Below are 72,089 nucleotides of genomic sequence, written 5' to 3' on the forward strand. Positions count from 1 at the left end.
GTCTTTATAACTATAGTTTTCTCTGTCACCCTTTTGTCTGTCTTCATCCTTTTCCTCTATTTCTTGTGGAGCTTCTCCAATTTATCCACCATGATATTTTTCAAATTTTATACACATTCTGTGTGATTTTTACAGCCTCTAAAGCACCTTTAAATTGAGCTGTTGAATTTTTATTATTTTATTCTCATATCTAGCTCCTTTTTCATTTTCCCATGCTTCCCCCTTTCCTAGCCTGTTGTCTTATCTTGTATATGCCTGTAAAGAATATGAGTGATTTTATTCTAGTTTTTCTAAGTTTTCACATACCCTGTTCTGCACTCAGTCAAAGAAATAACAATCCTTTTGTGGTTTCTAGATATTTAAAAAATAGAGTACATATGAAAGTGCTAAAGATAGTAAAGCACTGTTAGTTTTTTTGGGTTTTTTTTGCGATATGCAGGCCTCTCACTGTTGTGGCCTCTCCCGTTGCGGAGCACAGGCTCCGGATGCACAGGCTCAGCAGCCATGGCTCACGGGCCCAGCCGCTCTGTGGCATGTGGGATCTTCCCAGACTGGGGCTAGAACCCGCGTCCCCCGCATTGGCAGGTGGACTCTCAACCACTGTGCCACCAGGGAAGCCCAGCACTGTTAGTTTTAATGTGATGTTATTAGTAATAATGGTGCTCTGCCTCAAATACTAATTCTTGAACACCTGCAGAATCATGGGAAGCTAGCAAAAACTCTAAAACTACAGTTGATAAATTGCTTGAAATTTTCTCAGAAGCACAAGTATGTCCTACAATAGTACAGATTTTTATACATATTTGGTATTTCAAGAGAGAAACAGAGGGGACTTGAAAACTTCAGGCTTAAAAATCTAGGTCTTGCTTCCCGGAGTTCAGCGAAGTGGAGTGCTAGGTCACTGGGCAAAGCAGAGGTCTGCACTCCCTCTGAAGGGAGCCTCACTTCTTCCTTTTGTTATTGTCTTTTCATGGAAAAGTGACTGGCAGTTGCACAGTTAATTAACACGTGCCAGCAAGACTTCATCATTTTCTGATGGTAAATGCACACTTACACTCTTAGACTGGCTGGGATATCAGGAATGCTTACACCTAGAGATAAATGAGTGATTTAAGCAGGAAAGGCGTTGATCTCACAGCTATGAGGTGTTTGAAGTAGGGGCTCTATCTTTGCTCGTTTAGCCCAGTGCCACCAGGAAATCCTAATTGTTCTTTCTTTTTGCCCCACACTCTTAGTGCCCTCCTGACTTAGTGACCTGTGGTTGTTGAGTGGCTGTCAGAGGTTCTGGAATCACTTTTGCTTCCAAGGTGGGAAGAACTGGGCTGGGGCTATCCCAGCAACTACCTGCTTCTCTTCTCTGAAAACAGAATCTTTCTCGGTGCCCCTCTCCCCGTCCCTGGCAGCAGACTTCCTCTACAACTCCTGGCCCGTGGGTCTCGAAGACCCCTGCCTGATTGCAAGGGGAGGCTAGTTGTTGGTTGATAGCTGTTCATTAGGGAACACCATTAGTGGTGGTAAGTTCCTGCTTTCCATGTCTGGTTGCGACACTTGCTTGTTTGGGTGATTAGTAGGACACATCTGGTTCATTGTGTTATCGAGTGAAAAGTGGAAGATCTGACCTCCAAGGGGAAACTGCCTTCTTGAAAAGGCGCGCACGGCCGTGCCGATAGCGGGTCTCTGCTGCAGATGCTGGGCGTGGACCCCGCCCTCCGTGCCTGCTTCCCAGCCTGCTGCTCTGCATCCTCCATGACAGCTCCCAAGAGGGGGTGCTGGCCAGGCTCTGTGCTCTTAACCACTGCTCCACGCTGCCTCGAAGGTGAAGCGGAGAGGTGGGGGAAGAAAGACTTGAGGCTGTGCCGCCTGCAGCCCCTAACTTCACATGAGAGGTGGTGCCCCTCCAGACTGAGCAGGAATCAAAGGTCCTGGAGTCTCATGATTTCAACCCTGGCTGGGCATTGCAGGAGACCCTTTCAACATACAGCAATGAAAATTTTTGATTGTTTTCCTCTTATTTCGATGAGTTACATAAAACTCTCCCTTTTAACTGTATTTTCTCCCCAGATTTTCTCATAAAAAATAATATCATGTCCATTGTCCTGATTACAAAGAAAATTAGGTTGTAAATAAATAAATAAGAGCCCTTGTCATATTGTGTGCAATTGTCTGATGACCCTTTTCATTATATGATCTAAAACTCTCCTTTCTAAGGCTGTTTGGTTTTATGTTTTCTCAATTACTTTCTATTTAAATAAAATCATGTGAATTATCAAGGTCACAAGCCAGGGTAGGTGTTGAATAAGTAAAGAAGAATCCTTGTCACATCCTGAGCAGTTGTCTGGTTGTCTCCCTCCCTCTGCCTGGGGAGAAGGATAGAGCTGGAGAGCTGCCATTTCTTATGTACGTCTGGGTCCCCAACATGGAACCTGAGCCTCACACAGTAAATATGTCCAGGCAGTTCTGTGGCGAGGACGTTTGATCAGGCTTTGCAATACCTCGGGCATTGCATTGTTCCTGCATCCATCCCAGCTTCCCAGAAGGAGGGAAGGCTGGAAAGGAACATGACTGGCAAATTTGCCTTCTTTGCTTAAACAAGAAACAACATGAAGACAAACTTTCTTCATGCTTGGAGTGAAATGCTCGGGCTCAGCTTGGTGCTTCACTGGACGTTCTCAAACAGGGCCCTATGGCATTTTTGAGTTTGGGAATTAGCAGGAGAAATTGGATAAATAAGGATTGGGCTGCGCCTTTTACTTCCAAAAACGCCCAGTAAAATCAATGGCATTGTCACTAAGAAAGATTCTGGAAGAAGAGCTCCTTTTGAGGATGTAACCTTCTGTTGATTCCCAACTGTCCACTTACAGTCATGGCTGAGTGCTACACTTGAAGCTTTATTGCTTGGCCAGTGACCAGTGATTGTTATGATATATAAAGGGAAGAGTGAAATGTGATGTCTCACAGAATGAATGGACTGTGATGCCCCAGGGTAGCCCTGGTTAAGATGGGAGCCCTTTGGCTTTCTCAGGCTCACCCCCTGGTTGCCTGTTTGGACTTCTGTCTCTCTAGTGCCTTTCTCTCAACGTGTTGTTCAAATGGAGATTTAACCGATTAATTCCCTTAAACACTTACATGCTTTAAAATATAGCATTTTTTCCAGTGTTACTTATTTTATTTTTTTCTTCTTTTTTTTTTTTTTCGGTACATTGGCCTCTCACTGTTGTGGCCTCTCCTGTTGTGGAGCACAGGCTCCGGATGCACAGGCTCAGCGGCCATGGCTCATGGGCCCAGTTGCTCCGCAGCATGTGGGATCCTCCCGGACCGGGGCACGAACCCGTGTCCCCTGCATCAGCAGGTGGACTCTCAACCACTGCGCCACCAGGGAAGCCCTGCCAGTGTTATTTATTTTAATGGAGGATAGAAAGTTCTCACATTTCTTAACATTCAAAGGAGTGACTATCAAATGGTGGAATCTCAGGTGGATGGAGTAGAGATTTGGGGTCATTATTCAATTCCAAACACACAGATGTCTAATTCAATCAGGAACCTTCCTTGGGAAAAAAAAAAAAAAAAGCTCATGCCACTTTAGGAATGTGCTTTAGGAATGACTTACATGTGATTTGCTTATTCATTCATGTTTCTACATGAATGTGCTTATCATGTAAATGGTTCCTCCTTCAGGAGTTGCCACCAGGGCCCTGGGCTTCTGCAGTGTTTGCAACAGTGGGAATGTCATTTCTGGTGGTGGTTTTAGCTTATGTGTGGAATAGGAGTGGAACTCTCGTTGTCAGAAAATAAGACATCTCACTTCTATATATGTGATACATATTTCAGTCCAACTAGATCCCACAAAGGGAAGGAATCACACTTTTCTTTTCTTCTGTGTATTCCTCAGGGCCAAGTACAGGGCTTGGCACAGAGAAGATGATAAACCTGTGTACTCCACCCCTAGACATTATAATTAACATTTATTCTCTTGGTATTTCTCTTTTTCCCTTGTCTTTTTTTTTTTTTTTTTTTGGCTGCACTGCACAGCTTGTGGGATTTTCATTCCCCGAACCAGGGAAGGAAACCTGTGCACCCTGCAGTGGAAGCACGGAGTCCTAACCGCTGGACTGCCAGGGGATTCCCTCCCCTGGTCTTTTTATTAAAGGGATGACTCTGGTTGTATTGTCTCCCTTCCTTCCTTCCTTCCTTCCTTCCTTCCTTCCTTCCTTCCACTCACTCATTCATTCACTTCTTTAATGTATTTGTTACCACGTGATCCTGGGGCCAGTTCCCAGGTTTACTTCCTACTAATTGTGCGCTCATTGGTAAAATAGCTGATAAGAACAGCGGCTACTTTTTAAGCGATAATTATGTACAAGACAGTGAGGTAAATGCTAAGCTTGGTTTTTCAATCTTTCAGGCTGTGAGGATAAAGTGAGATACATAAAGTGCTCAGCACAGAGCTTAGAGCACAGGGAGTGTTTAATAAAAAAAGCAGTTATCAACTTTCACCAAAATCTGAGGGTCTTCTCTGTGCCCAGTACTGTACCCGTATCGCCACCAGGCAGAACTGTCAGTGGGTGTTTTTGATTGAGTTGGCCTGGATCTGGTTCACGGGACCGAGAGAATTAATCCATTGCTGTCAGGGTACTACTGAAATATTCTTCAGACATGTGTTAAGAAGCTTCTAAGCACCAGGTAGTTTCCCCAAGTTGTTGCCAGGGAGTTATAATTTTTCCCCTCTCTTTTTGAAATGAGAAATATACCTGAACTTAATATTTGGCTGTGAGATTGGAGGGATTTCCAAGGTGTAGAGAAATTGGTGTGTCTATAACACGATACTTTTGCCTCCTTGGGTAGGTTTATTCCTAGGTATTTTTTATTTTTAGTATTAGATATTTGTATCTTTATTTATTTTTTAACATCTTTATTGGAGTACAATTGCTTTACAATGGTGTGTCAGTTTCTGCTGTATAACAAAGTGAATCAGCTATACATATACATATGTCCCCATATCCCCTCCCTCTTGCGTCTCCCTCTCTCCCACCCTCCCTATCCCACCCCTCTAGGTGGTCACAAAGCATCGAGCTGATCTCCCTGTGCTATGTGGCTGCTTCCCACTAGCTATCTACTTTACATTTGGTAGTGTATATATGTCCATGCCAATCTCTCACTTCATCCCAGCTTACCCTTCCCCATCCCCATGTCCTCAAGTCCATTCTCTATGTCTGCATCTTTATTCCTGTCCTGCCCCTAGGTTCTTTAGAACCACTTTTTCTGATTCCATATGTATGTGTTAGCATACGATATTTGTTTTTCTCTTTGTGACTTACTTCACTCTGTATGACAGTCTCTAGGTCCATCCATCTCATTACAAATAACTCAATTTCATTTCTTTTTATGGCTGAGTAATATTCCATTGTATATATGTGCCACATCTTCTTTACCCATTCATTGGTCAATGGACACTTAGGTTGCTTCCATGTCCTGGCTATTGTAAATAGAGCTGCAGTGAACATTGTGGTACATGACTCTTTTTGAATTATGGTTTTCTCAGGGTATATGCCCCATAGTGGTATTGCTGGGTCACATGATAGTTCTATTTTTAGTTTTTTAAGGAACTTCCATACTGTTCTCCATAGTGGCTGTATCAATATACATTCCCACCAACAGTGCAGGAGGGTTCCCTTTTCTTCACACCCTCTCCAGCATTTATTGTTTGTAGAGTTTTTGATGATGGCCATTCTGACTGGTGTGAGATGATATCTCATTGTAGTTTTGATTTGCATTTCTCTAATGATTAGTGATGTTGAGCATCCTTTCATGTGTTTGTTGGCAATCTGTATATCTTCTTGGGAGAAATATCTATTTAGGTCTTCTGCCCATTTTTGGATTAGGTTGTTTGTTTTTTTGATATTGATCTGCACGAGCTGCTTGTATATTTTGGAGATTAATCCTTTGTCAGTTGCTCTGTTTGCAAATATTTTCTCCCGTTCTGAGGGTAGTCTTTTCATCTTGTTTATGGGTTCCTTTGCTGTGCAAAAGCTTTTAAGTTTCATTAGGTCCCATTTGTTTATTTTTTATTTTATTTCCATTACTCTAGGAGGTGGGTCAAAAAGGATGTTGCTGTGATTTATGTCATAGAGTGTTCTGCCTATGTTTTCCTCTAAGAGTTTTATAGTGTCTGGCCTTACATTTAGGTCTTTAATACACAGGGGGGATGGGGAAGCTGGGACGAAGTGAGAGAGTGGCATGGACATATATACACTACCAAATGTAAAATGGATGGCTAGTGGGAATCTGCTGCATAGCACAGGGAGATCAGCTCAGTGCTTTGTGATGACATAGAGGGGTGGGATAGAGAGGGTGGGAGGGAGGCTCAAGAGGGAGGGGATATGGGGATATATGTATACATATAGCTGATTCACTTTGTTGTACTGCAGAAACTAACACAACATTGTAAAGCAATTATACTCCAATAAAGATACATAAAGATAAGAAACTACCAAAAAAAACCCAAAAATGATACGTTCTTAATTTTATATGAGATGAAAGAAACATTTGAAATCCCTGAATAAGTGCCATTTTGAGACAGTTGAAGGCAAATGCCCATACTTAACTCTCACGTTTAAGGTTTTTCTGATGGTAATCCTTGTTTTTCTAAATGCTTGTTACTAATGATTTCTTGTTGTGTGAAATCAGAGTTGAACCTTTTTCTGATCCTTTTTCAAAATCACAATAAAAAATAAGTAAATAGGACAGAAAATTCTAAGATGTCTGTGAAATAAAGAGCGACTAGCTCAGGGATGCCCAGAATTTTTTTTAATTTTTAAAAATTTTTTATCATCGTCATTATCTTCAAAACACCTGATTGCTTTGGTCTTTAGATTCCAAAAGGTCTGGCATGCTTCTGAGTCATGTGGCTGTATCGTGATCCTTCTGTAGACTCATGCGGTCTTAAGTCTGATTTATGTCAATCATCCATCCATGATTTGACTCTGCAGCAACAGTTCTGCCAAGTGCCTCATAGAAGCAGAATGATTACAACATGGCCACTGGAGCTGGACCGTCCAGGTGGCTTGCTAGCTGGGTGCCTTTAGGAAGTTTGCATGATCTCTATGTGTTTAATTTTTCTCATCTGTAAAATGGGGTCATAAAAAGGTCCTCACCTCATATGGCTTTATAAAAATTAAATACATTAATGTTTGTAAAGAACCTAGAACAATGCTTGAGAAACACCATGTGCTGTGTCCAGCCTTCATCTGAACATCTCCATCTGCAAACTCCTGCTCTCTTGAAAGGAAATCTTGGATGCTAGAAATTTCTCTTTGGTACTCAACAGAAGGGTCTTTGCTTTTATTTCTCCTCATTTCCCCTGGTTCTACTCTATGAGGCCACAGATCAAATTTAGTTGGTCTTCTCCATGCCAACCTTTTGTTCATATAAAGATGAAACAAGTATGAAGATAGGAAGCTTCCCTTTAAGCACATGGATCACATTCTCAGGTGCCTTCAGCTTGTGCCCGTCTTAATGGGTGGTGCTGGTTGCAACATGGTCCTGGAGATGCAATCTGATGGGGGTAGCACAGAGCGGTGCCATCCCCACCCTCATCCTGACCTATGGCTTTCTTTAGGGTAGCTTTACAGCACATTAGCTTTGCAGCACTACAGTTTTTTTTTTTTTTCTCCACCAGACTTTCCATTTTTTCATTTTATCATAGGTCTCATGGGGTGCTCTTTTTCTAGAATGAGAAGCACTGTGAACAGTTAGAACAAAGCAAATATTTCACCATCATATATTTTAAAGATTATTTTTACCATCATCATCTGTGAGATGATTTCTTACTGAATCCCTGAGAGTCATCACCAAATTTTCCTTTTGTCCTCCATTTTCCAATCTCAAATATTACACACTGATAAAAACATAAAAATTAAAAAAAAATGAACTATAGTTGATTTACAATATTGTGCTGGTTTTAGGTGTACAGCAGAGTGATTCAGTTATATATATAGGTATGTATTCTTTTTCAGATTCTTTTCCATTATATGTATTATAAGATATTGAGTATAGTTCCCTGCATTGTACAGTAGGTCCTTGTTGGTTATCTAGTTTATATATAATAGTTTGTATCTGTTAATCCCATACTCCTAATTTATCCCTTCCCCCTTCCCTTTTGATAACCATAAATTTGTTTTCTATGTCAAGAAAAAGAATTATGAGACAATAGTTTAAATTGCATGAGTTCACTTCTCTTAAATTCTTTACCAGTTATCTACCTATACATATATTCATAATTATGTATGTATATATACAATTAACTACATTTATTAGTTATATACTTATTTCATAATTCTATGTTTACAACTATCCGTGAAATAAAACACAAATTACATTACTTACTTTGAGTTAAGGTTCAGTTCAGCTTGTCTGTCCTAAGTAGATTTGCAAAGTTGTGGATTATAAGGAGTTAAGACCCTGAGCTGAAAAGAATTTGCTTAAGGACGGGGACTGGGCAATGTGGTCTATCCACCTCGTCATCAAGGCCTGCCTGCCCTGGCATTCTAGAATGTCGTGGATCCATTCCTCCGGTTCCATGTTACTGCTTTCATCGTAGTTAGGGTCCTCATTCCTTCCTTCTTAATAACTGTCAGCTCACATGCCACCTCTTTCATGCAACTGTCCCTTGTGGTCCAGATGGGATTAATCTCTCTTGGCTTTTTGTATTTCTTTAGTATTTTGTTTCTCTATTGTATTAGATTTCTTTTTCTGCTTTGTTATAGTTATTACCATCTGTTCGCCCCAGTTGGGTGGTAAGATCCTTGGAGATGGGAACAAAGTCCCCTTGTTCTGTCTGTATCCCCTCTCGGCTCCTGGCACAATGACTGCTCAGTGAGGGAACAGTTGAAGGGACTCCAGGCGGCCCCAGGTCCAGCCCTGCCTTTGGGTATCAGGGGTGCGATTCATAGTTGAGCCACCTGAGCTGCTCTGAGAAGCTGAGTGACCTGCCCGTTGCAGGGTTAACAAGCAGGAGGACCGTGGGCACGTTTAGAGTAAAACCTCATTTATCTTCTATTTGCACAATTGAAGCTAATTTTCAATTATCAAGTCTCTGTGGCTCCCAGATGTTAGAGCTGCCGCCATGTAGACCTATGGCTTGTGCATCTGGTAAAAAAAATGATGTGTACTTGGTGTTGGACTTCTCATCTATAACAACTCACTGGGACACAACAGCATAATCACTGGGGACCCAACGTGAATGACAGCAGCATTGGGAATGTTGTCGCCAGTGGTGGGTGAAGATACCTGTGGTCTTGCTGATGATTAACTTGTGTTTGACACACTTGAAAAATAAGAGCTCCCAATTTGTACTCCCTTCAACCACTGAAGCTGTAATTCCATCATTTCAGGCCTCTTCTCGGCAAGGATATTCTTGGTATGTCACTCTTAGTCACTCAGACTCTCTCATTAGTGCATGACTGCCATCAGGCCTTCTGGGAGGACCCATTGCCTTGTCTGCCATGCTCTTTTCTTTCTTCTGATGGCTTTGATCATGGCACATGTCACCTGTCCAGGAATGTGCAGACATTCTGATAGTTCAGACCATATCATGTACTGCTGGGCAAGGGCCATGTAGACCCCAAAGGCCCAGCTGTGTGCGTAGTTCTCTTTTCTGTGATGAGCTTTCTGGGATGAGTGGTAGATCTGGAAATTGCAGTAATGACTCATCTTGGTGAAGTCCGTTTTGGCTCCAGCCCTCTTTGCTTTGGCCATGTTATCTGTAGTTTTAGAACTCCCACTAAAGGAGCAGAATTATCTAAATTTCCATTTGACATTTTCCTTTACAATTGTTTTGACATCTCCATTTATAAATTTCTTTTCTTGTTAAAGCTAGATTGGAAAAGTGGATTTCTAGACAAGTCTTGCCTGGCTTGAAGCCTGAGGGTGGGTGCTCAGCTTGTTTAATTGGGGAGCATCTAATCCAGTTATCATCCATCAGTAAGGACAACCCAATGTTTTCTGTATTCCAAAGGGCTCTCTCCCAGGCTCCAGTGTCCTTCTCTGCTGATTTCTCAGGGAGACCAGGTTAGGTCATATGCCTGAGTTCCACATGGTCCTAAACTCCCCTCTACCCTCAAGACTCAGGGAAAACTTCTGTTTGTGTGATGAGCGCTCACTTACAGGGCAGGTCAGAAACACCCACATGTCTACATGGGGCACAAGGCGAGGGCTCTGTTTACATACCAGAGACAGAAAAAGATCAATGTACTTCTGTCCAGGTCACAGAGACCTTGATTCCAATGACCAACTAGTAACAACTTTATCTCCTGGCTTAATTTTCTTCCAGTGAGTCAATTACATTTAAGACTTGCTGATACCACCTGGGCGACTGGTTTACTCTTTGTATTGTGTAGCGTGGAGCCTGTTTTGCTTCATTTTAAGTGTGTTCTCCTCTGCTATGATAGGATAATTGTATTCTCCTAAAAAACTGTTTTTACAAAAATTTACATTACAGGAATAAATATTTCGGCTTACAGTAACAAAATTCTATTTCCTGCAGGAATTTTAACAATAAAATTGATTCCTATTGCTGTAAGTATATTTAGACAAAACAAAGGTAAAAACAGGCTTAATTTTTTCAGTCTTAACATGTGAAAGTCTCCCATTTTCCTCTATCAGCTTACAAATTTGCTTGCAGCTAGCACGGTCTGGAGCCATTTCTTAATGATTCTTTAAAGCCCTGAGTTACTCAGAAGAAACAATTGTGTGCTCTTGTGCCTCCAGAGGTTTTCGTTGACTGCCTGCTGATCACTTCTTTTCAGGTAATAATACATTATGTCCCTAATTAATAATATTGAGTCTGCCTGCTCCCTGACTTCAGACTATAATACAAAAGTACAGTAATCGAAACAGCATGGTACTGGCACCAAAACAGACACATAGATCAATGGAACAGAATAGAGAGCCCAGAAATAAACCCACTCACCTATGATTAATTAGTCTAACAAAGGAGGCAAGAATGTACAATAGGGAAAAGACAGTCTCTTCAATAAGTGGTGCTGGGAAAACTGGACAGCTACATGTAAAACAATGAGATTAGAACTTTTCCTCACACCATATACAAACAAACAAATGGATTAAACAAATGGATTAAAGACTTAAATTTAAGATCTGAAACTGTAAAACTCCTAGAAGAGAACATAGGCAGAACATCTTTGACATAAATTGTAGCAATATTTTATGGATCTGTCTCCAAAATAAGTAAAATAAATAAAAGCAAAAATAAACAAATGAGACATAATTAAATTTGAAACTTTTGCACAGCAATGGAAACCATTAACAATAACAAAAAAGACAAGCCACTGAGTGGGAGAACATACTTGCAAATAATATGACAGATAAGGGGTTAATAACCAAAATATATAAAGAGCTGATACAACTCAACATCAAGCAAACAAAAAACCAAAACAAACAAACAAACAAACAAAAAACCCCAAACAACCCAATCAAAAAAAATGGGCAGAAGACCTGAATAGACATTTTTCCAAACAAGACATACAGATGGCTAACAGGGATGTGAAAAGATGATCAACACTGCTTATTATTAGCGAATGCAAATCAAAATCACAATGAGATATCACCTCACACCTGTCAGAGTGGCTAATCAAAAAGTCTACAAGTAACAAATGTTGGAGAGAATATGGAGAAAAGGGAAAGGGAACCCTTGCACACTGTTGTTGGAAATGTAAATTGGTACAGCCACTGTGGAAAACCTCTATACAGAAGTTCCTTAAAAAACTTAAAATAGAACTACCATATGATCCAGCAATCCCACTGCTGGAAATATATCTGAAGAAAGTGAAAACACTAATTCAAAAAGATACATTCACCCCAATATTCATAGCAGCTTTATTTACAATAGCCAAGATATGGAAGCAACCCAAGTGTCCAGCAAAAGATCAATGGATAAAGAAGATGTAGCATATATATATATATATATATATATATATATATATATATATATACATATATACATATATACATATACACACACACACACACACAGGAATATTGCTTAGCCATAAAAAAGAATGAAATTCTGCTATTTGCAACAATGTGGATGGGTCTAGACAGCATTATGCTTTGTGAATAAATCAGAGAAAGACAAATACTGTATGTTATCACTTATATATGGAATAAAAAAAAAGAAATGAATGTATAATGAAACAGTAACAGACTCACAGATATAGGTAACAAACTAGTGGTTACCAGTGGGGAGAGGGAAGGGAGAAGGGGCAAGATAGGGGAAGGGGATGAAGAGATGCAAACTACTATGTATAAAGTAGATAAGAAACAAGGATATATTGTACAGCACAGGGAAATATAGCCATTATTTCATAATAACTTTAAAGGGAGTATAACTGATAAAAATATTGAATCACTATGCTGTACACCTGAAACTAATATGATATTGTAAAACAACTGTATTTTGATAAAATAAAAAAAATAATATTGAGTCTTCCCCTAACATGTGCAGTTGCTTCAGTGGATTCTCTAATTTTCACAATAATTGTGTGTGGTAGGCACTATGATTTTTTCTCATTTGACAGGTGAGGGAATTACCTAGAGTAACTGGTACCCCCCATGGACAGTGTCAAAGCCAGAACTTGAACCCTTTCTCCCAAGTCCCCAGTTACTAGGACACATGACACCAAGACCTGTGCCATGACCCTGACTCTTATCTGCTAATTACAAGTGTGCGCATGTTCGCTCTATGTTGTATATGTATCTCTATATGCATAATCATGTGTGGTGTGGTAATCTTCCAAGAAATATCTTGCTGGGTGACTTATCAACTGGTTTTAAAAGTTTCAAATGGTTTTTAAAATCTCTAACATTATCCCTGGACTATTATAAGATAATTATTTTGAAAGCCAACCTGAATTTTTTCCTAATAGTTTTTAATTTAGTGGAAAATTCCAAATACATGTAAACAGAATAATACAATGGACTTTTGACATACCCATCACCCACCTTCAATGATTATGAACCTTCTGCCATTCTTTTTTCACCCATACCTCTATTCACTCCCTAACCTTACTTTTTCTTTTCATTATTTACCATTCTTCCCCGCCCCCAGCTTTAATGAGATATGATTGACATATAACACTGTATAAGTTTAAGGTGTACAATGTGATTATTATTATTATTATTATTATTATTTTTTTGCGGTACGCGGGCCTCTCACTGTTGTGGCTTCTCCCGTTGCGGAGCACAGGCTCCGGACGCGCAGGCTCAGAGGCCATGGCTCACGGGCCCAGCTGCTCTGCGGCATGTGCGATCTTCCCGGACCGGGGCATGAACCCGTGTCCCCTGCATCGGCAGGCGGGCTCTCAACCACTGTGCCACCAGGGAAGCCCATACAATGTGATTATTTGATACATGTACATATTGTGAACTGTTTACCACAATAAGGTTAGTTAACACATTCTTCATCTCATCTAATTACCATTTTGTAGTTATAGCGAGAACATTTTTGATCTACTCTCACAGCAGCTTTTAAGTACACAATACAGTGTTGTTAACTATAGTCACCATGCTGTACACTATCCATCTTATAACTGAGTATTTGTACCTTTTGACCAACATCTCCACAGTTCCTCCTCCCCCAGCCCCTGGTAACCATGAAATCTACTGTCCGTTTCCACGACTTCATCCTTTTTAGATTCTCTGTGGGAGGATGGAGGCTGGGGTCTCCTACCCCACCATCTTGGTGACCTCCAAATCTTATAGTTCTTTTTTAAGTTGACATTTACACACATTGAAACACACACACAAACACTAACTGTACAATTTTGACAAACGGATGCAGTCATGTAATTCACATCCCTGTCACCGTAGAGAACATTTCAGTCCCCTCTCTTCCCAGTCAGTTCCTACTCTGCCACCATACCACACTCCTGCCCAGAACACCACTCTTTTGACTTTTTCCATCTTATATTAGTTTTGTCTGTTCTAGAACTTCCTGTAAATGAAATCGCATGGTGTGAATTTCTTTGTGTCTGGCTCCTTTCACTCAGTGTTTCATCTGGGAGATTTATCCACATGCAGGAGTTAGTAGCTCCTTTCTCTCTACTGCTGCCTAGTGTCCTATGTCACACATTGTTCATTCATTCTCCCAGTGATAGACAGTTGGGGGTTGAAGCTGCTATGAATATTCTTCTGCACTTTTGGGGGACATATATTTTAATTTCTCTTAGACAAATACACAGAGTAGGTTTAACTTTAAATGAAACTGTTAAAACTTTTCCAAAGCGGTTGTAACATTTTATGTTTCATCCAGAGCTACATGAGAGTTCATGTTGCTCCATTTCCTTGCCGACATTTGGTTTTGTCAATCTTATTAATTTTCACCATTCTAGGGTGTGTAGTGATATCACACTGTAGTTTTTTTTTTTTTTTTTTTTTTTGCGTACACGGGCCTCTCACTGTTGTGGCCTCTCCTGCTGCGGAGCACAGGCTCCGGATGCGCAGGCCCAGCGGCCATGGCTCATGGGCCCAGCCGCTCTGTGGCATGCGGGATCCTCCCGGACCGGGGCACGAACCCGTGTCCCCTGCATCGGCAGGCAGACTCTCAACCACTGCGCCACCAGGGAAGCCCCACACTGTAGTTTTAATTTGCATTTCCTTGACAATAAGTGATGCTGAGTACTGGTTTGTGTGGTTATTAATCATTCATGCTGCTTCATTTGTGAAATGTCTGTTCAATTATTATTTTGCCCATATTTTAATTTAGTTGGGCTGTTTGTCTTTCTATTATTGAATTGTAGGAGTCACTGTATATTTTGAATATGTCCCTTGTCAGACAAATGTTTTGTAAATATTTGCAGTTTGCTTATTCATTTTAATGGTGTCTTATGATGAGCATGGGTTTTCAATTTAGGTAAGTCTAATTCACCATTTTTTCGTCATGGCTATTGCTTTTTGGGTTCTGTCTAATAAATCTTTGCCTGTAGGTTGCAACAATATTATCTTATATTTTCTTCTAAAAGCTTTATAGATCTGTGATTTATAAAGATATATAGATCTATGATTCATTTTGAAATTTTTTTTCGGTATGATGTGCAGAAGTATGGGGGTCCAAAATTACTTTTTTCCATGTGGATGTCAGTTGTTCCAGTAAAATTTGCTGAATTCAATTTTCCTTTTGAATTGTTTGGTGTGTTTGTGAAAAGTTTATTGACCATGTAAGTGTCCGTCTATTTCTGTATCCTATTCCCTCAATCTGTTTGTCTACTGTTGTGCCAGGACTACACTGTCAGGGTTCCTGAAAGTTCACAGTAAATCTAGAACTCAGATAGTGAAGCCCTCAGCTTGGTTTTGCTTTTTCAACATCGTTTTGACTTTTCTGGGCCCTTTGCATTTCCATACAAATTTTAGAATCAGCTTGTCAGCTTCTATAAAAAGACTAGGAGAACATGAATTGGATTGCATTGAATCTATAAATGAATTTGCAGAGAATATATGTCTTAATGATATTGATTCTTCTCATCCATGACCATGATGTATTTTACTAATTTTTGGGGTCTTTTAAAAATTCCTCACAGCAGAATTTTGTAGTTTTAAGTATGTCTTTTGTTAAACTTACTCCTAAATATTAAATATTTTTGAGGTTATTGTAAATGGAATTATATTTTTAAGTTTCAGTGGCTAATTGTTCCTGCTAAAATGTAGAAATAGTTAATTGATTGAAAAACTTTATGGAGTTGTAAGTGACATATATCATACTGCTTATATTGAAATTTGAAAACTTTTGACACACATATACTGCTGTGAAGCCAGCACCCATCCTAATCAAGATAACGAGCACACTCATCACTCCCAAGGGTTTCATTGTGCACATTTGTAACTCTTTCTTCCTCCTTGCTGCTCCTGGACTTACACATCCCTACCCCGTCTCAGGCAACCACTGATCTGCTTTCTGTCACTATACCTTAGTATGCATTTCCTAAAATTTTATATATATGGACTAATAGGTGCCTATACTTTTTTGGTGTGTTCTCTCACAGCATACTTATTTTGAGATTCATCCATATTGTTATGTATAGCAATGGTTTGTTCCTTTAAATTGCTGAGTAGTTCCCCACGGTACAGGTATCCCAGTGTTTCCTTATCTACTCACCTGTTGATAGACATCTGTGTTGTTTCCAGTGCTTGGCTTTTACAAATATCGCTGTTATAAACCTTTATTCAGAAATCTTTCTGTGGACATACATTTGCATTTCTTTTGGGTCAACATCTAAGAGTGGATTGACTGAGCCATATGGTAGGTGTATGCTTACCTTGTGAAGAAATGACAAACTCTTTTTCCATGCAGTACCATTTGACATTTCCACCAGCTGTGAGAGTCCAGTTGTTTCCAGAACTTTGCCAACATTTGAATGCTCGGTCGTTTAACCATTCTAAGAGGTGGGTAACAGTATATCACTGTAGTTTTAATTTACATTTCCCTAATGCCAAACAATGTTGAATATCTTTTAATGTGTTTAATTGCCCCCTCTATATTTTCGTTGGTGAAATGTCTGTTAAAATCTTTTGTCCATTTTTTACTGGGTTGTTTGTTTTCTTATGATTGAGTTTTGAGAGTCCTTTATTTATTCTCGATATAGGTCCATCATTAGATATGTGATTTGAAAATGTTTTCTCCCAGCATGTGGCTTGGGTTATCACCATCTTAACAATGTCACTCACAGAACAAAATTTTTTATATTTGAAGTCTGATTTATCTATTTCTTTTTCTTCCAGGGATTTTGGTTTTGGTCTTGCATATAAGAAATCTCTACCTAACCCAAGGCCACAAAGATTTTCTTCTATTTTTTTTCCAATGGTTTTATAGTTTTAGGATTTTTTTTAGGTCTATGATCCATTTTGAGTTAATTTTTGTATATAATAAGAGATATAGATCAAAGTTTATTTTTTGCATCTGGGTAGCCAATTGTTTCAGCACCATTTTTTGGAAAGACTGTATTCTTCTTTTTCAAAGCTTCTTTGGCTGTATTAAGGCCTTTACATTTCCATGTGAATTTTAAAATTGGCTTGTTAATTTCCACAGAAAAGCATTCTGGGGTTTGGATTGGAATTTGCTTTGAACCTAAAGATCCATTTAAGAAGAATGGACATATTAACAATATTGAGGTTTCTAAACTAGGATCATGGTATATTTATCTGCTTATTTAGGTTAATTTTCTTTGTAAACAATTAGTAGTTCTTATTGTGCATGTCTTGTGTATCTTTTGTTAAAATTTTCACTAAGGGGCTTCCCTGGTGGCACAGTGGTTGAGAGTCCGCCTGCCGATGCAGGGGACACGGGTTCGTGTCCCGGTCCGGGAAGATCCCACATGCCGTGGAGCGTCTGGGCCCGTGAGCCATGGCCGCTGAGCCTGCGCATCCAGAGCCTGTGCTCCGCAACGGGAGAGGCCACAACAGTGAGAGGCCCGCGTACTGCAAAAAAAAAAAAAAAAACAGAAAAAATTTTCACTAAGTATTTCGTTTGTTCTTATACTATTGTTTTATACTTCTAATTTGCAATGGTTTGTCACTAATATATAGAGTAAAACTGATTTTCATATATTAATCTTATATACTGAAACTTTGTTAAATAAAATTATTGTTCTAGTATCTTTTTAAAATTGGTATATTTAATGAGGTCTTCTACATAAACAATTATATCATGTATGATTAATATAGCTTTATTCTTTCCTTTGTAATCTGCATGCCTTTAATTCTTTATTTCTGGTCTGATTTCACTGGTTAGAAAATCCTACAAAACATTGAATAGAATTGATAAGAATAAACATTCTTGTGTCATTTCTGATCTTAGCAGGAAAACAGTCTTTCATCAGTAAGTATGATGTAAGGTATATGTTTTTCATAGATGTCTTTTTTCAATTGAGAAAGTTTTCTTCTATTCCTTGTTGCCAAAAGTTTTAATCACCAATATAAGGTGGATTTTGTCAAATGTTTTTCTGCAGCCTTGAGATGATTATAATTTTTATTTTAGTCTGTTATTATAGTTAATTACATTTTAATATTGATTTCTAAATGTTAAACCAACCTTCGCTTTCTGGGATAAACTCTATTAGGTCATAATACAGTATTCATTTATGTAATATTATATTCAACTTGCTAAAATTTTAAGAACGTCTCATATTTATTAATGAGGGATATTGGCTCATAATTTACTTTGTGATGTCTTTGTCTCATTTTCTTTTTAGGGAGTTTTATTAATATGAATTCAATTTCTTTGATTGAAACAGATGCTTCAGAATTTCTGTTTCATTTAGTGTCAGTTTCAGTATTGGCAAAATAGTTGTTTATACCATTTCCTTATTATTCCTTTAATGTCTGCAGAATTTTTATCATGTTGCTTCTTTTATTACTGATAAGGCTAAGCAGTTTTCTCTTTTTTCTTTCCTTGATCAATCTTGTGATGGGTTTATCAATATTACTAATCTTTTCAAAGAATCAACTTTTGTTAGTTTTCTTCGTTGTTTTTGTTTTCCATTTTATTGATTTTTGCTCTTTAGATTTTTTTCTTTTAACTTATTTAATTTCAGGTTACTCAACTCTTGGTAGCTTTTTGACATAGAAACTTGATTTAAATCCCATTTAAATTTTTTCTAATATCAGCATTTAAAGCTAGAAATGGGCTTCTTATTTCTGCCTTGGCTATAAACCACAAATTTGATATGTTGCATTTTCATTATCATTTAGTTGGAAGTATTTTCTAATTTTCTCTTTGATTTCTTCCTTTCTCCTTCCTGTCTTCCTTTTGTAAAACCTGTTACACAGGTTTTGTAAAAGTATACTGTTCAATTTCCAAATATTTGAGGCTTTGAAAAGATGTATTACTGTTATACTTTTTGAATGTAACTCCACTGTGTTTAAACAATATACTATATGTGGTTTCTGTCTTTTCATATGTGTCAAGACTTGTTTGTACCCTAGTATGTGGTCTCTCTTGATGAGCATTCTATATGCAGTTGACAAAATTACTGTTCATAAATGTCATTCTATAGTCTATGCTTGTGACATCTACTATTCACTGATATTTTGTTTAGTTGTTCTGTGGATCACTGATAAGAGGTTGTTGATATGTTCAACTGTGATTGTTGACTTGCCTATTTTTCTCTTTTTTTCTGTCAGTTTTTGTTTAATGTATTTTAAAGTGCTGTCATTGGGAGCATACAATTTTTTTTTTCTTTTTTTGCAGTATGCGGGCCTCTCACTGTTGTGGCCTCTCCCGTTGTGGAGCACAGGCTCTGGACGCGCCGGATCAGCGGCCATGGCTCATGGGCCCAGTGGCTCCGCGGCATGTGGGATCTTCCCGGACCGGGGCACAAACCCGTGTTCCCTGCATCGGCAGGCAGACTCTCAACCACTGCGCCACCAGGGAAGCCCAGGATCATACAAATTTATAATTGTTATGTCTTCCTGATATGCTGACACTTTTATCATTATAAAATGTTCTCCTGGGCCTCCCTGGTGGTGCAGTGGTTAAGAATCTGCCTGCCAATGGAGGGGACACGGGTTCGAGCCCTGGTCTGGGAAGATCCCACATGCCGTGGAGCAACTAAACCCGTGCACCACAGCTACTGAGACTGTGCTCTAGAGCCCGCAAGCCACAACTACTGAGCCCTTATGCCACAACTACTGAAGCCTGTGTGCCTAGAGCCCATGCTCCCCAACAAGAGAAGCCACCACATTGAGGAGCCCGCACATGGGGCTTCCCTGGTGGCGCAGTGGTTGAGAGTCCGCCTGCCGATGCAGGGGACACGGGTTCGTGCCCCGGTCCGGGAAGATCCCACATGCCACGGAGCGGCTGGGCCCATGAGCCATGGCCGCTGAGCCTGCGCGTCTGGAGCCTGTGCTCCGCAGCAGGAGAGGCCACAACAGTGAGAGGCCTGCATACCGCAAAAAAAAAAAAAAAAAAAAAAGAAGCCCGCACATGCTGCAACCAGAGAAAGCCTGTGTGCAGCAACAAAGACCCAATGCAGCCAAAAAAAAAAAAAAGAAAAAAGTTCTCCTTAGTCTATGGTAATATTACTTTTCTTAAAGTCTATTTGCTGTTACTAAGTAACATATAGTAAAAGATATTTTGTCTGATATAGTTGGTTCATCTTTTTTATGTTTACTATCGTATGGTTTATGTTTACTATCGTATGGTTTATGTTTTCCTATTTTTTCTTTTAGCTACTTGTATCTTTATATTTATAACACATCTATTCTAGACATAATATAGTTGAGTCTTGGTGCTTTTTCATCCCCAGTCTTTTTTATTAATTAATTAATTAATTAATTAACTTATGGCTGCGCTGGGTGTTCGTTGCTGTGCACGGGCTTTTTTTCTAGTTGTGGTGAGTGGTGGCTCCTCTTTGTTGTGGTGCATGGGCTTCTCATTGCAGAAGGTTCTCTTGTTGCAGACCATAGGCTCTAGGCACGCGGGCTTCAGCAGTTGTGGCACATGGACTCAGTAGTTGTGGCTCGTGAGCTGTAGAGTACAGGCTCGGTATTTGTGGCACATGGCCTCAATTGCTCCATGGCATGTGGGATCTTCCTGGACCAGGGAACGAACCTGTGTCCCCTGCATTGACAGACGGATTCCTAACCACTGAGCAACCAGGGAAGTCCCCATACCCAGTCTTACAGTATCTGCTTTTTAGTTGGAGTTTTCATTCCATTTACATTTATTGTAACTATTATGTGGTTGGATTTAGGTCTGCCATTATGCTATGTTTTTTCCTGTTTGTTCTATTTGTTTTGAGGAACAGGTGGGTGCAAATGTTTACTGGATTATAAGATTGGTGGTGGGAAGATGACAGAGTTGGTTTTGGCCCCTGTATTCTCCATGAAGCATGAGGTAAGGTCATCAGGGGAGGGAGACAGTGGAGGAAAAAAAAATCAGAAGCTTGAAGAGAGAAAAGAAGGTATGAAATTTATTGTGATGAGTGAGAAAGTGAGCCTTCTAGAGGACAAAGTAGGTTGTGGGTTATATTTATTGTCCATTCATTTATTCTTTTGTCATGCATTAATTCAATAAATATCTGCGTGTCTCCTTTGTGGGGAAAAATGGGCATGACCATACTCCTGTGAGACTTTTGGTGTCAATACATATTGGTGAAATAATTTCAGTAATATATGGAATAAGATTGTAAGCTAAAAAACAAGTGCAGTGAGATAATAGAAATGATTGATTCTACAGGACAGTATAGCAGAAGAACTTGACCTTGAGTAGATGTAAGGAATAGTTTGTTAGAGCCAGTGACCCTTGAGTTGAGATCTAAAGTCAGTGTAGGTTAAACCAGGCAGTGGCTGGGGGGGTGTGATCAGGTGAAGAAGCAGTGCTGGCTGGTCCTCTGTCGGGGGAGAGAGGATGAGTGTTGAAGGAGCCGTGTGCTGGCACGGCTAGAATGTAGAGAGCAGGATGGGGCATGGAGGTGGGGGGAGGGAGGGGTGGCAGCTCGGGGCCACACGTGCCAAGGCCCTACAAGTTGTGATTAAGGTGCCGTCTAACAGGAGGGACTTTGAAATGATACCAGTCAGCTCATTCTGTGATGGGTTTCTCCTTAAACTTTATTTGATATAAGTTAAATAGAACTGATGGGATTGGGCTAAAATGAATTATCAGAGCAATATACAAAATGAGTCATTGCCAAATTCTCTTACACTCCATTTTATTCCTATTTGAGGGGGAAAAAGTTAATTAGAGAACATCAGGCATTGCTTCCAGGTTTCAAAGTGGCTTCCATCCAGCCACAGGAAGGCTCACAGCAGAAAACCAGATGTTCAAATAAAGACCTAAGTGGACAAATATGGACCATATGCATTACCCAAATACATGATGGAAATCTTTCATGGTGTTTAGGCTTCAAAGTATTTGTACAAGTCCCTCCATTCTTCCAGAAGCACCAAAGGGAGGAGTTTAAATGCATTTGTTAGGCCTGTTTATACCTTCCTACCTACTGTTAGCCAATGCATGTGGAAAATTAGAATAATGGGATTATTGACTCAAGACATTTGCTGAGTGCCTTCCAGGTGTACCCAATGTACTTGGTACCACGGACTTGGCAGTGAGGGATGTGGAGATGAAGCCAACAAAGAATCTCCCCTCTGTGCAGGAAGGTCAGACTTCATAACAGGCAATAGTGATGCTGGTTAGAAGGTGTAGGAGCCAGAAGGGAGGTTCAGGTAGACTGTGGACAAGAGAGAGAAAAGTGCTTCTTAGGGGCTGGAGATTTCTAGTTCCTCTCTTTTCTTTCCGTAATTAAAATTTCTTTTAAAAATGTGTTTGTGTTTTTCTTATGAACAAGAAAATTCGATTAATTCTAAAAGGCAGGCACACAACAGAAGATTTACCCTCTTCACAAATTTTTTAGTCTACAATATCATGTTATCTCCAAATAACATTAAATACCTACAGCTTTTTGTATGTCAATCATACCTCCGTAAAGCAGTGAAAAAAAGGGCAAGCACAACCTGTTATCTCTGGCTTTTATATTTTTTTGGTTCAAGAAATATTTTTTGAACTTCTATTATGTGCAGTGTCCTGTCCTACAGGATGGCGCTCATTCCTGTTAATGGGAAGGAACAAGTCATGGAGATTTGGGGGAAAGAAAATTGTGCCCATGGCAGTTGTTTCCGTTGTTTCGAATCATCTCAGAGAAAAACCTGAGTGCAGTGCCCTTGGACACACGATCCACTTCTGTACTCAGAGGCTGCCACAGAAACACTGCTATCTCCCAGAGCCCGTTCTGTTTGGATTTCTTTGTGAAGAGTTAAAACTTGGAGAAGCAGTCCATGCCTGGGAAACTCTGCAGACGATTTCTTAAGTTGGAAATGCATATTACTGAATTCTTTAATACAAAACCATAATGCTTTAAGTTGTACTTTGGACATGATGTCCGCTTTTTTGGCTCAACAAACAAACCCGAAATTGTTTTTAGCTTTCTGCTCTGGCATTCACAAAGTTTTGCCTAAAACCCTTGGAGATTTGCGAAAAAAGATTTATTTATGTGTGTTCTGAGGAGCGTGCCAAAATTCTGCTGCTTCGTGTTTTTCAAGATTCTTCTAAATTAAAAAGTGAGTGCGTGCATGAGGATAAAACACTGGTTTAGTTAGTGTGCTAAGTAAACGGGTTTCTTCCAGGAGGAGGGGAGAGGTGGTGTGACAAGGTGCGTGCTCATCAGTGAGATCTGCTTTGCACAGCAGAGAAGTTCATTTGACTCCGTGTAAAGGCACTGTCTTTATTTAATGAAAAACCATACAAACATAACAATCCATCAGTTTGGGTGCTGCCTTTAATTGATTTTTGCACTAAATCCTATCAGTTGATTAAAAATAGCCCAAACCACCTAACTCACCCACAAGTGAAATACTGAAATCACACACACACAGAGACACACGAAACGTCTTATTCGTGAAGGAACTTCCAGATATTTTGCAGTTCAGCTGAATAGTCAGGATCAAAAGAGTGAATGTTTGCTCAGAAACATTAAAAAACACACTAAAAGCCTTAAGTGCTGTTTTTTTTTTCAGAAGAAACATGTTCATTAAAATAAAATTTATACAGACATACAACACAATATATGCATCTTTATGCATTGTTTACAGATTGAAATACTATTTATACTGTGATACAGATTAGCATTAAATACCTATACTGCATTTGGGTCTAGAAAAAAGTTGTATAAATAATTTTCTAAAGTGCGGACAAAAAGAAAAAAATAATAACTTTTGTTTAGTTTCACTGTAATCCCAGTGACAGATCCTTGGACTGTTTTGCATCCACATTTGCTTCCAGCAAAGCTGAAATCCCTCATACCCTCCCCAGAGCCCTGAGCTGATGCCCCGTCACCATGACTGATAGTCCCTTGTTAACAAAATTTCCCTCGTGTTTATCCGATACAACCACTCGCCTCATCACAGCACTTTATTTATTTATTTACATGTGCTTATGAATATATATCACAGCTGAATGAAACGGGTGGAAGAAAAAGAAGTTTTCAGAGTGTGGAGAAACCAACAACTGCTTATTTTCCTTCTTTGTTTTGATCTTTACCCTGTGGCAGGCGAATAGGAGCCCGTGGGCTAAGGATCAGTGCAGGACCAGAGGCAGTGCCAGAAGCATAGGATGTTTTCCCTGAGTTACTGTATCGAATGAGGTAGTGTATTTAAAATCTTCTTACAAAGTGTGATGCAAACAGCAATGGAGTAAACCAGAACCGGCTGGGTCAGTGGTAAAATGACTCTAAATATTTAAAGTGGCCAAAGAGTTGAGAACAGGTGAAAATTACTCTCTGAAAAACCTTCTCTGCGGCTGTTACATATACCTGACCCCATAATAAGAGCATTAATAAGCATCCTTCCCATCCAAGGCTCTGGGTCAAATCTTTTCCACTTTCTCAGTAAAAACACATAATTAATCCCTCTTTTTTCTTTCTTCAACTCTCTCTACTAGATCCTTCCCATCAGTACTCACACTCTATTTCCTCCCATTTAAAAGACTGCCTCTCCCATCCATACATCCACGTATTAAAACAAAACAAAATAACCCTCCTTGAACCCTGCATCCTTTTCCTGCCCTCTTTGCAGCCAGTCTTGGGACCTCTCACACATTCCAATCTTTTTTTCCCTTTTCTTTAAACCATTTTTAAAAATTGAAGTATATTTGATTTACAATGTTGTGTTAGTTTCAGGAGTACAGCAAAGTGATTTAGTTATCTATCTATCATCCACCTATCTATCTCTCTATCTATCTATCTATCTAATCTATCATCTACCTGTTCTTTTCAGATTCTTTTCCATTATAGGTTATTATAAGATATTGAATAGAGTTCCCTGTGCTGTACAGTAGGTCCTTGTGGTTTATCTATTTTATATATAGTAGTGGGTATATGTTAATCCCAAACTTCTAATATAACTCTCCCCCTCCACCTCCCACCTCCCCCCCCATCCCTTTTGGTAACCATAAGTTTGTTTCCTATGTCTGTGAGTCAGTTTTGTAAATAAGTTCATTTATGTCATTTTTTTAGATGCCACATATAAGTGATATCATATGATATTTGTCTTTCTCTATCTGACTTACTTCATTTAGTATGATCATCTCTAGGTCCATCCATGTTGCTGCAAATGGCATTATTTTGTTTTTTTTTTACGGCTGAGTAGTATTCCATGGCTGGTACGTGTATGTACGTACCACGTCTTCTTTATTTATCTACTTGTCTGTTGAAGGACACGTAGGTTGCTTCCACATCTTCACACATTCCAATCTGATTCCCACCTCCACCCCTTCCCGGCTGTCCCTCCCGGGGAGTCCTCAGTCTCTCTTGATGACTCAAGTGGCAGCCAGTGGACATCCTTGGCTCCACTCTTCTCCAACACTCGGCCTCCGAGCCTCTTTCCTGGACCTTCCCTACCTCTCTCAGTCTCTTTGCTAGATCACTGAAGGTGCTGTTTCCTCTTTTCTCTCTACAAATGCTCCCAAGTGACCTCTTCCAAGCCCAGGGCTTCAATTGTCTACAAGCCTTGGCCCCCAGTTCACTGTCCAAGACTCAGACTAGCATGTCAGCATCCCGTCCGCCTTGCCTGGCGATGCCTCACAGATGGCTTGAAGATGCCAGCACACAACCCGTGATCTTCCCCAGCCACCTTGCTCTCTCCTGATTCCCTCGTCGCAGCTCAGGTTCACCCTCTTCCTGGGAATCACACTTGCCACATTCTGCTGCCTCCCCAGGCAGTGAGAGGCTGAAAGGCTGAACGCCTCCACCCCCAGCACGTTTCCAGGCGTCTGGAGTTTGCCTGCCCCGTTGCCGTCACGCTCAGCCGGGCCACCAGCACCTGTCACCTCCTGACTGCGGCTCACGTGAGCTGTCCTTGTGACAGCTTGGCCACACTCCTCTCTTCTCAAAATGCCTCTTACGCCCTGACGTGGTTCCCATCTGTACTGGCAACTGTACCTGTAGCTCCTTTTATCTTGAATGCCTTTCTCACTTGCCCTTAATTCCAGGTTAATTTCTACCCACTCTTTGTATATCTGACCCTCCTCCCCACAGAAAAGGAGGTGATGCTTCCCATCACACAACTTCCTTGTAGTGCTGATCACATTTATCGCTTAATAATTTAGTTAAATCAAATTTACCTTTTAGACTTACTTTTTTCCTTTAGGAAAAAAGGAACCCTGTCCATCTCCAGGATCACAGAGAATTCTGCTGGAATATAGTAAATACTTGTTGAATGCATGGACAAACCCATTCATTAAGCAAATAATGTTTTAATTGAAGGGGGGCCATGAGAAAGCATAGGGAACCATTTGAATTGAAGAATCAGCAAAGTTAAGAACAAACATTCAAGTCTGATCTATAAAGAGCAGCCGAACAAAAGTCACGTTATAAAATTGCAAATCTGTGCAAAATGCAGTGGAGAATCAGAGTTGGTGGATAACAGCATTTTGTGTTATTAGGATTCTCTTCTATTGGTAAGGCAACTTGACTTAGAGTCATTAGAAAGGGCATTTGTTGGCTTGAATGAGTAGGTCCCACTCGTCATGTGGATGCCCATGCGGGTGGGTGCAGGTCCCCACTAGAACCATCAGACTGTCCGTGAGAAGTGGGACAGGGGTGGGCTGCTGACCTGACAGAAGAAAAAATATCTACTCTGAGTTTCTCGGTTAGGCCATCTAATAGACATTTAACTCTTGGTGGCATGCCCTATTAATGGTAGCCTTTTAATTTATTATCCACACCAGACATTTTGAGAGTGAGAGAGGCTCTATTTGTAATAATACTGGAATACTGGGTAAAAAGCAAGAGTGCCTTTCGCAAATCAGGGCATAGGGTCACCCTAGCTGGGAGGAAGACAGAGAGGGGGATTTCTGTCCAGGGAGGAGCAACAGGGCTGGATTGTGACCTGAAAGGAACAAGGGGTCATGACTACGATGAGAAGAGGGAAGAGGTCCATGGAAAGGGACCCAGGCTCCTTTTCCCAAGCCAAACATTGTGGGCGACCACGGTATTAATTTAAAGGGTCGTTGTAAGGAAATGGAAGGCAGTTCCCTATGGACCCAGTTATATCTTTAGAGATTGCTCTTGTCCAAAAATAACGATTTCCTTCTTTGTGAATTACATACCACCAAGAGGTTCTGCCTTCTTGACTTCCTCATAAAAATTTCCAAATCGCCTTACAATAATTCTCAAATAACACATCCTGGTCACCCCAAACAAGAGATAGAATAGTACAAGGGGAAAGAGCCCTGGAACAGGGGTTGGTATCTTTGCTGCCACTAACTAATTGAGTATCTTTGGTTTAGCTTTGCTTCCTTTATAAAATGGGCTTAATGCAAAAAATTGGCATGGTCCCTCCTCCGAGCTCTGACATGATTGGGTTCTGATGCTAAGTGTGAGACCCCATCTTTGCAAGCCAAGAAACCATAGGCTACTTGGGGAAATACGGCAAAGACACGAAGTAACCACACAAACAGCAAATATGATAGAGGGCCGTGCTTTGTGTGTGGACAACAAACTCGGAAAAGGCTCAGGGAGTCCAGTGTCTGGGGCCTCTGGGGAGGGCTGTGGACACTGCCTGCGGACTTTTCTGTGCAGGTGACGTCAGTGACATCCCCTCCTCTCCTGAGTCCTCTGGAGCTCTGCTCTGCACATTTCCACCCAGGTGTCAGGCTGTCACTTCAGATTCAGCACATCGCACCCAGCCCCTCATCTCTTTCCAGGCAAGCCAGCCCCCGGGTCCCATCAGCGGCGCCATCGTTTATTTCCAAGTCACCTGCGTTGGAATCTTGGGTCACTTCCCCTGCTGGCCTCCTCCACCCCCGTCAGCCTGGCCTCGTGGCACTGCGTTCTGCGTGCACACCTTGCACACCTGTCTCTCCTTCCTGTCCCGTGACTGCCGTGGCCGAGTTTAGGTCTCAATCACCTGTTGCTGAAATTCTTAGAAGGTTGTCACAGTTGGTTTCCTCTCCCCAAACTTCCTTCTCATTCAGTTCATCTCACACATCATTGTCAGATTCATAGTGCTAAAATACTGCTTAAAAATGTTGAATTTCCCTTTTTTAAAAAAATTCCTGATTAACTACAAGGTCAAATAAAAACTCAAGCCTGCAATTCATGGCTTTTCACAATCTGGCCCAATCTATGGGCACTTACATTCTTTATGACCCCTTTTGCTCCACTTGGACGAGGCTGTGCTCTTACCTGCAGAGGCCTGGCACCTTCTTGCCTGGAGGTTTTCCCCTGCAGCTCCCGTTATCTGCAGCGCGGGCACCTTCCCCGCTTTCTTTCTCTGAATAACAGTCATCAGAGTTCGGGGCAGCCAGCAAGGGCTTCTCCGCTCATCCAGGCCATAGGGATTTCTCCTTCGGAAGAGTGCTTCTAGGCTTTCCCTTCATCACTTAGTCCTATTCATTGTTGTGTTTTGTTAGTTTCCATTTTAAGAGCATTTTGTTTTCCCTACTAGATTGTAAATATTTTGCAGATAGCCGTCTTAATTCTTTAACCACAATGCCTATTGTAATTCTAAGGAAAGCATTTCTCTGACTCCTTCAAGGCCAGCAGTTATGCTTGGGATAACAACAACAAAAAATGCATTGTCATTTCCATGGACCTAGAGATTTATAAAATACAGGGCTGTATAAAATGGTTATAGGTCATAAGTTATTAGCACTTAAATGTATGGATAACATGCGGCTATTGAAGGATTTGTAAAACATTCTCATGGAAAGTTCTGGAAAACAGATTTGTTTTATAAAATTCTTGACTTTCAATATGTATGTTCATTTATCTCCAGGCATGTAAAGCTTTCCATGTTCCAGAAAGAACACATCACTTGGATGGGATAACATGTGCAAGCGTTTTGAAATCTTAAAGCACTATAAACAGATGAAGGTTTATTTTTATTAATGACAAAATTTCCTTAAGTAATAACCTAAGAGAGAAGGATAGAATGAACAGTTTTATAATGTCATTCAAACAGCAAGAGCTCATCTCTCCTGGCTGGAGAAGTGGAGAATACTGTGATCTCTCCTTTCTTCCTAAGTCTCCTCCCTTCTGGCAAAGGTGAATCTTGCCAAAAATGATGATTTGTGTGAAAGCAGTGAATTTGTTATCACGGCCCCATTGCATGTCTATGGGAGACTGGAATGCATTTCCATCGCTGTTGGCAGCCCTCTCTTTAATTGCTATGTTTTGGGAAGTTAGTTGTATATTGCATTAAACTGACAAAATAAATTGTTGGGGCCCACTCTGTTTTTTATTCATTGTTGAAAAAGTTGAAGTTAGTTGTTCGCTTAATACTCCAAGCTGATGAGGCATTTCATTATCTTACCACTAATACACTCTAGAAAAGGGAATCATTAGAGAACAGAAGTCATTGAAGTGTAAACATGTGAATAATTTACACTTTCGACTGGTGTTAAATAAAAGGTTTTAATCTAGATAGAGATCTGAGAATAAATATTCATTTCTAATTTCCAATGAGTAAACTTTATCTCGTTTTGAAAGTCTTTCCATTTGATTTTTTTCCCCTGGAAGATAATGGCAAATTTGACATGGACACATTTGGGAATAAAATTTCCCTCTGGTCAACACAACCATGAAGAGTTATTATGAAAATCAAAATTTGAAATAATTGCAAACATTGTAATGAGTAGCCATCTTAGGATACTTGCCCCCTCTTACCCTCAGAGGGTTACCTTCCTGGTGTCGTTTTCCTGGGGGATGGGAAAAGGAAGCAGAAGAGAGAAATTGCCTCTCAGTGTGGACAGTTTGTTGGATGCTTGCCAGCCTGGGTAGAGGCCTGGCCCACAGACAGAAGTCAACTTCTATCTCACCAGCCAGTGTCTGCATAGGCCTTGACACAGAGGAAGAGGGTGTGGCTTAAGAAATGTTTGGGAGATGCCAAGCCACCACTGGATCAGGGGACCTGCTGGTACTACTCAGGTTGGGACGGGTCCAGGACCATCCCCAGTGGAATCCTTTGCTGTCACACCCAGCTCCCCAACCTGCCTTTCTTGTTTACCCTTCTGGAAGCATTGTAGAACTAGGCCTAGCTGCTCTGTTTTTATTTTTTCTTTTTAAAACGGATTTCTTGAGACATAACTTACATGCTCTAAAACTGACTCATTTTAAGCACCCAATTCAATTATTTGTTAGTGGTACAGCCATCACCATCATCTAAGTTTAGAACATTTCCGTCTCCCCAGAAAGAAACCTTGTGCCCATTTGAAGCCCCTCCCCCATTTCTGTTTACTCTACCCCCATTGGCTCGCATACTGCCTAGGTTGTTGTTTGCACTCAGTAAGTAATTGTCGGGTGAATGCATTTGACTACGTGGACTCGTGTTATGGGTTTCAGAGCCTTATGGAATGTCTGAGTGGAAATGAGCTATTTTTTTTTAAATTAGGCAGTGTACCTCAAAATATATAGTTACTGGTAACTTTTTTTTTGTTGGAGTATAATTGCTTTACAATGCTGTGTTAGTCTCTGCTATACAACGAAGTGAACCAGCTCTGTGTATACTTATATCCCCTCCCTCTTGGACCTCCCTCCCACCCCTTCCCCCATCCCACCCATCTAGGTCACCACAGAGCATCGAGCTGAGCTCCCTGTGTTATACAGCAGGTTCCCACTAGCTATCTATTTTACCCATGGTAGTGTATATATATCAGTCCTAATCTCCCATTAATCCCACCCTCCCCTTACCCCCCTGTGTCCACATGTCCGTTCTCTACGTCTGTCTCTATTCCTGCCCCGGAAATAGGTTCATCTGGACCATTTTTCTAGGTTCCACATATATGTGTTGATCTACGATATTTGAAATGAGGTAGGAAAGCTCATCTAGTCTAAACTTTTCATCTTATAGTCGAGGAAGCTAGCTAACTGTCCACTGCATGGTTAATGAGGGTCAGTGAGGGTCTGGGATTCAAGGTTAGGTGACTGTGGTCTTAGCCTAAGAGGAGGCACACGTGCCAGCAGAGACCTTTCGAGCTGCTGTGGGGTCAAGATGATCTGTGAGAGCCAGACCCCGCCAGTGGTTTACTGAATTGTCCGTACAGCCTTAATCACTCCGTATGGCCTAACGTCCCCACGGAGGCAGAGGGGGCTGTGGCCGGTTGAGGTGTCCCTGCCTGACTGGTCTCGCAGCTGACTTTATACACAAAGTTGGGACCCACTGTCGCTTTGTTTTTGTCTCCTCCCCGGTCCGCTCTCTTTTCTCTTGAAAACCCCTCGTTTCTTCCTTCCACCCCAGAACCAGCTTTCTCTTTGCCTGGGAACTGGCCCTTCTCAGGCCTCCCGTACTTCCCCGATGACAAGCCTGTGTGGTAAGCAGCATCCATGCTCCCTGGACTGTTCTCGGAAAATAGGAGAAAGAGAGGTATGTGCACCTTCTCTGGGTCTTTTCTATTTAAGCAGATGGTGGTTGCTCAGATGGTCCAAAGTGTGTTTTTATTATTTTTATTTTTTATTTTTTTGTGGTACGCGGGCCTCTCACTGTTGTGGCCTCTCCCGTTGCGGAGCACAGGCTCCGGACCCGCAGGCTCAGCAGCCATGGCTCACGGGCCCAGCTGCTCCGCGGCATGTGGGATCTTCCCAGACCGGGGCACGAACCCGTGTCCCCTGCAACGGCAGGTGGACTCTCAACCACTGCGCCACCAGGGAAGCCCCCTGTTTTCATTATTTGATTCACAGAATTTTTTTTTTTTTTGCTGTACGCGGGCCTCTCACTGCTGTGGCCTCTCCCGTTGCGGAGCACAGACTCCGGACACACAGGCTCCGCGGCCATGGCTCACGGGCCCAGCCGCTCCGCGGCATGTGGGATCTTCCGGGATCGGGGCACGAACCCGTGTCCCCTGCATCGGCAGGCGGACTCTCAACCACTGCGCCACCAGGGAAGCCCCAGAATTTTTATAATCAAAACTATTCAGAGTGAGTTTTCCAAAGAATTTCTCTTTCTAATATGCAAACTTCTGTTCAAATTCCAAAACCAGATTATAAACAGATACAATTTCTCAGAACATCTCCAAAGGGGCCATTTACAAGATCTTGCTCAGAGAACAATGCATTATTACAAAGAATTATGTCATTTTCAAAGATATTTCAGAGCAGTGGATCAAATCCTCGCATATCTCTCCTGATTAAATCAGTTGTGATTTATCTGATGATTATGACCATAAGTCATAAAATGAAAAAGATCTTTTGATTTGAAAATTGGTCATTAAAATAATATTTTCCAGGGGCTTCCCTGGTGGCGCAGTGGTTGAGAGTCCGCCTGCTGATGCAGGGGACGCGGGTTCATGCCCCTGTCCGGGAAAATCCCACATGCCGTGGAGCGGCTGGGCCCGTGAGCCATGGTCGCTGAGCCTGCGCGTCCAGAGCCTGTGCTACGCAACGGGAGAGGCCACAACAGTGAGAGGCCCGCGTACCGAGAAAAAAAAAAAAAAAAAAAAATTCTCCAAATTTCCCATTGATATTTCATTTCAACAAATAAACATGTTTGATCTTTATATTTGTGCTAAAAATCTAGTTTATCTTTTATCTAAGACATATAAAAGGAAATATAAATGTATGTCGTTCCTAAATAAATATATAAAAATCAATAGCAATCTTACACATGATCTGTAAGCAGTTAGCACATTCGTGGAAAACATAACTAGTGTTCCTATTCACAAAAGCACCCTAGAATAAAATACTAATCTAGGAAAAAATATTAAGAAGATGAATGTAGAAACTAAAGAAGAAAACTACAAAATTTTGCCAAGAAATATAAAAATAAGGTTTGAATGAATAAAAGGACATACTAGGTTCTGGATGTAAAGGCTCAATACGGTTATTATGATATGTAAGTTTTTGGTATCTTCTTAGGTAAACTATGAAATGTTAAAAGCTTTTTTAGACCATAATTCATTCTATCAACATTGAAAAAAATCTATTAGACTGTGGCATTGGACTCATAGCTTCAGTGTGGTTTTGAATCTCCCCAAGATGCTTTCTGCAGCCCAAGTAAACAAAATAGGGTAGTGAAGGATGTCAAATTGCAGACTACAAAAACTAGGTGACAGAGAAACTCCAGTGGAACCCCAGAATACGGAAGGGGGTGGCCAAACCACCCTCAGCCAAGGCAGCGAGGGATCAGTTGTGTGCTGACAGATGGGCTGAGGGTGTGCCTCTGTCGTCAATCAAGCATCTCACACTGAATGTGAAAACGTAGTCACAATTGGCCAGGCTGGGAGACGTTCTCAGATCTTGTTGCTGGGAGAGCAGAAATGGTTGTACAGGTAGGCTCTGGGCCGCAAAGGTGCTTCAACAGCCTAGCCCTTGGACCTCTCGGGTGAGCAGGAGATGCGTTGAGAGGAACAGAGCCTCACTCTGAGGGAGAACGCGGGATCAGAAGCCAAGCTGAGCAGGGCGGGCACAGTGGGGTCCGGGGGGCTGAGAGGCGCAGGCAGTGAGCAGGGAGGTCCAGAGGGAGCCTCCTGGTGAATGTTCCAACAACCAAACCCAAAGCGAACAGGTGACAAGACTGTCCTGAGGGTAAGACCTGCCGTAGGAAACCCAGAACCAGACTGAGACACATTCCAGTACCAGACTCGACCTGAAGACAGAGCAGTGGCCACACAGAGTCCACGTTTTCAGCCATTCACAGTTTCCTGAGATAGGGTTCGACTTTAGTCTACATACTGAAAAGGGTGCTGCATTCGTGAGCACATTGACCCAGAATGGAAGAGCCCTAGATGTGTCCTAGGAAAGCTATTAGGCTTTGAAAAATAAGGAAAACGTTCTTTGAGAATCCAGGCAACATGTCAAAATAACTTGTAAGAGAAAGAAAATGAGAGTGGTGTCAATCTACTCAACAGAAACGCTTTATGCAAGAAAGCAATGTTTTAAAGATTGTCAAGAAAAGAAAGTGTGATGGAAGGATTTCACAAGCCACTCAGCTTTCCTTCAAGTACAAAGGCCACAGAGAAACTGCAGTGGACATTCAAGAACTCAAGGACAGTGTTCCTGCGAGTCCTTCCTGGGAAGTCTATGCGAGAGAGGGTGTCAGGCAACCACAAAGTAATTAGGAAAGACCCGGCATAAAGTGTTTCAGAAGGTGTTGAAGATGCTTAACTGCAGGACTAAGGCTGAAAGATGCGAATAAGGATGACAAGTTAGTCTTGTGCTGTGTGCTCTGACGATGCTGAAAGGATGCAAGAGAAAACACGAGGAGAAAGAGGAGAGTAGACAGACTCGCTGCTTGATTACCCAGTAGGTATTAGCTAAGAGTAAAATATCGGTTGCAACTGATAAATCAAGTAGTAACATCTTACGTATATTAGGAGTATGAAGATTAACACTGCTGCTAGCTTCTAACAATTTGGTGGTTTGGGGAAGAGGAACAGAAAAGGGACAGAATTACTAGTTACCAGTTAAAGTCTGTTGCCATAATTGAGAATGATTCTTAATCAGGATTCTGGGAGAAATTCAGCCATATGGAAAATGATTTGATTTTCTCCCTTCTCCCATGATGGAACTAACTATGCATCATTTTAGATGCTTAAGAGATGTCTTTTTAAAAAATCTAAAATAGATGCCTTAAGAGTCTAATTCTCTTTCAAAATCGGATATTCAGTTTTGTTTATATCTGGCTATATTGAGATTGTCTGATTAATCTAAAGAGGAGATGGGGGCTATCATGCAAAGTTATTAGTAACAAGAGAAACACTAGAAGAAAAATATAAGCCTTCATAAATACCAAGTCTGGTAAATAATACCAGAATAGTAGAGAACAGGACCCTATGGTGAAAGGCTTTGAATATGCATCTGTGTGAATCATGATATACATAATATACATGTACATACATACATACATATAAATGTGTATATATTACATGAGACTACATGAAAGAACCAAACTCAACATATTGTTATATCAATAAACGTAACTCACTCATTTAAAGAATTATGTCAGATTGGCTCACAAAGCAGACTACAACTCAAAGCTGTATCCAGGAGATATGCCTAATACAAAGTAATTGAGCAAAATAAATAAAAACCTGGTAAGGATGCAAATACTAATTGAAAGAAAGCAGGTGTTGCAATCTGATAATAGACAAGGTAGAATTCAGCCCCATAAAACTTAAATGAAAAAAAAAGGATATATTATAATGCTAAAAGCTACACTTCACAATGAAGATATAAATATTATTAGTATGTATGAATTAGATTACACAGATGCGACCCTCATATAACAGAAGCCACAGGAAAGGAAAGAAGAAATGAACAGGGGTTCACTGGCATAGGAGCTATAGACAGGCATATACAGTAGGGCAATTTACCCTTTCAGTCCTAGACAGATCAAGATGGCAAAAAAATCAGTGTGGATAATACTCATCTACCTTATTCATTATGTAGAAGACCAAACAACACAGCAAATAAGGTAGACTTTGTGGATATACTTCAAATTTTGTACCCCTATAATAGAGAGCATACCTTCTTTCCAAGTACACATTCACAAAAAACATGACCATATATTAGGCCATAAAGAAAACCTCAGTAAATTCCAAAAAATATAAATAATACACACCACCCTCACTGACTAAATGCAATAAAACTAGGAATTAATAAGAAAATAAAAAACAAAAGTCACTTTCACCCGGAAAAACAAAACCATCTGTTAACAACTCTTGGGTCAAAGGGGAAATAAACAAACTTGCAGAATTTCTAAAACTGTTCTAAGGAAAACTTAGTGTATCAGGATCTATGGGATACAGCTAAACAAAACTCACAGGAAAATCATACCATTATTTAGCTCTATCACCAAAAATGGAAACAAACGAGTTATATTAGAACTCAAAAGGCTGGAAAAGAACAAACAATTCCAAGAGGAATTTGTAAAAATACATGTATCAGACATATACCTCCTCTGTCCAAGGGGCAACTTAAATAGCGCAGGAAATCTCTGTACCTGGGAGATTAGGTCCTGGGGGGAGGTGGGGTACATATGTGGTTACTTTTTGATTTCTTTTGTAGATATTGGTGTATTCTGGTTTTCTACATTTCTTTAGTCAATTGTGGAGCACTCAGAATTTTGTAAAACACTGTCCATTTAATCAACATTTAAAATTCATTGGTCCAAAGTTATGCATTGTAGTATATTAAGAATTGGTACCATGAATGTAGTTGTGTACATTTATGATTCTAAGATTCTCTGTCTCCTGAGCTTGGGTTACCTCTCTGAGATCTCTTTCCTTAGAATTTTGGGCTGGTATTTCCTTACAATATTGATGTGGTTTTTTTTGTTTGTCCATTAAAGGATGCAAAAGATCTCTTTGTTTTATTTCTAATAACTGCATGTGCATCTACAATTATTTTAAAATAAATATTTTATTTTTAGTTATTTTTTGCACTAAGGTTAAATTTTTTAATTTTACTTAAAAAAATTGAGGTATAGTTGATTTACAATATTATATAAGTCTAAGGTGTACAACATAGTGATTCACAATTTTTACAGTTTATACTCCATTTATATTATTGTAAAATATTGGTTATATTCCCTGTGCTGTACAATATATCCTTGTAACTTCTTTTATACATAGCACTTTGTAACTTTTAATCCCCATTCCTATTTTGCCCCTTCCCACTGCTAACCACTGATTTGTTCTCTGTATCTGTGATTCAGTTTCTTTTTTGTTGTATTCGCTAGTTTGTTTTATTTCTTTTGGATTCCACATATAAGTGATATCATACAGTATTTGTCTCTCTCAGTCTGACCTATTTCACTAAGCATAATACCCTCTAAGTCCATCCATGTCATTACAAAAGGCAGAATTTCATTATCTTTTATGGCTGAGTAATATTCCATTATATAAAATATATATATATATATATATATATATATATATATATATATATATATATATATATATACCACATCTTCTTTATCCATTCTTCTGTTGATGGACACTTAGATTGCTTCCATATTTTGACAACTGTAAATGATGCTGCCATGAACATTGGGGTGCATGTATCTTTTTAAATTAGTGTTTCTGTTTTCTTCAGATATATACCCAGGAGTGGAATTGCTGGATCATATGGTAGTTCTATTTTTAGTTTTTTGAGGACCCTCCATATTGTTTTCCTCAGTGGCTGCACCAATTTAAATTCCCACCAACAGTGTACAGGGTTCCCTTTACTCCACATCCTTGCCAACACTTTTTATTTGTTGTCTTTTTGATATTAGCCATTGTGACAGGTTTGAGGTAATATCGCATTGTGGTTTTGATTTACATTTCTCTGATGATTAGTGTTGTAGAGCATCTTTTCACATGCCCATTGACCATCTGTTTGTCTTACAATACCGACAAGTTTTTCAGGCATTTAAGGAGTACTAAAATTACTCATTATTTTTAGCTGTTTTCAATGGAAGTATGTGACACTAGAAATGGACAGTTCTGTTTTTTGTCAGTAATTATTTCCTCATATTTACTTGAGTGTTGTTTTTTTTTTAGTTATTTTTCTAACTCCTTGAATTGAATGCTTAGCTAATTTACTTTTTTTTTTTTTTTTTTTTTGTGGTATGCGGGCCTCTCACTGTTGTGGCCTCTCCTGTTGCAGAGCACAGGCTCCGGACCCGCAGGCTTAGCAGCCATGGTTCACGGGCCTAGCCGCTCTGCGGCATGTGGGATCTTCCCGGACCGGGGCACAAACCAGTGTCCCCTGCATCGGCAGGCGGACTCTCAACCACTGCGCCACCAGGGAAGCCCTAGCTAATGTACTTTTAGTCTTTCTTATTTTCTGAAAATCCATTAAAGCTCTAAATTTTCCTCTGAGGACTGCTTTGCCTGTGCTCATGGGTTTCAACATGGAATACTCTCATTAAACAGTTTTAATTTCAGTTTTTACTTTCCCTTGCATTCACAAGTTACTCAGAGGTTCTGGTCCACATTTTTGTGTAGTGATGTTTTGGGGCCTTTCTTTGGTTATTGCTTTCTAGTTTTACTGCTTTGGATTCAGAGAATGTGGTCCCTGTGACTTCTACTTTTGTGGAATGTACTGAATTTTCTTTAAGCACTAAAACTAGGGCAAAATTTTAAAATAAATATTCCACAAATGTTTGAAAAATGTATGGATTCTCTATTTGTTGTGGGCAAAGCTCTCTTTATGCCTTTTTGAGCACGCTTTTAAGTTGATATTTTAATCTTCTGTCTGTTCATTTTTCACTTTGTAATTTTTAAGATGTACCTTAAAATCTCACTCTGTTTCTGTGAGCAAGCCAGTTTTTTCTGTTTTTGTTTTATATATTTCATATATTCTGTTATAGATATATATACTGTTTTCTACATTCTGTGTTATATATGTGTGTGTGTATACACATACACATGTGTATATTATATACATATATACTGTTTTATGTATTCTATGTTATATATATGTGTACATACACACACACATATATTATATACATATATACTGTTATCTACATTCTGTGTTATATATATGTGTGTATACACATAAACACACATATGTATATATTATATACATATATACTGTTTTCTACATTCTCTGTTATATATATGTGTGTATACACACACACACATATTATATACATATATACTGTTATCTACATTCTGTGTTATATATATGTGTGTGTACCCACACACATATATGTTATATACATATATACTGTTTTATGTATTCTGATGTTACGTTCAATGTGTGGGAGTTTATACTATTAACCAAAAGGACTGTGATTTTATATAAAATATAATTTCTTGTCCTAAGTATCCTTTCTGTCTTGATCGTTTTGGTCTAATATTAAATTTCAGCTTCCTCAAATATGACTAGACACTCTTTTATGATCTCGATTCCTCCACCTCCTATACTTTGTTGCTGTAATTTAGAATTTTAGGTTCATATTAATTGTTATTAGCATTTTGCTTTTACTTTTTCAAAACCATACCATCTATGGCTATATTATAAAAATAATTCTTTTCTAAAGTTGTAACATTTTGGTTATTTTTCTCACTGTTATATCTTATATCCAGTATCTTCATCTTTATTACATTCATTTTTCAAAGTTTGCAGCGTAAATGCTCAAATAACTCTTCTAAAAAGTTGGGAAAGTGTCCCAGTTGCCTAACATAAGTATCTCTATTTTGCCTTACACATGACTGATGTTTAGGCTAGGTATGAAGTGCTAGGTACAAAATTCTTATTCCTTGTCCTTGAAACATTGCTTTGTTACCTTCTCAGACCTATTTTTGAAAATGAAACAGCTGATGCCAACTTGATTTTTTGTTTCTTGTGGATAACCTGCTCTTTTCTTTTTGGACACTTTTAGGGTAAATCTAGGAATGGGTCATTTTTCATTCTTTTTGTACAGCTCTTGGTAAATGCTCTCAATAAGGCAAAACAAAAGAAAAAATCCCCCAAACTCAAGACACTTTTCAACACAGGGAGAATTACTTTATTAACACTTGGCTTATTTTTTCCCTTCCAACATCTTTGTTTTCCCTTGAAAATGCTATTAGACAGACATTGGAGCTTCTGAGTCAGTCCTCGCCCTCTTTTAAATTTTCTCTCATACGTTTCCCCTCTGTCCTTTAGGATTGAGTTTTGAGATACCCTCTTAAACTTCCACCTTCCTAATCTGATATTCAGCTTTGTCTAATTATTCTTTTTTTTCGAGTTTTTCATCCTGGAAATCATATTTTTAATATCCACAAATTTTATTAGATCCTATTTTAAATTAATAGGTATTCTTTCATACTCTTCTAAGCTCATTCATTTGACATATTTTAACTTTTTCTTCTGCTTTCATTCTTATTCTTTTCTCACTCCTCTGTGAGTGGAGCTGTTCTTTCATGCTGCTTCCCACAATGTGTGATGGTACTTAATTATTCATTTCCTATATGAGATTGTAAGCCAAGGGGTATTGAAGGCTGTGCTGTGTTACCTGTGTCACCTTGGTAGTGAATGCAAATTCTGATCTTAGAAGCCCTGGCTCTGGGCCGCTTAGGAAGTCCCAAAATTGCACATTTCAAAAGGGAGGAAACAGACGCAGCCAGCTCTCTTAAAGTCTAGACTCAGATCTTGTGCCCTGTCCTCCACAACCCCCATCCTACCATTTAATGCAAGTCACAAGCCACGCAGATTGGATGAGGGAGGTGCCCACACAAGGACATGAACACTGGGAGGTGTGGCTCATCGCAGTACTTTGGAGACTAACCTTTAAATAATTTCTAGGCTGAACCGTCCATGACCTGATCTTTTTACTTCTCTGATCTTGGGGTGTTATGGGGGTTCTCCTGGGAAACTTATTTTCATGAAGGCCCTCTTTTTTGTCTGTTTGGAATTGTTGGCACTCTAACTTATTGGAATTTGCCATTGATCAATTTCCATGTGCTCTGTAATCTCCAGAATTTCTTCTCTGTTTTGATCTATTGAGGGGTACAGTTCTAGTACTATCATGGATTAAAAAATATTCTTTTAGTGATTTAAACTGGGTTTGGATAGGGATGAGAGAATAATATGTCTTTAGTCAGCCATAGTAATCGGAATCCTGTTTTCTAACTTTTAAATTAAGAGCATCTATTCTGCTAGTAAATCAGAAATACAGAACAAGTTCTAAGACATATTTTCCCCCTTATACTTTGTGCCATTACATTATTTTATCTTTTTAAAGGAAAACAATTGAGTTTTTGCCTTTTAATCTATTTCTTTGTGTATTTTTATTTTTCCCTAAAATTTGCTGTAAATTAGTCAATTTAATTTTTTATTGTTGCCTGTCTCCCTTCCATCATTAATTTTCATTAACTCTTGAGTGGCTTTATCTTCCTTCTTGATGCTTGAAGACAAAGGTTATGAACACCCATGAATAGAGTATCCGGTTCTGAGAAGTCAGATTGCGTGTTTGGCTTCCTTTATAATGTGTGTGTGTGCATGTGTGTTTGGAAGCTTTTGCGATGGAAGAGTTTTTCTTGGTGCCTAAACCACAAAAATTGATGATTGAATAGACTTTTATCATCCTTGCAGAGTAATGTTTTATGTACGTGTAAGATAAATTGACTAATTTTCACAGAAAAGGGAAACTTTTCTATTTTATTTTTGTGAGCCAAGTTAGCACGAAATTCTAACTTTTCTTTTTGGTAAAGATTTTATCAAACCTCAGCCTAGCAAAAAGTGACTGGAAGTGTATCTCTATCTAGGAATCTTGGTAAAGCAACACCATCCCTAGATAATGATGATGTTAAAGTACTGAAAGTGTATTTAGATTGATGCTTCTGTGTCTGGGCTGCCCAGATGAAGGCTAGTGTAAATTTATGTCACCAACCACAGCAGGCCCTCAGAGCTGCAGGACAGTCACAGTGTGGGTCTCTCCTGATGCTCCCAAACCACAATTTGAAATGTTCTCCACTTTTCTCAAATTGTCTTTTTCTTATTGACTAATAAAATCTCTCTATATTAAGAACTTGATCATGTTATTTGCAATCTTTTCCCAGATTTATTTGCCTTCTATTTTAAAAAGGTGTTTTAAATTATCACAGCAATCCATATTTTCTTTGTGTTTTTCCCCCATTGTTTTCGTGTTTTCTCATTCATTCATTTTTTTGGAAAGACAGACATGAGTCTCCCTTCATGGAATTTACAGTATGTATATATATATATATATATATATATATATATATAGTGTTACTTAAAATTTTTTGCATTTTTTTAGTATTTTCTTAGTGAGTTAATTTAAACCCATCTGGAATTTATTTTGTTATATCATATGAGATGTGCCTGTAACTTATGTCAATTTATTTTACACATGTGGGCATTTTTTCTGACCCTATTTATTAAATTTCTCTTTCCCATGGTTTTTAATTTTCCCTTTTAAATGAAAAAGTCATTAGTTAAATGAGTCTTTCTGACAGGGAAAATTTCCCACATTGTTCTTCTTCTCCCCCAGTAATTTCTTACCTCTTCTTTGTTATTTATTTTTGATATAAATTTTAGAATGATTCTGTCAGGTGCCATAACAATATCCACTGGGATTATGACTGCATTTGTTTTCCTCTTTTAAATTAATTGGGAAAAATATCCATCTTTACTGTATTCAGTCTTCCTGTCAATGACCATGATCTATTTCTATAAAATGCTTTAATGTCTCTCAGGAAATACTTGTGGTTTTCCTGTTGCAAATTCTGTACAATTCTTATTGGGATTTGTCCTTGAATTTTATATTTTTGTTTGCTATTATGAAATTGATTTTCTTCCATTCCTTTTTCTAATAACTTAGGAATTAATTCTTCTATACTTAACTTGTTTCTGGCTACTTTACTTAAAACTTGAATTAATTCTAAATGCTTCTATGTATGTGGTATATTTCTTGAAAATAATTTTGTCATTTCATTTATAATAGTTCATTTTTAATATTTCACATGTCACTGCATTGGGAAAATCTATCAGAACAATGTTAAAAAACCATAGTGATAATAGACATCTTTGCTTTATTTCCAGTTTTAACAGGAATAACATCAATATTTTTGCATAGCTTCAGTTTTATCATGTAAAATGACGATGGTAATGTCTACCTTTGTTCACATGGTTAAGAAGCAGAAATAAGGAAATGACTCAAACAATATATAAATATAAGGTGGTAATGTGATTTATTTCTAAGATAGACTAGATTAATAGTCTTAACAGTGTGAGACTCAGAGGCATTCATTTCTCTAGAAACCACCCATTTCCTGTTTTCACAGATAACTAAAGACTAACACCGACTTCCCAGATAGAGTTCTTTCCTTCCCTGTTAACTGTTTACAAGTGGTGGAGTCCTTCTTAGGTGGGCACAGAAAACCAGCATAAGAGTTTATTAAAACATCCACTGGTCTTGTCCAAATTCAAGATCACCTTAGATTCCAAGCCCAATCATCTTTGGGATGCCGGTTCTACTTGGTGGGTAACAACAAAAGGAGTGACTTAGGATCTTATCCCGCGTTCAGTTTCTGCAGAGCGGTTTCTGTCTTTGAAATTGACAGTTGGGAAATTGGGGTTGCACAGGAGTGAATCAGCTGTCTCCACCCTATTTCATGTGGGGGAGATCCTGGAAGGAGATGCTGTGTGGCTGTAACTGACCTTCCCTGTTTATTTCATCTGTACAGGCACCACGCCCAGGGTGGAGGCTACCCTGCTCTACCAAGTGAACCATCACAGTGGAGGTGGGTGGGCAGTGCGTCCTCCTGGGACCCACTCACACCTAGAATCCATCCATGGGCAACTGAACTGTTTGCCGGAATTGCCTGCAACTTCCCCTGTGATTAGGCTTCTAAGCCACTAGTTAGATTGCTGTGCTCTTCTTAATGTGGTTTTTCAGCAACTCAACATATTTGTTCTTAAGCAATCTAGACACCAGTCGGTGTTTGTAAAGACAATATTTCCAGGAAAAGTCTCTGGAGAGGCATGTAGTGTGCGACCATTTCATGATAAAGTGGGGATGGTGGCCATCAAGAGCTCATGCATTTGCTTCCCTGCCACCATTGCAATCTCGTCGGATGCCACTTTCCACATTGGTAAGTGGGTTGCTCTCTGCTTAAAAATGAGGACCTGGCTCCCCTACTTCTTAGTGGAGCCAGTAAAGCTGGTGACAGTAAAAAGAAGCAATGCATAATGTTCATGCTACTGCTGTGTGCGAGTCTGCTTAAGACGGGCCCTAAATGGTTTTTAATCCCAGGATGCACTGATTGTGATAATGTGAGAGAGGCCAACCGGCTGTCTGTTATAAAATCATTGCAAATATGAGCAGAATAAAAAATGGTTAAAGGGATCTTGTTACAGATTCTGTTTATTCCATAAGGACTTGAGGAAAGCAAAGAGGCAATGATTCTCTTTGGGGCTTGTTCTTGAAAGATTATCTTTTATGTAGGTAAGTCAAAAGTTTAAAGAAGTAAACAGTTTAAATACAGCCAGTTTTAGTAATTTTTCTATTGTTCGACTTAACTGCTTCATAACGTAATAAAAAAAAACAACCTGCAGTACCTAACCAAGGACAAAGAATTCTTAAGATAAAAAAGCTGTAAAATCTTGCAAGGGCTCATCTATAAAATATCATTTTGATTTTGGGTCTAGAGAAGGGCTCTACAACTCAAATTACAATAAATCTCTAAAAGTCCGATAGTGATTTATGCCAGCTTGTGCTGTAATGGACAACATTGCACCATCCCATGAAGTTATGACTAAGGAATTGGGGGAAAAGAGTGAGTGTTATTCTGGACTTTATTTTGGCACCTTGCAGAGCTCAATGTTACCACAATTATTGGTTTTCTGAAATATGTCCCTATGCATTATTCTGATCAGATTACTTGCATTGCACAATCCTCTGGTGAATAACAGGACAATAGCACAAAATAAATCTCTCTCTGAAATTTAATCTCCGTGTCTGTACACTGTTAAGAGGAACATCTACAGTCCTCCGATAAGGAGCTGTATATCTTCCCTAACTGAACTGGGGTTTGTTCTTCAATTATCTGCAATGGAAATTCACAAACAGGCAAATGACCGCGTGGCTGATGTTTATGTTAGGAACACGGTGTTGAAACATAGCTGATGTTCTCACAAGCCCCGTGTGATGAAATTCTAATTTCTTTTGTAAAAATGCCACAGCAGATCGGGTTGGATGGTTTTCCCCAATGCGTTACCCTTTCACCTCCAAGAAGTTTCTGGGCTAATTCTTTGGAAAATCTTCCCCCCCAGTGAGGGGTGGCTGTGTACGTGGGACCATCCCTTAAAATTTTGCACCTTTTCCTTTGAAGCTCTGTGAGGCTCCCCTCATTTAAAGGGGATAAACTGTTTTGTCTTGAGTTGTAGAATTCCCCCCAGGGAGTGGATGGTGCGCCAATCGGGAAAACACAGGATACTTGTGCCCCGTGACCCTGCCTCTTGTTTCTTGAGCTGGGGGGCATGTTCTTGTGTAAATGAGTGATGGGAGTGGGAGAGGTCTGGCACACACCCTGTAAAAATAGGACCTGTGCTCCCAGCTGAAGCCCTGGGAGCAGCCTGCTTCCTATGCGCCGCTGTATCCCAGCCAGAACCGATGCTGTGGGCTCGGGCCAATAGCAAGCCAGGAGCACCGCTCTCGTGGCCCCTTGTTGATGAGGAAACATCACATCTTGAAGTCATTTTTTCCTCTCTTTCTAGAAATCCTATTGTCAGAATGTTACCAGACCTCCTGATTTGGGTGTGGACCTCTTGGAACAGACTCATATCCTGGGGAAGTATCCAGGAAATGTTTATTCTTTATTTCAAAATTAGTTTTTGAAAAAAAAATATAAAAGAAAGACATGTTCACTATAAAAGGCAGCAAAGAGTACAAAATAGGCTACATTAAAAGTTCGCCCCTGCCCCCTGCCACCAGCCCACTTCCCATGTGTCTGGGTCCTCTCCCCCGAGGGTGTGTGACAAAGACTTCCTTCTATCCTGTCACAAGCGTGTGCGGGGCACGTACACAAGAGGAACAGCGTTTTACATACCCCATGCCTTCTTCTCACCTGATATATCCTGGACAATTTTTTTTTTCATATTTACACATACCTTCAAGCTGATGGAAATGAATCCTGCTTAGTATTCCAGAAACAACTTTAATTTGGCCTCTACTCATAGATGTTGAAGCTGTTTCCAGTCTTCCTCTTTTACAGACAAAAGGAAAGCAAGGAAAAGGATAGTGCTTTAGAGCAAGTTTGGTACAAAAAAGACTCAGTTCAAATCCTAACTTTATCACTCTCCGGCCATGCCACCCATCTCCTGTAAGCCAGTCTCCTCATCTGTAAAATTGGAATAAAAGACACCCATGTCACGTAGCTGTTGTGAGAATTAAAATAACTCACATAGAGAGTGAAGACCAAGGCATTGAGTACAGAAAGCTTTCGCTGTATCTCATCTGGAATAAACACGCCTCTGTGTGTGTGTGTGTGTGTGTGTGTGTGTGTGTGTGTGTGTGTGTGTGTGTGTTAGAGAGAGAGAGAGAGAGAGAGAGGGGCAGAGAGAGAATCTTTGTGAGATTCAATGAAGTGAGTGCATGGTAAGATTCAGTCTCCCTTGTGGAATTGCTGGGTCAAAGCCCAGGTGCGCTTTAAATTTGGGGGACTGTTGCCACATCACCCTTCTCAAAGGAGCACCAAGTCCAGCTATTACTAGGAAGTACCAGTGCCTCTTTCCCATACTACTGCCAGAACTGGATGATTCACAGGCTGGTAAGCCTTTGCAAATCTGTAAGTAAAAATGGTACTTTTTGCTATGATGTGCATTTCTTGACTTATGGTTGTTTCCTACTTTTGTGGTATTTCTTCTCTCGACAGCCTGTCCATATTTTTGGACATTTTCCTTTTGGGTTGATGAAATTTAAACAAACAAACAAGATGTGTTTGTTCTTCTTACATTCTGGAAAACCCCCTTTCACCCGTCATAGGTGTTGTGTGCATTTCCCCCAGATTTTCATTTCTTTACCGACTTAGTGTATGGAAATTTTGCTTCAAGGAATTTGACAAATTTTATTTAGGCATCGTTATCAGTCTTCTTTATTTTTTCTGGGTTTGGGGGCACAGTTATAACCACTTAGCTATTTCTAGCTTATTAGGAAAATCCATGCTTCTTTTAGAACTATCATGCTTCCATTGAGAAAGTTAAGTATTGTAGGTCTCTGGAACATATTCATTCTATTCATATTCATCCTAACTGAAACTTTATCCCCACTGAACATCCCCCTGTTTCCACTCTCCTCCCAGGCCCTGACAACCACCATTCGACTCTCTAGTTAACAAATCAGTATTGTCCACCTATAAGTTGGTTAAGAGGGTGAATCTCATGTTGTGTTCTTACTACATATAGCCCCTGTAGTCAAACCAAACCAAACCAACAATAACAAAACCCAAAGGGGCCAGAGGAAGCTTTTGCAGGTGGTGGATATGTTTAGTGCTCTAATCGTGGTGATGGTTTCACAGGTGTACGCGTATGTTCAAGCTCATCAAATTGAATACATTAAGTATGTCCAAGTTTTTGTGTATAGCAATTATATCTCAATAAAGCTCGCACACACATGAGTATTTGGCCCAAGTGAAGTTAATTTTGGTGTAAAGTGTTGAAGTAGTGATTCATTCTCCCTTTCCCGAAATTGCTAGTCAGTCGTCCTGACACAATTTGTAGACCTGTCCATCCTTCTCCACTGTTTGAATGGTAGCATTAGAGCATGAACATTTCCATATGTTTTATTCATTTTTGGAGACTCTATTCTATTGCCTGGATTTACATAACCATTTTTATTTCTGTATCATATTGCCTTTTTTTTTTTAAAGAAGTTACTTCTTTAAATTATCATTCAGGAAAATTGATTTTTTTTCTTTTAGTTCTAGTAGCTTCATTTTCATTTTTCTTTTTAGTTCTATTTATTTTCTTTTAGTTCTACAGTTCTATGAATTTTAGCACACAGTGTATGTATTAAACTGCTTTAACTAACATAGCTTTATTGTATGTTTGTTAATGCAATTACTCTTCTCGTACGAACGTTGTTGGTTCTTTCCATATGACCATTTTAGATTTTGGCCAATTTAAAAAAAATTCCTGATTTTTAAAATCTGTGAATTTTAGGAGAATTGATGTCTTTTCACTATGGAGGTATGTCCTTCTACTTACTTAAGGCTTTTTTTATGTCCCTTCACTTAGTTAAATGTGTTTCCAGTGTGCTTCTGTTTGCTTCTTACGTTTATACCTAAGACTCTTGTCTGGTTTCTTGCTCTTGTGAATGAGAAATCCCCTTCCAGTACATTTTAAAATCTATTTATTATAAAGAAAAGTTATTGATTTTTCAATAACAATTTCATGACCAACAACATTAGTAATATTTTATTATTTCTGGTAGTTTTTTGGTATCTTGACTTTTTTTTCCCCAGAGATACACTATATTCTCTGCTTTACTAATTTGTGTTATCTTTGCATACTCTTCCTCCCACCTGTGTTTGGTTCATTCTCTTCTTCTTATCCAACTTCTTGAGTTGGAGATTTAGATTATTTTTCTTCAGCTTTTTAATATGCAGTCAAGGCTTTCCTTTTTTTCTCCCAATACTGCTGTAGCTATATCCCCAATGATTTCGTGTGTTGTTTCTTATTGGTCAGTTTTAAATATTTTAATTTTTATAGCTTATAATAAACAATATACTAAGTAGTAATAAGTAAGTAAAAATTTATAATTACAATTTCTTTTGACTTTTTCTTTCTCATTCTTTGCCTTCTGTTTGGTTTTTTAAGTTTTTTCCTCTGTTCTCTTAGTTTGTAAATATTCTGTTATTTTGATGACTACTTAACTTTTTAACCTGTATATTCCTGTCCTCCTCTAGAAAAATACAAGGACTTAAGAAGACGTTAGTCATTTCTTATGTTGAATGAATATCACTGGCCTCCAAAATGTCACCGATAAGTATTATGTTGCCTTTTGGGGGGTGTGTGTGGACATGTGCATGTGTGTGTGTGTGCACATGTGCACCATTTAAGGATGAATCTAACCTATTAAGACTTTTTTTTTAATCAGAAAAGAACTTTCAATTTTATAAACTTTCTTCATGAATCTGTTTCTCACATTCTTGTCTTTGATCTACTGATCAAAGATTAACAGATTTTCTTGTGTCAAATCATCTAAATGGTAATTGAAATCACATCTATTCTTTATTCATTTTTGAAAAAAATACTTCCCGGGCATCACTCATGTGCTGTTCTAGGCAACAAGAATGAGGAAGGGAGACCATCACCTTCTCCCAGCTTGCTTTTGTACATGTCACAGACAAGAAGCCACAACTAAACAAGACGTTTGACAATTCACCGAGGTCAATAGCACTTTGAAGGAAGTGAAGAGTCAGGCATTGCCGAGAGCATCTTGAGGCTGTGAGTGTTCAGCACGAGGTGAAGGCTTTCAGGAATCTTGCTTTGAAAGCTGCTTTACCCATCATGAATATTCTTTTTGTTAGCACACTTTTACTTCCAATCTTTCTGTTTCTTACAGCATATATTTGAGTTTTAATTTAATATACTTTTTAGGTGGTGAATTTATCCAGTTTACATCTATAGTGACAGATGTATTTTTAGAAGGTGTTATGCATGATTTTATGTTATTGTTTCCTTTTTTTTTTTTTTTTTTTTTTGCGGTACGCGGGCCTCTCACTATTGTGGCCTCTCCCGTTGCGGATGCACAGGCTCAGCGGCCATGGCTCCCAGGCCCAGCCGCTCCATGTCATGTGGGATCTTCCCGGACCGGGACACGAACCCGCGTCCCCTGCATCGGCAGGCGGACTCTCAACCACTGCACCATCAGGGAAGCCCTGTTTCCATTTTTTTATGCTTCTTTTGTATTCTTTTTTCTGCTCACACAATCTGAGTGTGTGAGAGAGACACAGAGAGAAAACTGGACCGGAGAGTGAGTCTGTCTAGTAAATATTTGGGAAGATTATGTTTTGTTTTAGTTTTTTTAGGGGTTACTTTTATAATGTTAAAAAATTGCTTATACTTCTATTTCTCGATTGATCAGCTTCAAATAATACCGATTTGTCCCAACCCATGAAAGATGGGGAAATAAGTGGCTTTATATCCTCTTTTTTCCTCCCCATCTCTGGATTATTGTTAGTTTGTTATAATTTTAGTATTTTTGATTAAAATAAAGCAGTATTGACTTTCTGCTTTATCCCCATAATTCTTACGATCTCTTTATCTTGATTCCATATTTAAATATATGCAATGCTTACCACCAGTTCATATTCTCATTTCTAATTTCCTTATTTATTTTCCTAGATTGCATCTAAACTTTTTTCCACGAAGGGCTCATCGATGCTATAACTGAGAAAACGTTTTCTATTCAGTGTGGACACAAACAAATTGGCTGAGTGTGAAACCCTGGAGTCATACTTCTTCCCCCCATCTTTGGAGAATAGTGTTTCTCAAAGTGTGGTTTTCTGGGACCCCTGCAACCTCAGAATTATCAGAGATTATCATACGGACCAGCAATTCCATCCTAGTGAGTCAGAGGTTCTGAATGTGGCTTTGAGAATACTGCTCTTTAAAGAGGCACTAGAGGCCCCCTCATCCGCAGCTGAGGTTCAAGCGTCAGTGCAGCCTGAATTGTTCTGTGGGCCCCTGGCTCTGAACCGTGCGCACAACATCTCGGGTCATCCAGGAATTTACCTTTGTTAGTTGATTTCCTTGTTCTGGTTCTTGTCCTTAAGGGTTTTAAAAAAAATACTTGAGGGGCTTCCCTGGTGGCGCAGTGGTTGAGAGTCCGCCTGCCGATGCAGGGGACACGGGTTCGTGCCCCGGTCTGGGAGGATCCCACATGCCGCGGAGCGGCTGGGCCTGTGAGCCATGGCCGCTGAGCCTGTGCATCCGGAGCCTGTGTTCCGCAACGGGAGAGGCCACAGCAGTGAGAGGCCCGTGTACCGCAAAAAAAAAAAACAAAAAACTTGAAATTCAGTCACTTCCTCTAGATATATCTTAGTGTTTATAGTCTTGTATCATTTTTTTCCACTGGATTTGGGGATCAGGTCTCTCCTTAGTTTAGGAAAGTTCCTTCCATGATATCTGGGAATGATTTTATGTTCTACTCCATGTCCTCTCCCTTTGGGGACCCCTCCTCCCAGCCCCTCTCTCTATCCTTACTCTGATTAGTTTTCTTCACAGCAGTTGACAGTGTCTGAACTTGGTTCATTTCCTTGCCTCTTCCCCGTCTTTATGATAAAGTCAGCTTTAGGGAGCTGGTGGCTTCCTCACTGCTTATGTCTGGGGTCCTGGAACAGCACCTGCATGTAGTCAGAACTCAATTATTCAAGAATTTTAGAAGGAACAAATGAATGACTACGTGGAGAATGAATGAAGTAGCCCCATCTGTGTTAGAACTGACTGAGTCTAAATTGGAACCTGATGTCTTTCTCTCACGTGCATCACCTCCTCCTTGTAACCCTTCATCTTTCCATATCATTCTGTGACATTTCCACAGGCTTGGCATTGTCTGTTCAGATTCCTGCTGCTTTAATTGAGGTTTTCGTTTCTGTAACAGTTTTATTATCTTAAATTGTATCCCCTTCTGCTATTCTTCATTTTTATCTCTATTTTGTGATGTTCTCTGTTTTATCTCTTACCGTTCTTCTCTCAGGTATTTCTTCCATATTCCACTTTCTCTTAAATTTATCTGAGAATATAAAGAAGCATTTGCCTGGAAGATATTTTTCCCTGTCTTTGGAACAATTCTTTGAAAGCGCGTCCTTTGTCAGCCTTTTTCCTGACTGTTCTATTTTCACTTGGGTCATGTCTTTGTCAGACCTTTATTGAAGAGCACTGCTCATCTTCCAGTGGGAACGATCCTATTGGAGTTACTCAGGGGTAGTCTGAGCCACAGCACGGAGAGGGAGTGAGCTAGTGAAATAGCCACCTTGGTTTCTCATCTGTTCTGTATCATCGTCTAACTTAGGAGCAGGTTTTTCTGCATTTTCCTGTTTTTCACTTTGGCACGCCCTTGGAATGCATCCCAGTAAACTCATATTTTTAGTGGGTTTTTTTTTTGTTGTTGTTTAATTAGGGTTAAATGGTAAATAGTCACAAAACTGATTGTCATTTTTCCTTCTCTCCTGTTTTTCTCCAGGTTGGAATTCAAAAGCTGAGAGTGTTTCCACAGAGGACCCATCTTCAGCAATGCCTTCCTTCCCATTCTGCTTCCTCCCAGTGTTTTCAAGGCCCTCTCTTTTTCAGTGACATCTGTTTGCTGTCCTGGCTCTGCAGAGAGATGCAGGGTCCACCCTAGATGCTGGATGTGGTTCTGTGTCACTGTCGACCATCACGTGTTATTTGAGGTTGCCAACATTTACTACCTTCACTGAAGCTGGAGCTCATTTTCCATCATTTTTGCTTTCACTGGTGGATTTTAGAAAAGAAAGCCTGACTTTACCCGCTTTTTACTGGAGCAACTTTGAAAAAGTGGAGTGAAGTCCAGCTGGCTTTGGGTGGGGTCCAGTGATGAAACTGCTCCCAGCTCAGCTGTCCCTATTGCTTGGTCCATATGTCCCTGTGTGATTCTTATATGGTTTTGCTAAAACTGGAAAGAAGTTACAGCCAGCACGAGTATAGTGTTTATCATGATTTGTTTTGAGTAACTCGCTGGTATTTCAGGATTCAGCAAATGCTGATAATTTGTGAGTAACTGCTGGAGCAGAGAAGACTAACATTTAATGGATACCTACTAGGTGATGATTGCTTTACCTCTGTTATCCTTCAATTTAATCTTCACAACAACCCTACCGGCTGGGTATTATTATCTCCATTTTGTGCATCAGGAAACTTTCTGGAGGTTGCCTTCCCACTGGGATCTGATTCTGAAACAAGTGCTAGTTCTCTTGAGCCCTGAGGTCCTCTGTGTGGAGATGTCTCCATTACTGTTTCTTGTCCTTCTTGGCAACATTTGGCCTTAACAGGGCCTAAGCGAATAAAAGTTTGCCTTATCAGGGCCAATAAAAGTTGGCCTTATCAGGGCCAATAAGTGAATAAAAGTTTTGTCATCGTGTTCGTCTTTATGAATGTCAACGCAGAGGGTACCCAGTGATCTTACCCATGGGTTAAGGCTGTGAAGTCGAAAGGATTAAGACAGCAGTTAAAAACAGGTAGTGTGTCCCCAGCTTCCCTTTACACAGTAGTTACAGCTGCTGGGCTACAAGGGAGCTAAGGAGGAGTACAGGCGCCTTTTGTCTCTTGGAGTCCCTAGGCCACATTCATGTCTCCGCACAGGCTGCTTCGTGAATGAACAACTATCCTCTTACCTGACTCTCTCACCCCCATGGCACACGTCGCATCTACGCCAGGTCGTGGTGCTCAGTAAATGTTGGATGGATGGATGGATGATGGGGAAGTCGGTGCAGGCTCCGAACTCACAACATTCACCCCTGAAGGCCCACTTATACTTCCAAGACTCTCCCATCCTTAACCCTACAGTTGGGGATTCATTCTTTTTGCTTAACACTTGGTTCCAGGTGTCCATCATAAATGTGTTGCTACGTCTCTCTGTGAAGAACAGATACTCCGAGAAGACGGAATCAAACCTGCTTTGCTAGGTGTTTCTTAGGTGTCAGACTTTCTCCCCGAGAAGAGCTCTTACTTGAGGAGGCGTTGTGGGGGGAGGAAGAGTTGAAGGAGGAAGAGTTGAAGGGAATATGCCATGTCACATGGTGAAGGGGAATTAAACTTGCAGATGGAATTAAGGTTGCTAGTCAGCTGACCTTAAGATAGGGATGTTATCTTGGCTTATCCAGGTGGACCCAAATAATCACAGGGTCTTTAAAATTGGAAGAGGGAGGCAGAAGAGATGGTCAGAGTGATGCAGCATGACAAGGACTCCATCCACATTTGCCGGCCCTGAAGACAGAGGAAGGGGCCATGAGCCAAGGAATGCGAGCGGCTTCTAAAAGCTGGAAAAGGCAAGGCAATGGTTTCTTCCCCCAGAGCCTCCAGAAGGAGCTCAGCCCTGCAGACATCCTGACTGTAGCTCAGCAAGACCCGTGTGAGACTTCTGAGCTATAGAACTATAAAATAATACATTTGTGTTGTTTTAAGCCCTTACGTTTGTGTAATTTATTACAGCAGCAGTGGGAGACCAACATGTAAGAGAACACAGTGTGAAAAAGCTGGGATCGCAGTTGAATTGCCCACTTCCACTTCACCGTCTGGAACAAAGATTGGCCTGGACTGTGAGTGAATTATTTGGACCTGCATCTGGGTTTAGGAGGCTGCTCAGTGGTCTCACTGGTGACCCCGTCTGCTGGAGACTTGGTGGGCGGGTCACCAGGCCTCCTTGGGAAGGTGGGGAAGAAAACACAGTTCAGCTCATTTCTGCCGATTTAGTCTCCAATGAAGTCACCCAGAACTGTTTGGGTGAGTTTGACAAAGCAGCAGTGGGATGAGGATTCAGAAAACACCTCCCTTGGTCCTCCGTTTGAGAGATTTCAGGCATTTTAAAGTCTTCTCTGAAAGGGGAACACATTTTATTCAAATTCCTGCACAGCTACAGAAGTGTATTAGCATTTTTGTTTTGGTTTCAAAGTTTCTTCTTGATTGATAATGGTGGCAGCTCAGCTGGAGAAAAAGGCCCACATGCACACACATGCATGCACTCAATCACATGTGCATACACACACACACACATGCACACCCTCATACACATGTACATACACATGCATACATGCACACACGCACACACACACACGTGCATACACAGAGTTCTAACAGCTCCCCACGTTCTTTTCAGCAGCAGATGGATTGGGTGGGTGTTCATATATGTAGGTTTGCCTATGCTCAGTATTTTAGGGGACTGAGAGTGGCCTGTTATAAATATTAAAACAAAATTCCAACATTTTTTAGTTCTTTTTTTTTTTTTTTTGCGGTACGCGGGCCTCTCACTGTTGTGGCCCCTGCTGTTGCGGAGCACAGGCTCCGGACGCGCAGGCTCAGCGGCCATGGCTCACGGGCCCAGCCGCTCCGTAGCCTGTGGGATCTTCCTGGACCGGGGCACGAACCCGTGTCCCCTGCATCGGCAGGCGGACTCTCAACCACTGCGCCACCAGGGAAGCCCTATTTTTTAGTTCTTATATGCTAGGTGAAGTGCTATTCAGGTTACATGTGTATCTTATTTAATCCATAAAATTGTGTAAAATGGATAATATTCCTATGCCCATTTTATAGATGAGAAAGGAGGTTATCGTCTAAATGAGGTTGTGCAGCGTGTGTGCCGCAGCCCTGGTCCTCTACCCTGGTCTGTGTGGCTCCAGTTATGAGCGCATGGTGCTTACGTGCTCCTCATGGCCAGGTCGCTGAGTTTGCTCCCTGGCTCTGTGTTCACCAACTGTGTGACTGAGGGCACGTTGCTTAATACTGTTGCGTCTTAATCCTTCATGGAAAATAGACGCAATAATAATACCTACCTCAAAGGGTTGTCTGTGGACTAAATGGATCAATACTGGTGAAGCACTTTGCACGTTTCATGACCCCTAGGATGTCCTCATACAGTGAGAGCTATTGTTGTCACCTGAGGGCTGACTTCTTTCTGTAAATTGTCACGTCGACCAGTGGCTTGGATTAAGTGTGCTGGCGAAGCGTTTGTGGACGTTGGACAGAGCCTAGTTCACATCAGCCAAAGTTTAAATGAAACACAACAAGAAAGGAAACTAAGCCAATGGATAAAGGTATATCTTAATAATCCCTTTCTTTTTATTAATATTCTCATCATAACCTCAAATGTTCAGTGGGACAGCAATTATTGTCTTTTTTTGTTGTTAAAATTGGGGAAACTGAAGCTCGGAGAGCAAAAGTGACTTGACCGATGTTATACAATGATCAAACAGGAGAGGCCGATCTGCTTCCAGATGTAGTGATGGTTCTGCATCATCTCCCTCCCTCCCTTCTTTCCTGCCTTCTATCCATCCATCTATCATTTATTACTCAGAGTGTGCAAAGGAACGCAGTGACCAAATCCATTACAGATAAATGTGGAAATGTACATGTTTCTTGAATCTTGGCTCCGTGGATTCTTTCTAATAAGATTGTAATGGCTTCATTAGGTTTTCTTCTCCTGGGGTCACCTTTATCTTTGTCTGTGACCTGGCTACTCCTGAATATTTTTCTTGCACTTATTCAGGAAGCATGCATATTTTCATGAAATTCTATGAGGACTTGATGCTCACCACTGATGGTATGAAATGGATTTTAGCATGTGAAGAACTCAAAAGATATGTTAATAGTCCTATGTATTGTAATGAATTTAGAAAAAAACGTGTCATAAGCATATTTCAGGGATGGTGTTCTGGTGATTTTCACTTGGGATGATGCTCCTGTAGGGAGTTCCCCTTAGATGCCGCATGCAGGTCTCAGCCCTCTCCCTGACACACAGATGCAGAACAGATGCTCTGGGTGTGACACCTCCTCCCTGAAGCCGATGGGGAAACCCCCGACAGGAGCCAGGACTGGAGAGGAGAGTGCAGCAAAGCAATTGAACTGCCAGTCATGGTAAGAGGAGGCCACTGGCGAGACGGCACTGACTACAGACAACTCCTCTTTAATACTGAGGCTTCTTGGCCTTAGCTTGAAAAAGTCTTCACTCTATTTGTGTTTCAAGAGCTTTCTGGAAGAAATCTCCCAATTGTGAGATTGTATGCACGATGACAGCTGGCTTTGCAAATTAGCATATCTTGCAGACATATTAGCTCATTTGAACAACGTACATTCATCCCTAGAAGGCAGCTTAAGCTGCCATCAGTATTCCACGTGCAGGACAGGAGAAAGTGGTGACCGTGGCTGGCAGTAGAGTCTTTTCCTGGTTCAGATGTCCTGGCGGGGAGCTCGTCTGAAGAACCCACTAAAAATATTTTGAACGTGAGGAAGACACACTTGAAAGATTTGCTGATAGGTATTCACGGGTGTTTTCCCCATCTCGACGGGAGTGGTGAGTGGACCGAGAACAAATTCTCATCACCTCCAGGATGTGGTGAGTCATTTATTCAGAAGAGCAGACTCTGGAGACTGCCTAAACCCAAAGTTCCTTATTCCGTTTGGGTTAAGGATTAATTCTCGGTGTCCAACATGACCAAGGTGAGATGGTTGACTATTTCTGAGAATGTAAAAATGGGAATTGGTTTTCTTGGTACTAACTTATATTCGGTCTGAAAACTGGAATCATCTAGAAGACAGAAATGCACCTAAAGCAGAGATTCTCAAAATGGGGTACCCAGACCAGCGGCCGCCACCCCACCTGAGAATTTATTAAAAGGGCGGCTTCGCAAACCTTGCCTCAGGCCTGCAGGATCAGAAACGCTGGCAGGGGTGGCACCAGCCCTGCGTCTGTTTTCACAGGTCCTCTGGGGGTGCTGCTGGACCCTCCACTTTGAGAACCGACTGGAAGCCGAGTGGCCTATCCCTCACGACTGACAGTGGAGAAGCCCATCCTTCTCACTGAGCAGCTGACTCGCCAGTACGTGTTTTAGGGGAATTAGTTAGATTTATCATGACCTGTATTTCTTTTAAAAAATCTAATCTTTTAAAATATAGTTAAACTGTTTTATTTAAGTCATGTTCATTTTACGGGTACCTTCTATTTGTGATGAGGGATATTTAGTGTTTCATTAATGGTAATAATAAGAACTTCATTCAAGAAAAAAATGAGTATTTTGAAAAGAAAATCATAGGTTAGGTTAGTTAGCAATGGTACAGTTGGTATTATTTGTATCTTTTAATATTTCTGTAGCAAGTGTGTATTACCTTTGTCATCAGAAAACAATACGTGTTCTAAATACAAGTAAATCAATAGGTTTTAAAATGTGCTGTGGGGGGCTTCCCTGGTGGTGCAGTGGTTGAGAGTCCGCCTGCCGATGCAGGGGACACGGGTTCGTGCCCCGGTCCGGGAGGATCCCACATGCTGCGGAGTGGCTAGGCCCGTGAGCCATGGCCGCTGAGCCTGCGCGTCTGGAGCCTGTGCTCCGCAACGGGAGAGGCCACGGCAGTGAGAGGCCCGCGTACCGAAAAAAAAAAAAAAAGTGCTGGGGGGGGGCGGGTAAAGATGGGGTAGGATGCTGATGGGAAGTGGATGTACTTATTGTTTTTTTCCATTTTTGCAATTAGTGTTTGACTGACTTACTAATGGCGTTTTAACGTAAGACGTGCAAAGTGTGACTACAGAGTTCTGTGATTGCCCTTCACAACCGTGCTGGAAATGAGCATCCTGAAAGCTCGGCTGATAGAGAGGATTTTTAAAAATGTCACTTATTTCCCTTTAAACTTACATACAGTAAACTTCTTTCTTGTGGTGGACAGTTCTGACTTTCCCTGGAGTCGTGTGACTACCGCCATTAAGACACAGGTCTGTTCCACCAGCCCCCAAAATCCCTTGTGCTGCATTTCTGTAGTAAATCGCTTCTTCTATTCCGTCCCCTGACAACCACTGTTCTGTTCTCTGTCTCCATACTTCTGCCTTTTCCAGAATGTCATATAAATGGAATCTTACAGGATACGGCCTTTGGGTCCAGTTTCTTTCACTGGCATTTGAGATGCATCCATGGCTGTTGCATTTATCAGTAGCTGTTTTGTTTGTTTGTTTGTTTGTTTTAATATGGATGGATCGCACTTTGTTTTCCAGTTGGGCAATTATAAATCGCTCTAAGCAATCAGGGTACAGATTTTTTGTGTGAACATAGTTTTCATTTTTCTTGGGCAAAAACCTAGACCTGGGGCTGTTGGGTCATATGGTAGGTGCATGTTTAGGTTTATCAGAAGCCGTGAACCTATTCTCCAAAGTGACTGCCATCTTGCATCCCTACCAGCAACGAATCAGACTTCCAGCTGACCCACATTCCTGCCCATCCGTGGTATTACCAGAATTTTTTTTTCGGCCATTCTAAGAGCTATATGGTAATTTTAATTTGTCTTTCCCTGTTGGCTAATGATGTTGAATATCTATTCGTGTGTTTGCTGCCATTTTTATATCGTCTTTGGTGAAGTGTCTGTTCAGTTTTTTGTCCATTTTTTATTGAGTTGTTTGTTTACTTACATTTGAGTTTTGAGAGTTCTTTGTGTATTCTGGATATAAAGACTTTATCAGATATGTAATTTGCAAATATTTTCTCCGAGTTAGTGATTTGTCCTCTCATCCTCTTAAGACAGAGAGTAGTTAGAGTGAATTATTTGAGGTCCATGCAGGTACTTTTTGGAAGTAAATGAAGACCACACAAACAGGAACAAATAGAGGCTATTTGTTCAGAGGTGGCTCTACCAAGGGGCTCGGCCACAGTCCCTTGTGTTTGGCAGAGCCTCAAAGGAGGCGGAGGAGTGGGCGAGCTTTACGGTGGAGGAAGGCGGGGGCTCCAGGTGAGCCCCGACCGGAGGCTGTTGTCCCGGGGAAGCCAGAGGCCACTCCCTGGAAGCTGAGCGTCGCATGGGATGTGTTTGTGGAGCGTGTTTGACTTTCTCTGGTTGGTCCTGCATTGGAAGCGGGAGCAATGATGAGAGAAGCTGGCAGTTACTGACCCGTCCTGGCCATTCTGGGCTGATTATGGCAGAGGCTGTGGCTTGGCTTCCTGGGCTGGTCACTGCTGGGGTCGTGGGTCAGAGTTCCACTGTCCGTCTGGCCATTGTCTGTTTGTATGTCCAGTCTCTCACTTTATTTATGGCAACCAATATATATTCTGTGGCTGGGCCTTGAATAAGCAGGCTACGCCTGGGTCAGTAAGAGCCAGGGAGATGGTCTGAGAACCACTGCAGGAGGCGGTGGGCTGGGCCGCGCTGAACCTGGCTTCTCTGGGGAGTATTTGGGACTGATTGCGAGTGGCAGGACCCAGAGGGCTTCGGGGAGGAGGGAGACCAGCCCATCAGTACGTCAGTGGCCAGAGCATCCGCTGCTGGCCTTGGGGGAGCCGTGAGAGCCGGCCCTGTGGATCGTCCCACTGGCCCAGCACACTGCAGCCCTGGGCTGGCCTTCCCTTCTGAGCAGCTTGGCAGATGGCTGCAGGAGCAGTGTGCCTTGTCTTCCCCAAGCCCACCCAGGTGGGGGTGAGGTCCCCTGATCTTGCTTTTGTGCCGTCGCTACAGCTTCTGCCTGAGAGCCCAGGGTGAGCTCAGCTTTGTCCAGCCCAGGAGGGGAGCGGATCCTGGGGAGGGGTCCGCAGGGAGCCGGGAGTCCGGTGACTGTGGAAGGGAGGCACCAGTGTCAGCAGGGCTGTGACATGGTTGCACTCACCCTGCTCCTCGTGGGTGCTGTGCACTCGCTGCTGTTCAGGCAGGCGTCCTGTGAGTAGCCAGATGCCCTGTCACCTTTGTCCACTGGGCTGTGACCGCCTGTGACTGCAGTCACTCAGTGTTTGGCCGAGGGAAGCGGACACTGGCAGCTGGCAATCAATATTGCTGAAGTGACTGCCTTTTTGCATTTGAAATGGCATCTTTCAGTTGCAGGGACTTGCGGTGTCAGTGCAGGTCCGCAAGATCGAAGGCTGCCAGACCACCAGCAGGAAGGCTGGTGGGAGAGCGAGGCTTTCAGAGGGGGCCCTGGGGCAGAGCAGGAGGCCCTGTCCAGGGCCTTTTCCCTTCTTCTCTCTCCACCAGGGTCATTCCGGCCACCTCTGTGTCTCTTCTGTGTATCACTTCTTCAGGGAGGATTGGGAACCTTTGGGCTGATTATAGGTGGAATGAAGGAAAGTCCCACTCTTCCCCTGATTTTTAGGGACAAATGTCTTTAGCTTAAAACTTTGCTACCCTCCAAAATGTAAATGCATTTGGGAAGATATAAGCTATTTACATCATAGTACGAATGAGCTCTGGAACTTTTGCATGGTCCAGGAGGTGGGTCAGGGAGGGAGGAGGAGGCTGGCAAGGCCTGCATGTCACTGAATCAGCCCCCAACCCGGCCTGGTTCCTGGACCCTGAGATCGGGAAAGTGGGGTCGGGTGGCCTTCTCTCAGTGGGTCAGGGCGGGGGGCGCAGGCCACAGGGGGAAACAGAGTCTGCAGACAGCAACTTTCTCTCCAGCCCAAGCCTGAACCTGCAGGGGCCCCAGTATCTGTGGACAGCGGGTCTGTCTGTTCATGTGATGGAGAGAAAGTGTTGGCCGCTTCAATCCTGATCTCTATTTCACTCTGGGCTGGGCAGGCTGACCAGCCACTTCGGAGCCAACTGGTCCAAATGGAGTTTCTTTCTCAAGGACTCAGTGCCCCGCACCGCCTGCCCCGTTTGCTCTGAACAGCTGCTAAGTTGCTTGGACCACAAGGAACTGTTATTTCACAGAGAACAGATCCCTCACAAACCCTGCTCTCTACACATCTCTGTGTCTCTCCATCTCTGTATCTCCTGCTCTAGGAATCTCAGTAATCTACTCAGATGGAGTCAAGGTTGCTTCGGGAAAAAGCCCGGATCTCCGACAGGGGAGTCTCCGCAGGGCTTGCTCTTCTGAAGTCCTCCCTGAGGGCTGCCTACCTTTGCCCCTTAGCTCCCTCTGTCCTTCTGCAAAATAGGGGTGATGGTGGAGAGAGGCAGGCCAATGTAAGAGGCAGGACACGTCGCCCTGGGCTGTCTGCAAGGGTGAGGTGTGTCATGTGTGGTGGTGGCAGCGCTACCAATGTTCTCAGGACGCTGGGACTGGGTGTGCACCGTGCACTTTTAAAGAGGATCTTTATGGAGTTTATGTGAGGGGAAGGAAAAGGTTAGTCAAGTGAAGAAACCCTGGCCCTAAGAGACGGCTCCTCGGAAGTACCATGCTCCGTCAGCTTCTGACTTGCGTCTCCCGTTGGTAAATGGGGTGGACTGTCTTTTCCCCACACAGTGGCCGCTGCGGTCATCGTGTTAAATATAATGAAAAGAAATTCCTTCTGAGGAAGTATCCCTGCTGTTCTGGAATGTCTGGTTCTGGAGAGCACCACCTGATTTCATATGGAAACTTTTTGGACAGTGTAGAAATGCTGCTCGGAAGTGCCATTTGGGGAGAAGTCAGCTAGGGGACTTCTAATGGGGCTTCTGCTCGTTTGCCAGGCTGGCCAACATGGGGCATCTGGAGAGGACTGGGGTCCTGGGTGGATAAGCAGCTCTCAAGGGGCTGTTCGTTCCCCATCCAGTGACGCCGAGCTGGGAGGCATGGCAGGCCCTGGGCAGGGGGGTCCCTGGCAGCACATGGCTGGCTCCCCCACAGGCCTTCAGCCGCCCCTGTCCCGTTGCCCCTCCGTGTCCCAGTCTGAGCCGTTGGCCTGACACCAGGTCCAGGGCCCGGGGCCCTGGCTGTCTTGTGCCCTGAGTCCCTTGCTGGGAACAGGTTTGCGTTTGGACTCCAAGCCTCCCTTCTTTCCACCCCCCAGCTTTCCCATCCCTGCCTCTGTGTGACCCCCCTGCCCGCTGGAAGGTTGGGTGGCACCAGAGTAGCGTGGAAAGAGATGTTAATGGCGACAGGAGAGTCCCTTAGAGGGCCTGGGCCAGGAGCCACACAGCTGGGCCCACCTCACCCTTGGCCAGGGATCCCCCCACTCACAATTTTAGAAAAACGAAGCCTCTAGGAGCTCAGGGCTGGTGGTCCTTTTTTTTTTTTTTTTTTTTGCGGTACGCGGGCCTCTCACCACTGTGGCCTCTCCCCCCGCGGAGCACAGGCTCCGGATGCTCAGGCCCAGTGGCCATGGCTCACGGGCCCAGCTGCTCCGCGGCATGTGGGATCCTCCTGGACCGGGGCACAAACCCGTGTCCCCTGCATCGGCAGGTGGACTCCCAACCACTGCGCCACCAGGGAAGCCCATGGTGGTCCATTTTTGACCCTTCGCTCTTCCTCTCGCATCCTGGCAGGGCGGAACGCCCTGGATTCACAGCTTGGTCACAGGGCGGATGTGAGTGTAAAGGCCTCACGTCTTCCCCTTTTCTCATCGCCTGCTTTCCTATGGGGGCTGGCCTGTTTGTTGTTGTTTGTTTGTTATTGTTGTTCTTGTTTGCATGCGAGATCTCTGTTTGGGGCCGACCTGTCCCAAAGCCAACCTTGGGTCACCCTGCATCTCAGAGGCCAGAGCGCCTGCTGCTTGATGGCACCCAGAGTTGGGAGAGCTCGGCATGGCAAAATAGAGAGCGGGCCCACAGTGCATCAAACCCAGATGTTAACGGCTTTATTCTGACTCTCTGCACTTATGCACATGCATCTCTTTTCCCTGGAGATCTTTGAGTTGGCTGGATGACTACTTTGACTGCCAGATTCAAAAAGAAAAGGCCCATAAAATTCACAAATGCACAGTCACATGTGTAGTTTTTGCTCAGCCGCATCTCAGTGACCTAAATGTGGGCACTGGGGCCTGTCTTTGCTGTTTGATTGTTTAAGGCTCAGAAGTGCCCAGATTTCCAGTGCACAGAATCATCCCAATTCCATGTATAGAGCAGAGGGGCTGGAGTTTTGGTTAAAGAAAATAATGCATCCCAATTTAATTTATAAAACGTTATGTTTTCTTTCAGCAAGGACACTTCCTATGTACACATCAGTGAGGGCAGTGGTATTAATAAAGACACCTAATACGTAGCAAAGAGAGCTAAGCCTTCAGTAGTTGAACCCTCAGACAGTTTCTTTTCTCAGCCTTTTACATTCTGAATCAGAAAATCTTAACCTACAATTTCTTTTGTTGGGAATGAGTTGTGCATCGCTCCTGGCTGGGATTCCAAGTGTAACATGGACCAGTGATGTCAAGAGCTTCTATGACCTTGATCACAGGTCTGCTCATCAGGTGGAGTGTGGATACGACCAACCGTTGGAGAGACGTGACTTTTTTCTCACTGGGGACTCCTGGGTTCCCTAGGCGCTGGGTCCCTGAGCCTGCATCACTCTTAAGTCCAGCCATACCCCGTTTTATTGCGTTTCACGTTTTTGCACTTTGCAGATACTGTGTTTTTTACCAATTGAAGATTGTAGCAACCCTGCGTTGATCAAGTCCACTGGCGCCATTTTCCCAACAGCATTATTTTAAAATGAAAGTATGTCCATTGTTATTTTAGACATAAGGCTATTGCATACTTAATACACTACAGTATAGTAGTAGGAAACCAAAACATTTGTGTGACTTGTTTTATTGCAATATTTGCTTTATTGTGCTGGTCTGGAACCAAACCCGCAGTGCCTCCGAGTTGTTCTTGCAGAAGATTGAATGCTCCAGTTTGGGGAGAATAGTGGTGAAACCCAGAACTTGGTTGCTTTTGGATCTGAAAAGTATTTTGTCATGCTGTTTCTATATTTACATGTGGTTTTAAAATATGCCTCCTAAAATACAGCATTAATTTCTTTTGCTCATGTTGCAAAAAAAATCAAGTGTTCAGAAAGACTCAAACTTCTGACAAATAAGCTGTTTACTCTTCAGTTTGGTCTTACTGAGAAATTTTAACCATTTTTTTTTTTCAGTATTAACATGTGGAATTTTAGTCCTAAAGTGATAAGCTTGAGCTAGCCATTCAAAATACTCAGTATATCCCTCTGTTAGGTCATTTCAGTAAGCCTTTTAAAAGCAGACAGTGTTTTTTAATGGCATTTTAGTATCACAAAGAAAAGTTTTTTTATTTCATCTTTTATTTCAAAACTCACATGAAGAACTTACTGTCTCATAGTGTGGGAAATCAGAACATTGCCGTCCTTTTCTTTGCATAACACACATAGTTTGCCTCTGTGACTTGATAATATGCACGATTTTTATTATTTTCTTCAAGCTGAAGTCAAGACCAGAGGCCCCCAATTCCCCAAGAGTGAACAGTGTGTGTAAATCAGGCTTCAGCTGCGACCTCTTGTCTGCCCCAGCAGGGCGGGCTTCCACACTCCTCCTCTGGTCTGTATCACTGCTCAGCAGGTAATTATGGAATAAATGTAAAATCTCTTCTCTTGCAGCATGAGTTCTCAAGATGTTCCTGCTGACTCTGAGTTGTCCATTGTGTGTTCTGGGGCAGTGTGCTGTCCAGTGTCCCTCTCACACGGATGCAGAGTTGGTTTGAGCTCTGCATACGAGGGGGCTTTGCCCAACCATGCAGCAAGACACCTGGGAGAGCACACAGGTGAGGTTAACCGCCATTAATATCAGTGACATCCCAGAGTGACATCACTGAGGAATTTCGCCCATTTCTTCTTCTCATTTTCTGACCATAATATCTAACTAGTGGCCAGATTTACACATTTCTCAATAAGTGTGACTTGACCTATTTCTGCAAGGAAAGCTCTGATCTTGAATGCTGTTTCTGCAGTTTTGGTCTCTTTTCCCCCTCTGATGCCTTCATGCCACTAATTGCGATTGTTTTATCAAAGACACTGGATCTAGTGATGCACAGATTGGCAGGTCAATAAGAGTCAATTTTCAGTTAATCCTCATCTTACTTCCTAATAGCTCTTGACTATTTTGGATGCTTGATAGAAATCCTCTGTTGCAGATTCACTTTTTATAACGTATGCTTGTGTTGAAGTCTGTTCATTATTAACATTCACTGTGCTGGAATAGCTAGCTTATTGGTTTTGTATTAAAAGTTTAAACAGTGATAAATATTAAAACTACTCTCTATTTTAAAAATATAATAAATTTACTTAATATTTAGTAAATATTGACACGATTATTAACTATTAAAATTATTTAAAAATTTGAACTTTTGGGTCATTGATACATTTTGGGTATTGGGGAGACAACACAGCATAATTGTAGCAATAAATATCCATGTGATGAATGTAAATGACACACAAATATTTTGAAAATGTTCTAGGCAAGGTGTGTGGCACTGTTTCCTGAATATTACCTGAGAACTGACCAGTGAGATTCTTCTAGGGCATGCACTTTAAGAAAACACTAATTAGTAAGAACTTAAGGAGATTTCTGAGTCAATCATAATCAATATAAATTGTAAATTTGTGAAGTGGTGTGTATGAAATAGTTTCATCACTTTTCCTCTTCAACCACGAAACCTTCAGCAGATCACCTGATAGCTGGGAAGCATGACCACGTACTTCACATTTGTTAGATCACGTTAATCTTCACGGCAGGCTGTGAAAGCGGATGTTATCACTGTTTATAGATAAGAACCACCAGAACTCCTGGTGACCACAGAGCAGGGAAAGGCTGAGGCTCGCCTGCCCTGGGCACGCTTGCTGCCTTCCAGCAGACTTCGGACTCCGGAGGGGAAGATACGGGGAGAAGGTTGGATCTTAGGAGAGAAGTTGTGAGGTGTCCCTGGGCACGTCCTTCTCTGTGGCCTGAAGGGGAGACAGGAATGTAGTCTTGATCGCACTGCTCAAGTGCAAACAGAAATGTGCTCCAGGTGTGAGCTGAACCGTGCTGTCCGTCCAGCCCAAAGAGCAAACACCCTCTGAAAACCTGTGTTTCCTCTTAAAAGTTCATGCAATTTTGTTTCCTATTGCATAATTTATCCTCCTGGTATTAATGTTAAGATACTTTAAATTACAATAGATTGAAATGGGAGCTTTTAGAATATGCCTGGTGCTCAGACCCGCCCAGCTCATGCCTGTTACTTCTGGGATAAAGGTGTCCAGCTCTAGCTCGATTAGCCCCGAATATGTAATTCGGTGATTCTGCAGTAGGGTTTGAAAAGTTAAAAAAAAAAAAAAGAAATCAATCCGACTTTCCCTTTGACGTAATGGAGTGGTGTAGGCAGCCGGCCAGCTCGTTCTGGGTGGCCTGGGACTTTCTGGCTTTAGCAGGAATGTCCAAAGTCCTTGAGACGCCTCAGTCCAGAAAACCAGGATGGCAGGTGAGCCTAGGAGAGGGTGTGAGGAGAACCTCTCCTTCTGCACAAGTAGCTTTAAGTCTGCTGTGTGACTCTTCCTCCCGAGCTCAGCTCAGGGAGCAGGTAGTGGTCTTGTCTTCATTTTCCCAAGGCAGATGTGCTGGGAGGTTATTTTGAAAGGCAGGCAGTCCATGAAAGACACACAGACCCATGTGATGATAAGGTTTCGGCCTCATACAATGAATAAATTGCTCATTTTCGAATTGTATAAATATAGTTCATTCCAGGCAAAGCTGCCTCTCTCTCTCATGCTGTCGGGGCCTATTAAAATTTGGATTATCACTTGTCTGTGGCAGCTTTAACTTTTCCAGTTACTTCTTTCTAATGTTCTAATGTTTAACATTCATAAATCCACAGCTCGTGTCTACTCATGACGGCTCCTGTCTGTTTTGCATTCCCTGCCCGCCCTATTCAGATTATTTTAGCAGCTCTTCACACTTCTGCCCCCTGTCTGTCCTTGCACGGATGGAGGAGAAACTTGGATGTCAGAAGTCGCCAGATGTTATGCCACCAGCAGGACCACATCCTTGGGCAGAAGTGTGGGGGTTACACTCACCCCCCAAGAGGTTTGAACGTCCCCACCCTCAGTCTCTTTCTGTCTCAATCTCATTTCCTCCCAAGAAATTAAACCTCGTTTTAGTTAAGAACTTGTAAGGGTTTAAAGTTTGTTTGTTTTTTCCCAGAGTCACCCCTATTTTTAAAATTTGGATCCAGCCATGGATTCAAGCAGCGAGCCAAGCTATACCATCTTTGCAGCCTCTCCAACTTCACAGGTGAAAACTTGAACTCAGAGACGGGAGGCCATTTGGTGATCTTTTCGGTAAATACAGCCGCAAGAGGGGAAAAAAAGAATACCTAACAGATCCAACTCCTGAGTCCAAGCAGACAGTTTAACCCTTGGGTCATCGCGTTTGTATTCCACTTACTGGATTGTTAATAGATTTTCTTCATTTGTGTGAGACGTTGCAAATGATGTGTGGAGGCCGGCCGGTTCCTCCAGCGCCGGGACCAGAGGTCCACCTGTAAGGAGACGGCGTTAAAAGCTGCTGCAGTGGTTGTCTCCTGACAACATCCCAGCTGTAGACTAGCAATCGCAATCCTCGGGTGGCAGTTTTAATTATCGGCACCGGCGATACCATCAGCAAGTGTGTAATTACGTGTCAGTTTCCTGGCTGTTGGGTATGAAAAGTGGAACCAGTGAAATGATGATTGTGGAAGCAGTAGACTCATATTTAAACAATTCAAAATGTGTAACTGGCAGCGTCATTAAACAGAGAGAGTCTGACCCCAGCTGTCACTTACTCTTCCTTATGCAGATTTGTTCATGCTGTCTGTCAAAAGAGCTCCATGGGCTGAAATGGGACAGAAGAGGTGACATAATTCTCAGAGCCAAGAGGGCTGCTCTCCTTAACTCCGCGGAGGCGTTCTTTTAGCCTAAACAAATACGACGGCGAAACTGTAAATAAACCAAGACCGTTACAGGAAATTCTATAGACTTTTGCTGATGAATACACAAAAGCAGAGTATCAACAGACATCCTAGCCTTAAAACATGTGAGTCAGGCCTGCCTGATTACCAGGCACTTAAAGAATAAGCACTGTGATAATTAGAAGGGTTTATTTTTGAAGAAGAAAGTGAAATGACCCTTTCAGTTGTAGACTAAAATGTTGAGTCCAAGATGAAAAAATACATGTGAAGCTCATTTTGGAAGACGCTTGGTATCAACAAAGAGAAATGTGATTGGGTGAAATTACGACACAGATTTCAACTTCAGTCTGGCTTAGGTTATAAGTTGTTATGGCCTCAGATGCCTTGAATCCAATTTAGAAAACTGAAATACGTACGCTAAATAAATGAAGGTTAAAAATAGACCTAAGTGGGGCTTCCCTGGTGGCGCAGTGGTTGAGAGTCCGCCTGCCGATGCAAGGGACACGGGTTCGTGGCCCCAGTCCGGGAAGATCCCGCATGCCGCGGAGCGGCTGGGCCCATGAGCCATGGCCGCTGAGCCTGCGGGTCCGGAGCCTGTGCTCCGCAATGGGAGAGGCCACAACAGTGAGAGGCCTGCGTACCCCACACACACACAAAATAGACCTGAGTGGCTTTCCAAGAATGGTGGGTTAAAAGTAAGGGATAATCAAATTTCTGCCGATGTCATTACATAGTTCTGTAGCCTACCAACTACACACTTCCGGGAGATGGGAGAAATGCACATTTGCTCTCAAAAGCCTTCATTTATTGGTACTTGAAAAAAGAGCTGGGTAACCAAGGGTTAAGTCTGCATGCATGCAAAAACAAATGAAAGGAGAGTTTATAAACTGAACCATGGAGGTTAAGTGCTAGGGTTAAACTAACACACTGAACTGTGAACACAAAGAAACACGTTTCTTTAATTTTTAAAATGTTTGCATTTCTCGTAATAAACTGAACTTGCAGTTGCATACAAACAACATTATCTCATACCCCGAAGACACGGCAATTTAAAGCTTTTGGAACTCAAACTGGTTCTGGAAGCAATGCTACAGCTACAGAAGGGCTGTGGTAATTGTGATCTTCTGAAGGGCATCCGATCGCACTTCTAGAAGCACGTTTGCAAGCAAACACGGGCTTCTGCACGCACACAGGTAGGAGGCATTTAAAACAGAGTCAATTTTGCATTTATTTCTAGTTTCAAAGGTACGGTTACTGATTTCCTCACAGGCTAACGGAAGCCATATTAATTGCCATGGTACGTTCAGACTTGAAAGTAGTATATAGGCACATGTTAAATCCTCTAAGGATTAATTTGTATTTTATCAGCTGTGAAAAGGGCAATTTTTTACATATCTTGACTTAAGAGGTAGCCTTATTAGGCGTTCATTGGAAAACAAATTCTGCATATATTTTGTAGCAAGGTTTTAAACAAAATCATTCTTTTTTCCTCCTCAAAAGTAGTAGAGTGCGACTAGGGAAGCAATTAGTATTTGTATCTTAGACAAACACGGTTTTGGAGTTTTCTTGCTTTTATAAATATTTGTACGGCTGGTTAAAGGAAAGAATGAGAGAAAATGATGTCCTGTTATATATTTTATCATAGTGGACATAGGGGGGTTTAAGGGGTTTCAGACCATGTTGTGGGTCTGTTGTGTGAATTGTCAAGCTACAGTGACAATTCTGTTTTATTTTTTGGGAGAGAGCATCCTGGGATGCCAACCTTCTTGCTGGGTTGGCTGGGGAGCAGCAGGCAGAAGGCAAGGTGTGTGGGATCCCACTGCTGGATCCCTTGGTTGCTGGTGGAGAAGCCTGTGGCCTCGGCCAGCATTGGTGAATTCCTTCCTCTGCCTCCTGTGGGCATGGCTGGTGGGCTCGGGTTCTCATTATCTAAGGGAAGCGGGGTCATCTGAGAAGAGCCCTCTTTTCTTATGTGTAAGCAAGGGATAAAAACCGAAATGTGTATCAACAAACCCAAGTTTCTGATGATGTTTTCCTCTGGAAAGAGGACTGGTTTCAATGGTGCTTATCATATTTTCACCCCCAAAATATTAAGTGGCCCAGTTAAATCAAGGAACCTAGTGAAAAAAAAAATTGTTCTCTGTCGAATGGCTTGTCCTGTTTTATTTGAAAGGTCCCCAGAGAGATCACTCCCACAACTTCTTTTGGAAGTCTGTTCTGCAATCTAATAGATCGTATTGTCAAATGCTTTGTTAAACTTTTACTAGAAGATGTGTATTGCACTCAGCATTGGCAGTTCTTGAAATTCTATCAGGGAAGTGCAATCAAATTGGTCTCCCATGACTTGTTCCTTGGTTGACGTGGAATGGGTTCCCCTCTGCTTCTGGCATTTTCCAGGGAGGAGAGCCTCCCCTTCCTTTAAGCCTCATATGGGCACCGTGTTCATCATCAGGAAGAGGTTGTCTCAGGGAGCATGGCCCGTGATTTCCTTTCAATTTTGACAAATCGTGCCACATGAATTTAAACTTCCAGAGATGGAACGCACCTACCCTTTCGTGTTAGAAATCCCTAACTTGGGAAATTGTACACATTCACTGGGGTTCAGCTTCCGTGCCCTGTGGTTCGGCCCACTTCTCCCTTTCAGATGACTTTGTGTGACTGAGCTATTTTAAATGATTCTCCCCCTGCCTCTAGTTTGCTTCTGAACTGAAAAAGTTTTTATCTGCAAATAAATAGCTACTCCCCATGGTCCTCCCAGGAGTTTGCTGCATCCTACATGCTCCCTTCCTCTGGAAGCTCCAATGGACTTTTGACTAATGAGGTGACCTTAAGAGAAGTCCTTGCCTGGATGTCCAGTGTGGCTGGCCGTGGTGATGACAAGTGTGAATTGCACACAAGGAAATGGCCTCACACAGTTGCTTCTGATGTCAGTGCTTGGCCAGTAAGCCTGTCCTGCTCAGGCTCAGGCCCCAAATAACTTCCATCACCATATATATTAACGGGATTCAGGCCAAGTGTTAAGTGCCCATTATCACGTGTCACCACACCATTAAGAGTTACGCAGTACTGATGACTTTAGGCATTGGTACTTGACTGTCCTCTGTAAAGAGAAGATAGGTTTAAAATGAACGAATTTCAATTCTGCCTCTTTGAGGCAAATTCTTACCAATCTACAGAAAAGGGCATGTGACATATTTGACCCATGGGTTCCCTAGAATATTATTTTTCAATGAAAGATTTAAAGGAGAAACAAATGAAAAAGAAAGGGAAAAAAACCCCAAAGAGTTCTTCTGTAAGCACTAGGCTTTCTCAAGAATCCAGGAGCTTCTAGACTCTTCATCCTCAAAGTGTGGCCAGACCACCCAGTTTCCTCCTTCTCTCTCGTTTCTACTTCCCGGTGTCCCTTCCCAGCTCCTCTGGGGCTCCAGTCCTGGCATCCTCGGGAACGTGGTTCTCCCTGAATGTGGCACGCCAGGCTGGGGCAGGAGCCAGAAGGGTGTCCAGGAGCCCAGCTGATGGGGTCCTGGAGGGACCCTGCCTTATCTGCTGCTGCTGGAGGCCGTGTCCGAGGAAGACTGCTCAGGAGCCTCGTCAGCAGTTGTAGCACCTTAAGTATTTTCCTCAGGCTGGGAAGTTGCCATAATTATAATGTTTTGTTCATTTCATTTCAGGCATTACTGTTCTGTGGGAATAATAGTGAGCCCCATTGGAGCATATTGAGGTTGTCATGATGAACTCTCCAGACTAGATGTCATCATGGGGTCTGTGGACTTACCCCATGAACTGTATGAGAATTGCTAAGACCACTGCATCAGAAGAGTGTTGCTGGCGATGTCACCGGAATATCACTGGGGATCTGAAATAATATTTCACCTGTGCCGACCAATCAAAGCTCTCTGAGGCCCGTCGGCCAGGAGGGCGGCAATCTTGTCTCAGCAGCATTCTACCAGCCACAGACCTCCAGGGCTGAGAAAAGACATGCTTTTAACTGCTGAAATACTCCATCGACTTTTCCGATGAAAGCATGTCACTGCAAGGCACAGTTGTGCATGGGACAGCATGTGTTTCGAGTTACATATTCTTTTTTATTTCTGTATCAAACAAGATATCTAGTATCCAGTCTATTTAATTGATGGGATGAAGCTGGCTTCATTTTGGGATGTCATCCTTCTTCATTACTTCTCCGGTTTTCCTCATCATGAGCTTCCTCAGAGGACAGAGACAAATACCTAGTTTTCACAAGGACGAGGTGTCAGTTGAATGCATTTTAAACACTACCCTCAGCGATTGCAGTCAACATTTTAAATACGGAACAATTACACACTAAAACGA

Source organism: Mesoplodon densirostris, chromosome 1 (genome assembly GCF_025265405.1).
Source record: "Mesoplodon densirostris isolate mMesDen1 chromosome 1, mMesDen1 primary haplotype, whole genome shotgun sequence".
Classification (NCBI taxonomy): Eukaryota; Metazoa; Chordata; class Mammalia; order Artiodactyla; family Ziphiidae; genus Mesoplodon; species Mesoplodon densirostris.